Source organism: Pinus tabuliformis, chromosome 4_2 (assembly GCF_031772625.1).
Source record: "Pinus tabuliformis cultivar Carrire ecotype Pingquan chromosome 4_2, CPIR1, whole genome shotgun sequence".
NCBI classification, from domain to species: Eukaryota; Viridiplantae; Streptophyta; class Pinopsida; order Pinales; family Pinaceae; genus Pinus; species Pinus tabuliformis.
Window position 1 is genome coordinate 1,140,454,045 of NC_142304.1, and position 72,089 is coordinate 1,140,526,133.

Genomic DNA, 72,089 nt, shown 5'->3' on the forward strand with positions numbered 1-72,089 from the left:
GCTTAAAACAGGCTCCAAGGTAGTGGTATCTAAAATTTGATATGTTTTTTTTTTTTTTTTTTTTTTAAAGGTTATACTAGATGTCACTCTGATCATTGTGTTTATCTCAAAAGGAAAAATGATGGCAACTATATTATATTATTATTGTATGTAGATGACATGCTTTTTGTATGTTCTAACATGTAGGAAATAAATATGCTCAAAAGAAAATTGGCAAATTCATTTGCAATGAAGGATTTGGGTGCTGCAAAAACAAATACTTGGTATGAGAATAAGTAGAGACAGGAAAAATCACAAATTAACATTGTCTCAAAGTGAGTACATACAAAAGGTGTTGGAAAGATTTAATATGCAGAATGCAAAACCAATTACTACACCTTTGGCTAGCCATTTCAAATTAAGTAAGGAGATGTGTCCCAAGACTCAGGAAGAGATGGATTATATGTCTAAAGTTCCATATGCATCAGCAGTTGGAAGCTTAATGTATGTAATGGTCTGCACAAGGCCTGATATTGCACATGCAATGAGAGTTGTAAGCAGGTACATGAACAATCCAGGAAAAGAACATTAGATGACATTGAAGTGGATTCTCAAGTATTTGAGAGGTACCACATATTAATAATTATGCTTTGATGGTACAAGCATTGCTCTATAGGGATATTTTGATGTAGATATGGCAGGTGATAGAGATAATAGGAGGAGCACCATAGGGTATGTGTTTACTATAGGTGGAACAACTGTCAGTTGGGTTTCAAAATTTCAGAGTGTTGTTGCACTCTCAACGACGGAAGCATAGTATGTTGCTACTACAGAGGCTAGTAAATAAATGATTTGGTTACAAAGGTTTATGGATGAATTGGGTAAGAAGTAGGAGTTGGGAAGGTTATACAGTGACAACCAGAGTGCCATTCATCTTGCAAAGAACTTAGTATTTCATTCCAAGACTAAACATATACAGCTCAAGTACCATTTCATACGGTCAGTGTTGGAAGATGGACAGTTGAAGCTGGAAAAGATACACACTAGACAGAATCCTACAGATATGTTAACAAAATTTGTAACCAGGGAGAAACTGAGATTCTGCTTAGTTTCAATTGGTCTCCAAGTATGATGATGAAGATGAGAAACAACCAGGTCCAAAGTGGAGTCATTGTCTAGCAAATGAAGTAGCGGTGGAGTTGATATAAGCAGTCTCCAAGTTGGAGATTATTGGGTGTAGAGCCTGATTATCTTCTTTGTTTAGAGGTATCGCCGCATTGGACCCCAATTCGTAATGGGGCGGCAATGATGCCCGTTTGTTCGCCGCTAGGGGGGGCACCCTCGAAGCTAAAAATAGATGTAAAATTGTCTTGTAAAATATTGTAATTTCGTAGTCAATTTGAGTCGTTCATTAAGCGAATGAACTGATGGTAGAAGTTATGTATAATTTAGGTTTTTTTTTCCCTTGAAGGAAACCCCTGACTGTATATGAGAGAATTTTATTGCAGTTGAATAAATGTGTATTCTAAGCGAGAAAAAGAGAGGAGATTGTGTGAGAGCGAAGAGGGAATTACAACGGATCTATTGTAGGTTGTATCTCTTCATTTTGATGGATAATATAAAAGGAAGGACTAGCTATTTCTCCATGGACGTAGCCCAAATTGGGTGAACCACGTATATCTATGTCTCTCTTGTTTTATGTGTTTTCTGTGTTTGTGTTTCTACAATGTTTTATGTGTTCCATTTCTCTGTAATATATAATTTTATAACATTTGAATGGATATTGTATCAATGACCTAATAAGTGATAAGGCAACAAATGACATGAGGAAACAATGGTTCATGGTGATTCTCAAATAAGAAAGAGATCACTACACTTAACTCTGTGGTTTACACCTGTAGGTTACATGTCGATAATATGTTTGAGGAAGTGTCTATCATGGCTAGTAGGGGTCCGATTAAGGCCTTGATCAACTATTTACTTCTGCAACATTTTTTCCTTGTGCTTTACTTAATTCTGAGCTTTCATTCCATTCTAGGCAGTGGCCTGGGCTCTAGGCTTGAAAAAGTGGCTTAAATCCCGAAGTCGCTAGCACAAAACTGACAAGTTTTGACAAAAGCACTTTTATGAAACAATCAACTCAAGTTCAAAACCACTTTTATGAAACAATGGTAGAGTTCAAGATCAACACTTGTTATTGGTTCAAAAGATGAGTTTCAAGTTACAATGTTGTTCCATAATGAAGAGTCTCGTAAGGCACAAAACTCATGATTCATAAAAGATTATCATGAAACATGAGCTTGTTTGATGCAAAAGATCCATAAATTTTCTTAGAGGGGAGGAATCAGCATAACACTGCATTTTATATATATGTAATTGTATTAAATTATCAACACTATGTCAAAGATCCCTTTGGAAAAGAGAACCCCATCCCCCGCCACTAATGCTTCCAACACACATATTGAACTCAAAATTGCCATTTTTTACTAAGAAATATGTTGTGGTAACTTAATTCCAAAATTTCTTTCCTTCAGAAGGCACCCTGTTGGAAGATATTTTTATATTTACTATGTATATTGAATATCCCTGAGGGAGATGTACAATATGCTCTAATTAGAAGATTATAATCCAACATCATGCCAAGGAAAGACTCAAATTATGATCTGTGATTCAATCACTTAATGTTACATATGACTCATTCATTGAGGTTTGGGAAACTTGCTATCAGAAAGAATGAGAGAAGCACAATTTTATATGCATATGTAAAATGCAAATAATGATGCAAGTTATAGTATATACCCATTTGCCGACAATATCCAAAGCCTAAGGAAGTAAACAACATACATAAAATCTACATGTTTCTCCAGAATAAGGAATCTTCTCTCACTGGTTCTTTTGAGGAACAAACTTGCGCATTGCATAGCTTAGTTGCTTCCACTTGAAGTAGGGACATCTGTTAAAATGCATAACAAGGGAATTAAAAACATTGACAAAAACTTCATATAAAAAGCATACAATACATGCATCATAAACCTATAAGCAAAGCAAAAAATAGAATATCAAATCTCAAAAAGATTTCACACCTTTCATTTCCTATATGTTGCATCAAGTATGCCTCCAAGAATTTGCAGAAGAAATACCAGATCTAGACATATGGATCAAAACGTGATTCATTGGAGCTACATTCACAAAGAAGCAAGTTTTTACTTTTAGTCCAACATATGGAAATTAAGATCCCCTCAACAAATTTATTGAGGCTCATGAAAATATACAACACCTGCAACCAAGCTGCTTGCTAACCCTGTAGCATGACCCAAGTGTTAAATGCCATATCCATACTTGGTTGTGGATTTCTAGATGTTATGGTCATCTGGTTCTGTGTTGGCAGCTGCAACCCACAAGAATATTGTGTTCCTCCAGCTGGCCAAGGCATTCCAAGGGTGACTGTAGGAAAAATTCAGAAGATATATAGTAAGAACTAAGCAACAAATACACAAGTTATTCAATTATTGTCAGGTCATTTGTTTCACAAATGGTAGAGCTTTAATTTATGTTATTAATTACCTTATTGCCTAAATGTTGAACTTGTACATAATGTTTGCACCCTCCTTCCTATTGGTTCAACAAATGATCCTCTAGTCTTATGCTTCTATCACTTTGGAGAAATCTCTGTTGTTAATCTTGAGCAGATATTTTCTCACATTTAGGAATAGGAGATGGAGAAGAATCTAACCAAGCTTGTTGCAAGGGATGTCAACTTTCAACCCTTACATAGGAGAACTAATTATATGGTGTTAGAGTAGGAGGTAGTGGACAATATGAATGTTGAATATAACAAACATTAGTACTTATTTGCAAATGTTGGACGAGAGGTGCACCATGAGGGACCCCAGGAATGCCACTCTGTAAAAACTCAAAAGGCCTTGTAGAATTGAAAGATGCAATATTTTGGCCAAGATGTATCTAAGATGATGGAAATCCTATAAAACTATAAGAATCAAACACTACTGCATTATTGACAACCTGTCCAGACTGTTGAGTATTTCCAGATAAGAGATGAAGTTGAGAGTCTTGTTCACAACCACAAGCAACCATTATATCTTCTATGAAATACAAATTACAAAAGCAATTAATTTCATACTTCATGAACTTAGCATAAAATGCATGAGCAAAGCAAACACTTACATTTAAAGGTGTAGCATATGACTGGGGCAAGGGCGGTGGGCAAATAATGGGAGAAGTTGGCAAAGAAGGGCGGGGGGGGGGGGGGGGGGGGGGGGGTAATTGGGTGGTGGTGGAGGCGAGGATGCAGACAAGGGTGGAGGGGATGGAGGTGGATTGTTGGGTAATGGGGGAGGAGGGAAAAGGCTACTCTGCTCTGGAGGTAAGGAGCAGTGAGCAGTCTCTTGTGCTATCATTGGTGGCATATAATGATCTCTACAGGAGGTTGAATCATATTCTGCTGGTGGGGAGACATCTTCCATTTCAATCTCACCATCAACATCCTCCTAGATGTGTCGATGTATTTCCATAGGATCAATAAAGCTCTTTGTTGGCTCTTCTTGCACTTTAACAACTTCAACGAGCGAATTGTTCTCATATTTCTTCAAAGTCATTTGCACTTGGTTCCTCGTCATCTTCAAATATATGTGGCATCAAGAAACCTGGTAAATGAAAGGTTGTATTATTGAAAGAACAAAACAATTTATATTAGAATGGACTCTAAGCATAAAGAAATGAGAGTAAATTATGTTAAAGATAAAGCTGATATGATTACCTGCCATATTCATCAAGCATCCCTTCAATTTCCCTTAATGGGTCATCAACAAACGTACTCTAGAGGGACGCCTTGATGAGATAACACCAACTCTATCATCATTTGAAGATCCAATCTCATTCATGTAATGATGCAGAACAGGTTCTGGAAGAATTCTTCGTTCAAGCCAAAGCCTCAAAACCTTGAAAGTCATAACCACCAAGTGAAAATACTACAGATAAAAAAGTGAATGAACATGGCAACAGGTTTCCTTCCAACAGGAAGAAGTTTGAAATGGGACTTCTTTGAAGATGGATAAACAAGATAAACATGACAACAAAAAACAACATATTCATTGCAATCAAAATACTCAATCGAAGAGTCTAAGTATTCAAATGTTTAGTGTTTAACAAGGAAAACCTATATGACAGTTTCATCTCTATATTTGGAGGAGTTTAGAACAGGACGTAGCAAATTCTTCAAGAAGTATTGCATTCATTACCATCTGATGTTCCTTTAAGGACAAACACTTTTCTGAATAACATTCTTAAATAAATTGTGTGCCTTGTTTCCACTATCAAGAGAGTCAGTAACACCACATGGCAATTTATTGTGGCTATACACTGGAATTTAGTTTACTATGTTTATGATTACAGGTGAGCCTAAGAGGATGCAAAAAAACATTCATGGAAATCCTAAAGTTATACCATTTCCTAGATGTTCCTTGCCTAAAAGAGTCGACCCCATGCCTCAATCCTTCTACCTGTGGTTGATGGCAAAACTTTTTTTGTCTTAGACCATAACCACAACAACAATGAAAGCAACTTTTTTATGACACTGCCAACGAACCCTAGTGGGGAAATTCCTCCATAATCACCGTCAATTAACACCTAGCGAATTTCTTGCAAGAAACGAAGGTAGGAGCTGCCTAGATTCCTATCAATGGTTGTCCATAGCAACATAGTGATGGATTACTGAGATTGCCCAAGACTCATGAGTCATGCTGAATCCTTTCGTGAAACAAGTCCTCAGTGAAAACTCAACTTGAGACTTGTTCTCGCCCAAAAACTTGCAAAACTTGCCCATGACCACAATAACAATAAAATCAAGTTTTTTACGACACTGTCAACGAACCTTGGTGGGGAAATTCCTCTGTAATCACCATGAATTAACACCTGGCGAGTTGCTTGCAAGAGATGAAGGTAGGAACTGCCTAGATTCCTGTAAATGGTTGGCTATAGCAACACAACGATGGATTACTGAGATCGCCCAAGACTCATGAGTCGTGCTAAATCCATTCGTGAAATGAGTCCTCAGTGAAAACTCAACTTGAGACTAGTTCTTGCCCAAAACTCTGTAAAACTTGCCCGGAACTCGTTTCATGTGTCAAAATGTAATTGGCTTGAGGAAAATAAAAATGAAGCTCTCTTATTAGTCGGGTGAACAATGTTTGCGCACCCAAACCACACAGAGAAAAAACCTATCGTCGTAATTAACACAATTACAATACTCCATTCTAGTTCCAACCATTGCTATATGGGTGTGATAATGCACATGACTTTATAATGCATCAATATGTTTGGATAGTGTTGCACAAAATATTGTCACCATGACATTCTGCAATCAGTGTGAGTCTATCACCACTCATACTTTCCTCCTATGCAAGTCTTAAACCTCAGCTCTTCATGTCAAGCCTTGAAAAATGAGAGAAAGTCCTTGAAAATCTCTAAAACTCTGGTTCTGCACTTTCTCTTAGCATTACCTGCGGTCCTGCACCCCCTGGTCATGTTCCCTGCGGACCTGCCCGCTCTGTTTCTGTGTAATGGGTGCGGACCCCTATAAAAGTAAAAAAGGTGCAAGTACATTCTTAAAAACTCACTTTGGGTTATTTCTGGAAGCTTCTAGAGGGAATCTTGAGGTGGTTAGTTCGCTCCTTTGAGGTTCATGCATCCCATAACTAAAGGAGCTAACCCCTTGATGTGAGGAGCTTATCCCTTTGAAGGAGGACTTTATCCCTTTGAAGGTGGACCTGTTAACTTCCTTCCTCTGCACTATAAAATGAGGCATTGGGCTGGTTACTAAGGAGGTTGAAAGCTGAATATTTTTTAGGGTAAATGTTGTTGGAATTTAGACTTCCTAATTGAGCTTGAGAGGAGAGATTACATACCTTTTGATCTCTTTGGGAAGAGTGTCAAGCTTGTCAAAGTAGAGGAGATTCTTGCTGGACCCTGGAAAGAGCTTGTAAAACATCAAGGCACCAAGGTTGTAAAGTTCTTCTTTGTTTAAAGTTAATACAATCAAGTTTATTTTTCTCAATAAGCTGTCTTCTATGGTTTATTTCATGAATTCCTTGATCATCATGATGAATGTGATTTATTATATTGGCTATGCATGTATTATTTGATGTGTGTTTGTTTGTGTTTGCAGGTTCTCAAAAGGAAACTCATTTGGACGGTCGAAGTGTGGCTGCCACAAACCAGCAGTGGACTTAAGGTAGGGTCTAAAACACCTCTTGGCTTTTATTTATAAATCGCAATATTTAGAGAAAGGTAGAATTTGCTTGTTTTGCTTGTCGCTAGATATCTGTGGATACTAGGGAGATCGGTCTTGTCCGCAAGAACTATTTATTCGGCCAACAAAATGGCGACTCCGCTGGGGAATTGAATTTTGGTTTTTTGCCTTTACTTTTACTTTGACTTGAGAAACTTTTCTCTGTTTCTGGTTTTTGCTTGATGTGTGTGGGATTGGGTAGTTTTTTAGATCCTGAATTGTTTTTTGTTTTTTCATGCTTTTGAAAGAGGACCGCACGTTCTGTTTGTAACACAGTGCGGACATCCCCGCACTGTTGCTTTACTACACAGAGCAGTACCGCACCTGGTTATACCAAAGGCCTGCGGACCCTGTCAAATTTTTGAAAAAACCTAAAATCTTTTCATCCAGTTAAGCTTAGGATTTGTTTATGTTTTTTAGCCTCTGCCCAGATCTGCATGTGTCTTGTCAGAAACTTCTTGTAGGTTGATTCCTTTGGCATTTTGGTTTTAGGTGATTTTCTAGAAGTTTTGTGTGCTTGGCTTGATTTTCGTTTGGTATTTGTAGTAACTCGGAGTTGAGAAGCCTAAGAAACCTCATATTACCCTGGTTTTTGCTAGTCTTCTTTGTGAGTCTAACCGATTTGTAAAATCTGCCTTTGGTGAGAAATAGATCTCGTTTTCTCTTTGCAAAGCTTTGAAAGAACTTGTTTTGAAAGTTTTGAATTTCATTTTTAAAAAAGAAAACATAAGATGGGTGTTTTTTTATTAATTTGTTATTCTGAATGAATTAGTCCTTAGTTTGCTGAATAACTAAGTAAAACATCCTTGAAAGAAATTTTGTAAGCTTTTACTTCAATTAGATTTTTAGAAGTTATAGATCTCAAGATTAGATTTTTCATAGTTTTGAGTGTTTTCTAGAAATTTTAAAATCTCTTTTGAAAAAAAATTGTTTTTTGGTAGTGTTTGAGTGTTGAAAAGAAAGGGATATTTTTCGTGAGCATAGTTAGTAGTCTAGTTTTTGAGTTTATTGAAAAAGACAAAAAAGTTTTTCTTTTCATTTATTTGTTAAGGAAAGATTTGTTTTTCAAGCAATTGCATTCTCAACTCTTTCTTTAGCTAGATATTCATTGAAGAAAAGCAATTGTTTATCATCTTAGGTGCATTTTTAGTGTTTTGGAGTCGATTCTTCACACCATAAAGTTTCATCTCCACACCTTTTGACTTAAGAAACAACCAATAAAAATAACACTTAAAGTAAAATTTATCTAGCAATCTTTTTATTTCTAGGGCTCTTTATCACCAACATAGCTTAGGCTAGTATCTTGGAGTAGGGAGTAATTAACTCTCCAATATAGTTAAAACAAATAATAGCTATATCTTGCAGTAGGAGATAAATTCCAATTGTTACATCTATGCTCTGGGAAGCTCCTCTTAAAGGAGTCAAGCACGAGATCATATCCGAACCAGTGGGGTAATCAATCCTTCCTCATTGGGAACGATAGAAGATATACACATATTAAAAATGGTAAACCTCGGATTAACCATTGTCGAGGAGCCTGGGGTCACTTGTTGGTAAACCTTGGATTATGTCAAGGAGCCTTCAAGGGGATTGAGCTTTGTTACTCTGCCCTTGCGTGTGTATCGGATCACAGACTGTTCCCCCAGGTATATTTGTTTCTGTTGGTAACCATAGTGACCATAATCTATAGGATTCTTTCCTAAGGTGACAGTGGAGGGAAGATCCCACTGTACCTGGAGCAGACGTCAACTAGACTCACTTGGACTCTCTGGGGGGTTCTCTTCACTTGAGACGGTTTAGTAAAGAAACTTGTGCCAGTCTGTTTCATTAAGCAGGTTGTTGGGGTAACTGTTCCAACCGCCATTTTTGAATTGAATTCTGTGACGTTGGATTTCATCACCAACTAGTGTTTTCTGTATGTTTGTGTGTGGTTTGAACTCCTAGATTCTTTAGGCGTGTGATTCAAATTGTTTGGTTCTTTAGAGACTTTAGGTGTTTTTATTGAGATTTTTCTTTGTTTGCGTGTGAAGTAATTAAAATATTTAATTGTGGTTGAATTACGGAGGCAGTCCCGTAGACTTCGGGGGCAACCTCTCGAGTATTCACCAAGCTAGCTTGAAGGGCTACGAGCTCTTGTAACTCCTAGTGATAGTAGATTTGGGTCACCGGAAGAAGGAGAATCTTCTTTATTTGTTCACCCTGATTATCAAGTTCAAGCAACATAATATATTTCCGAACCAATTTCATATTCCGAAGTTACTAGTAGTGTTTCCTCTACTAGTGAATTAGCTGAAGAACCTGAAATTTCTAAGCCTGAAACTGAACTTGCTGCTACTCCATCGTCAGGATTTGCTTCTCCAACTTCCAGTGGTCCTGGTTCACCCAGGGTAGGAAGGATCATTACCCAAAATCTTCCTTCTGGACTTATTGCTATTGAAGAACTCATTACTCCGAAAGAAGGTATATCTATCCCTGAAAATCAACCAACTATTGAACTTAGGGAGCGTGAATCGATCTTTTACAGTCCACCTAGGAGGGACGCTTGGTATCTTTCATTGACCAACTTTTTAGAAAACCCAAGTCTAAGTTTTTCGCCACCTCGCATTCCTTTTCATCCAACACCTAGAGGTTATTATCCTCCTTTGAATATGTCGAGACAATCATCCATGTTTTCTCAATCTCCGGAAACATTTTTATATGGCGGTCCTTCTGTTCCTTCTGGGTATCAGTCACTCACTGGTACTTTTTTAGGAGCATCTCCTCAACCCATTGAACATGGTTTATCAACTGGTAATAACGAAACTAAACCGTTGAGTGTAGAAGATATTCTTATGATGTCAGGTACCATTCCAAATCCGCAACCTCAAGGTAGTCAGTTACCGCCTGGGGGGCAACCTCAAGGTACTCAATTATCACCTGGGGGGCAACCTCAAGGTTCCCAGTTACCGCTTGGGGGGCAACCTCAAGGACAGTACATACCTTCGGGACAGTACATTCCTCAAGGTCAACCCCAGACTCAGTACGTACCTCAAGGTCAACCCCAGTATCAATATATGCCTCAAGGTCAACCCCAGTTTCAGTATGTGCCTCAAGGTTATCAACCTCAAGGTCAGTACCCAACCCAAGGTTTCCAACCACCTTCAGGTCAATCATTTGTCCAAGGAGCTGGAAATGTACCTTTGAATTATCAACCCTACCCTCAACCCGGTTATGGTCCTCAATATGCTCAACCTTCTATGGGTCCATACCCCGGAATGAACATGGTGTGGGATCCATCTCAATCTCAACAAATCTTGCAACCGAATGTGCAGTTGTCATCTCAATTTGGACAACCTTTAGTTTCTGGTTCAACCCAGCAACCTGTCCAGCCTACTATTCAAACTTCTGCACCTGGTGTAGTTTCTCAGCCTGGGCCTAGTTCGCCTCGAACTCTGCCTCAAATGACTGCTGCAACTATTGCAACATCTGTTCAATCTACCCCACCTACTTCTGGAGTATCGGCAGCTCCGGTTTCTACTGTTCCTGCATCAACTCCTCAAGCATCTTTGCCTCATTCTGGACCTACAATTCATACTTCGATTCAGATGCCTGCAGGACAACCTGGTCCAAGTATGGTTGTCACAAGTCAACCTCAGTTTACTTATCAACCGTACCAGGGACAGTACCAATTCGGTCCTATTGTTCAGAACCTAGTCTATCAGTATCAACCGTACCCTGGATATACTTATCAGCAACCTCAACAACCCTAGTACGGTCTGGTTAATCCTGGTTTTCCGGGAGGATATAATATCCCAAATGCAATTCCAATTCCAAGTTATCTTGGATATCCTCCTCCTAGGGTTGGTCTTATGACCCAGGGTTTTCGAGACCCTAATCGCCAGTTACCGTTCATTGCAACTTTGGACTTGCCTGATTTGTCATGCCTTAAGAACGATCTGATTAATTATCTTCCGTTTTGGCTGCCAATGCCGAATAAGTTGCCCAATGATATCCCAAAGTTTGAAGGTAAATCAGGAGAGGATCCATCAAACCATGTGATGACTTATCACCTCTGGTGTGCGTCTAACTCCATTATAGATGATTCAATTCGTTTACGTCTTTTTCAACGCACTCTGATTGGTCTTGCGGCCAAGTGGTACATCGAGTTACCGCGAGCCTCTTTTTATAACTTTAGTCAACTAGCTACTTCATTCTTAACTCATTTTCAGTTCCATGTCAGATATGAAAATGGCACGGAATTATTAACTTCATTAAAACAGTCAACGTCCACTTATATTTCAAATCACATTCATGAATGGAGACGTCGACGGCGTCTAGTGAAAGTTTTTATTCTGGATCAAATCTTAGCAAAATGGTTTGTTAAATCATTATTACCTAAAATCACTGAGGATGTAGCTAAGGCAGGAGTTGTTACTAAAGAGCAAGTAATTGCTCAAGCTCAGTACCTTGACCTCGTTTATACGCAGTCGGGTACTTTACACGAGAAAATCCCCGACCTTCCGAAACAAAATCAAATAACTGCAGCTCCTTCAGGGTCTCATGCCGCTGACGGTATGATTGGTTCAGTTAACACCAAAAGTAAGAAGAAATCTTCAAAGAATTCTTCTCCTATCATAACTCTACCAGATTCCCCGACAAGAGACTCTTCCGCTGAAATTCCTGTCGATATTCATGTCGTAGAATCATCTACGGCCAAATCAAAATCTGGCGGTAAAAAGAAGGGGAAGAAGAAAAATAAGCAAAATTCAAAAGAGAAATCAGATAAAACGGAATCTACTGATGAGAAACGTAAACCTTGTTATCCTTGTCTCATTTGTGACGAAGAGCATTTTACAAGAGACTGCCCTCATCGTGCTGAGGTTGTGAAAATTGTCAAAGGTTCTCAAACGCCTGCTGTCTTGAAGGATCCTTTTCCTAGTCAAGATAGTAAGATGATTGGTTCTTCCTCAAATGCCTCGAAAGAACCCATAATGATGATGTCCCATGTTAGGATTGCGACACGATCGCAAGATTATGGAAGTAAAAGTCTTGTTGGTGGTAAGGAAGCAGAATCTTCTAATTCGAACCCATCAACTTCAACTCCTGGTTCTAATCCGCTACAGATCGAGAAACCTAACCCAAACTTAGTAACCAAACCACCTGCTAAGGGTATACTTCGAAAGTCAGCTTTCAATCAACATGCGAGAGCTGCTCAGAACTATAGCATTGTTGAAGATTTAGCTATTTCTCCTTCAGCAATGTCGGCTTTGTTGGTGCTGCAATCATGTCCAGCATAGCGTAAATTGCTATTGTCGGCTATAGGAGCTGTTGATATTCAAGACTCGAACCTTATAATCTTCAATTTAGAAAATAGTACACCTCGTTTACCTCATAAAATGGCTTTCTAGATTCCACTGTTAGTCAAAAACAGACCTTGCTTTAGGACTGTGATTGATGAGGGAGCTTCAACGTGTATTATGTCGATCCAGTGTTGGAGATCGCTTGGTTCTCCTACGCTCAATCAATCCCTGATGATTCTAAAGGCTTTTGATGGTCGTGGGTTCCATCCTTTTAGCATTCTACAAGATTTACCTATAGGGGTTGAAGGCAAAACTGTTAATCTAGATGTGGAAGTGGTTGATGCCCCTCTAGATTACAACCTTATCTTGGGTCGTAGTTGGTCTTACACTATGACTATTGTTGTTTCATCGGTCTTTCGGCTTATAAAGTTTCCTCATAATGGAAATATCGTAACTATAGACCAGCTAACTGACTATTCAGCTGACCTAGCCTCTTCTAAAAGTATCCAACACGTCGGCAAAACAACTATCCCTTATAAGGATGTTGGGGTAGGATTGGTTAAAGATTCTGGTTTACTAGGAACTTTTTCCTTTCCTCCTAACATATCACCTTCTACTGCAACCATTCATATGATTTCGTAAAACACTATTGTTTATGATGATCCTTGGATCGTACCTTCCGAGTCTGAGGTTGATTCATTTGGTGATGTTATGCCTTTGAGTCCCTATGAAATTGCGTATCAGGCTATACAGTCATTTTCCGACCCTTCTTCAACTGAAATTGATCTAATGAATGTGGTCAATAGAGAATCGCTTTCAACATCAAACTCAAATTCAACAACTTCTTCCGAACTTGTTCATACTGATGAGCAAATTCGTGAAATTTTGTCTGTTGATGATTTACCATGAGGAGATCTTCATCATCAATCTTCGTTCCTACCTAAGATTGATCATTTTGAAAATGATTTTTCATCTATTTTTACTACTGATTATGTCAAGGAACCACAGAATCCATTGCAAAATCCTGATTCTGAGTTAAATTTGGGAAATATTTCTCGAACGGTTCCTATTGACATTTCAGTTAAACCTGGAATTGTTGAAAACATTCATATAGGTGCCTCCTATACGGAAAATGAACTTCAAACATATAAGGCCCTATTTCAAGAATTCTGCGACGTGTTTGCCTGGTCATATGAAGAAATGCCAGGAATTGATCTAGCAATTGTTGTTCATGAAATCAAAACTTACCCGGATGCTAAACCCATCCGGCAATGTTTGCGTCAGATTCACCCGCGAAAAGCTGCTGCTATTAAAGCAGAAGTTGAAAAATTACTTAAAGCAGGTTTCATTTATCCAATTCCCTTAACGGATTGGGTATCGAATATTGTTCCTGTTAACAAAAAGTAAGGAACGATAAGAATATGTATCGATTATAGGGATATTAATCGAGCTTGTCCCAAAGACAATTATCCAACTCCCTATATCGATCAAATCATTGATGATTGTGCCGGAAGTGAAATTTTCTCCTTTATGGATGGTTTTTCAGGTTACAATCAAATCAACATTCTACCTGTTGATCAACCAAAAATGGCTTTTATTTATCCATGGGGTACATTTGCTTATTGAAAATTACCTTTTGGGTTGAAAAATGCCGGAGCAACTTTTCAAAGAGCTATGTCTTACGCATTTCATGACATTAAGCACATTATGCAACCTTATCTCGATGATTTACCTGCTCATTCATTACATAGAGCCAATCATCTCATTCATTTACGAGCAATCTTTATGAGATGTAAGCATTATCGAATTAGGATGAATCCACACAAATGTGTTTTCTGTATAGAAACGGGTTGTTTACTGGGATTTGTTGTTTCGAAAGCCGGCATTCGTGTTGATCCCTCGAAGGTTGAAGCTATTGTCAAATTGCCTCCTCCTTCGACTCTTCGCCAACTCCAAAGTTTGCAAGGGAAAGCAAACTTTTTACGTCGATTCATTCCTAACTACGCCGAGATAACAAAGGGTTTTCCCAAGTTGTTGAAATAGAATACTCCATTCTTTTGGGATGAGATAGCTGACAAATATTTTGATGCACTTAAACACGCATTGACCCATGCACCGTTATTGCATCCTCCCAACTACAACCAGGATTACTTCTTGTATCTCGCCGCTTCTCATTCCACCATCGGGATGGTGTTAGTTCAGGAAGATGAATTTAGTAGTGAACATGTGATTTATTACCTTAGTCGAACCTTGAATCCGACTGAGCTTAAATATTCACATGTGGAGAAATTGGCCTTGGCAGCTGTTCAAGCTATCCAAAGATTTCGTCATTACATCTTACTACGCAAAACTACTGTAATTTCTAACTGTAACCCTATGATTTATATTTTGACAAAACAATTGCTAGGGGGAAAGTATTCCAAATGGATTGTTATCCTACAGGAATTTGACTTGGAGTTTGAAAAATCTAAGTCAAAGAAATATTTAGTTTTTGCGGAGTTGATGTGTGACTTCTCGCATGTTGATACTGAAACTATGGCGGAAAAGCCCATTGCGAACGAATCCTTGTTTCTTATCAACACTCTTGACCCATGGTATGGAGATATCATTGTTTATCTCCAAACCCAATCTTTTTGGCCTGAAATTTCACGATCTCAGCGACGGAAAATACGTTTCCAATCCCAACAATACAAGATTATTGGAGATACACTCTATCGTCGTGGGGCAGACTCTGTTTGTTGGGTCCCTATAATACTAGTGATTACCCCATTACTATTGTAGTTATACCCCTTATTTATATTGTTGTGCCCCTATTACCCCATATTGTTATTTCTGTGCCCCATAGAATCCCTCTATTGTTATTTTTGTGGCTTTATATTATTATTGTTAGGTCGGCTGGATTATATTGTGACTCCTTAGACTCCTATATATAGAAAGGAGGTTTTGTCATTTGTATCATCCAAGAATTGTTCATTTATGTAATGTAAAGGAGGTTGCCCCCTCGAAGAGGCTGAATTCTAAGGCGTTGATCTATCTTTTCTATCTTTTCTTGAGCTGGTTTCATAACATTTGGTATCAGAGCTTTGGATTCTAGGGTTTCGCTGCTCCAAACAGGTCATCGTGGCATTTTCGCTATAACTTTTTTTTCTGTGACGTTTCAGAAGTCGCAAAAAAAACCCATTTGAGAAGAATTGGCGCTGAACCTTGGGTCCGAATTTCAGAGCTTTTCGCGTGATATTTTCGGAGATATGATCTGAGGAAGTTGGTCTTTTTGCAGACTCCTGAATTACATTCAAAACAGGTGACCTGGGGAAAATCGTCATAACTTTCTCTCTGAGGATCGGATTGAAATTTCGTAAGAAGGTACAGAAAGAGGACGGACTGTAGTTTCTTATGGGTGTTTTTTAGATCCAAAGGTCGAAACAGTGACTCGTGGCACGTCGTACAAGTTCGCTCTACTGAACTAGTCTATAATCAAGTCACTGTGGGAGATTTCGCATAACTCTTCCTTGGAGAATCCAATTTGGGTCAGACTTGTGGCATTGGAAAGAGGACATAGAGGCTACTACAGGTCACAATTTCAGAACTAGATGACTGGAAAGTACAGAGATACATCAGAGGCAATATCGAGCTCCTACAAAGTGAAAAAAGGTGTGTAGATTTTTTTAATTTTTGCTTAAGCTTGGTTTGAAAATTTATTTTGAAGGAATTCAAAGGGCATAGTAGAGCATTATTATCGGTAACTGATGCCCCGAGGAAAGAAAATGCAAACACCTAGTAAGGAACCTGAAAGCTCTAGCATGACTCATGAAGAAGAGGAAGAAATGCTACATGATATATCAAAATTACAAGAACAAGTGCAACAAATGTCACGCTCACAAAAGTTAACAGATGCTAAGAAAAATGGCGTGAAAGCTAAGATAAATGGCGTGGAAGCTAAGATGAATGGCATGGAAGCTAAGATGGACAATTTGAAGATAGATTTGAACACAAATTTGAAGACAGGCATGGCAGATTTGAAGACAGATTTGACTAATTTTCTACAAGAAATACTTACTAATGGTGAAAAGGTAGTAAAGGAAACTCATGATGAGAACAAAAGAAATGTTAATCATGATTCCATAGACGTTAATGTTGGATCGAAGAATCACCACATTCCAAAAATCGATATGAGGAAGTTTGATGGCAAGGATCCCGCCACATGGATATTACAGATGGAGCAATTCTTCGATCTCAATAATGTGCAAAACACACAAAAGGTACGTATGGCAACTTTATATTTGGAACCAAATCAGTTTGTATGGTATCAATGGCTTTGTTCTCGTAAACAATTTATCACTTGGGCAATTTTTACGGAAGAATTGATAGCACATTATGAGGATACAAAAAGCAACACTTTTTTTAGCCAATTGATAAGTCTCAAACAAAAGGGTTCAATAATGGAGCACATTGAGGAGTTCCAAAAATTGAACATAAGGGTAAAAGATATTCCAGAGGAGCATAGGATTGATGTGTTCATAGGGTCTTTAAAGGATAATATCCAACATGATGTGCGCCTTTGGGAACCTGATTCATTAGAGAAGGCATTCAGGTTAGCAAGAAAAATGGAAAGCAAAATTATGGCAACTAGGAAGCATACCTTCACAACTATAAAGACGGAAGTGTTGTTGCCCATAGTCTTCCACAACCTACAAGGTTGACACCACAACAATTGGAAGAAAAAAGAGCAAAAGGGCTTTGTTACAATTGTGATAGCAAATACACAAAAGGTCATAAGTGTGCTGAGAAGAAATTATTCTACATAGATTGTGAAGAGGAAGAAGAAAAGGAGCAAGAAAGGTCAAAAGAAGAGGATATATTCCAGGAACAAAGCCTAGATGAAGAACAAATAAATCCGACCATATCTTGTAATGCATTGGCGGGAATTACCACTCCTCAAACCATCAAGATAGAAGGACAAATCAAGAAGAAAAAGGTAATAGTGTTGATTGATTCAGGAAGCACCCACAATTTTATTCATTGTAGGGTAGCAAAAGAATTGAATTGCTTCCTATATCCAGCACCAGAGTGTCAAGTGATGATTGCAAATGGAGGAACAATAAATTGTTCTGGAAAGTGCCATAATATCAAGCTATCCATGGGAGAATATGTATTGACTAGCCCAATGCTTTCCATTCCAATGGGAGGTGCTGATGTTGTACTAGGAGTCCAATGGCTACAATCCTTGGGTACAATAGCTTTTAATTTTCAAGAACTTTTCATGAAATTTTCTGTGGAAGGAAAGGAAGTTGAATTAAGGGGTATTGCAGGGAAACCAGGAAAGATAATCAGCTCTAATGGCATGACAAAGCTTCTAAAAAAGGAGCAAAGAGGTGTAATTGCACAATTATGTTCGCTAGATGTTTCCACATTGGAATCATCTATTTCTCCAGATCTCCAAAAAGTCCTGGACAATCATTCCAAGGTATTTGAGACTCCCAAAGGTCTCCCACCTATGCGTGATCATGATCATGCTATTCATCTGATTCCAGGAAGTGTTCCTCCAAACATCAGGCCGTACAGATATCCCTATGTCCAAAAAAGTGAAATTGAACGTATGGTTGCAGAAATGCTAGAGGCTGGTATAATTCAACCGAGTCAAAGTTCTTTCTCAGCTCCAGTAGTATTGGTGCACAAGAAGGATGGATCATGGCGCATGTGTCCAGATTATAGGGAGCTCAACAAGCTCACTATTAAAGATAAGTTCCCCATTCCTGTCATTGATGAATTACTGGATGAATTGCATGGATCAATTTACTTCACCAAGTTGGATCTTCGTTCGGGATATCATCAAATCAGAATGAAGATTGAAGACATTCCGAAAACGGCATTTAGAACTCATGAGGGTCATTATGAATTTTTGGTCATGCCTTTTGGCCTTACCAATGCACCTTCAACATTTCAAGGTTTGATGAATTCAATTTTCAAACCATTCCTTAGAAAATTTGTGTTAGTATTTTTTGATGATATACTAATCTACAGCAAGTCTTGGAAGGATCATGTTGAACATGTTGACAAGGTGCTACAACTATTGGAGGAGAAACAATTATATGCAAAAAGATCCAAATGTTTCTTTGGAGTCCAGGAGGTGGAATATTTGGGTCATATTGTATCTCATGAAGGAGTTAAGGTAGACCCTAGCAAAATTAAAGCCATTAAGGAATGGAAAATCCCCACATCCATAAAGCATCTGCGAGGATTTCTTGGGTTGACAGGGTATTATCGCAAGTTTGTTAAGAATTATGGGAGAATAGCAGCACCTCTAACAACATTATTGAAGAAAGATTCATTTTCATGGACTCGGAAGCAACAAAGGCCTTTGAACATCTTAAAGAGGCAATGTGCCAAGCACCGGTCTTAGCTACACCGGACTTCACAAAAACCTTTATTGTGGAATGTGATGCTTCAGGAAATGGAATTGGTGTTGTTCTAATGCAAGATGAAAGACCCATTGCTTTTGAAAGTCGTCCAATCAAGGGAAAGTTTTTAAGCAAAGCTATTTATGAGAAGGAAATGTTGGCAATACTCCATGCACTTAAGAAATGGCGACCCTACCTAATGGGAAGACACTTCAAGGTAAAAACGGATCATGATAGCCTTAAATACTTTTTAGAACAAAGATTATCCTCTGAAGAGCAACAAAAGTGGGTCACAAAGATGTTGGGTTATGACTTTGAAATCATCTACAAAAAAGGGAAGCAAAATGTGGTGGCAGATGCACTCTCAAGAAAGGATGAGGATGTGGAAGCATTGTTGTGTGCCATTTCTATTATCCAACCAGATTGGATAAACGAAGCAAAGGAGGAATGGAAGAATGACGAAGAAGTGTGGGCACTTATTCGAAAGCTACAACAAGATTCCAGTACTTCTGATACATTTAGCTGGCAAAATGATTCGTTATGGTACAAAGATCGCTTATACCTCTGTAAGAATTCCCAGCTAAAACAAAAGATTCTTATGGAATTGCACACTTCTCCCTTAGGAGGGCACTCAGGATTTTTAAAAACTTACCACAGGGTTAAGAAGGAATTTTTTTGGGATGGCCTTAAATCAGATATTCAAAAGTTTGTGGCGGAATGTTTGGTTTGCCAACAAAATAAAGTTGAAACAATTAAGACACCGGGTCTATTACAACCTTTATCCATTCCAAGCCAACGTTGGGAGGAGGTTTCAATGGATTTTATCACAGGTTTACCCAAGTCTGAGGGAAAGAGTGTCATCATGGTGGTAGTTGACAGACTTACCAAGTATGCACACTTTTGTGCATTATCACATCCATTTAAAGCCAGTACAGTTTCTACTGCATTTATGGAAACAGTTCAAAAGCTACATGGAAACCCAAAGATTATTGTAAGTGACAGAGATCCCATTTTCACTGGAAATTTTTGGACAGAATTATTTTCTTGTCTTGGTACTCAGTTAGCTCATAGCTCATCTTATCATCCTCAATCTGATGGGCAAACTGAGATAGTAAACAAATGTTTGGAAGGATATCTTCGTTGCTTTGTATCTGATAAACAGACACAATGGGTCAAATGGTTGCCTCTGGCTGAATGGTGGTATAACACTTCCTTCCATACAGCAACAAAAATGACCCCATTTATGGCACTTTATGGGTATCAACCACCATCCATCACATCATATTTAAGAGAAAATTCTAAGGTTCAGGCAGTGGAACATCACATCGAACATCAACAACAAGTCCTCCAACTCTTAAAGGATAACCTCGTGTTGGCACAAAATAGAATGAAACAACAGGCAGATCAACATCGCAGTGAAAGAAGTTTTGATGTAGGTGATTGGGTATTCCTACGGCTACAACCATATAAGCAAATGTCCCTAAAGCAAGCTAAGAAGGATAATAAATTATCACCAAAGTATTATGGTCCGTACAAGGTGTTGCAAAAGATTGGTACTATGGCATACAAATTGGAGCTTCCTGCAGCTTCTCGATTGCACCCAGTTTTCCATGTTTCATGTTTAAAGAAGGTTATAGGCGACAAGCTCCCAGTTCAAACAATATTGCCAGAACTTGACGAGGAAGGAAAAATTATATTGGAACCGGAAGCAGTCACAGAAACAAGAACTCGACAGCTACGAAATCGATCAATTTCAGAGTATCTTATCAAGTGGAAGAACTTATCCGCTGAAGATTCCACATGGGAGGATGAGAATTTTATGCAGAAGTATCCAGAACTACTCAAGCGTTGAGGACAACACTTTTTTGAAGGAGAGGGGCATGTTGGGTCCCTATAATACTAGTGATTACCCCATTACTATTGTAGTTATACCCCTTATTTATATTGTTGTGCCCCTATTACCCCCATATTGTTATTTCTGTGCCCCATAGAATCCCTCTATTGTTATTTTTGTGGCTTTATATTATTATTGTTAGGTCGGCTGGATTATATTGTGACTCCTTAGACTCCTATATATAGAAAGGAGGTTTTGTCATTTGTATCATCCAAGAATTGTTCATTTATGTAATGTAAAGGAGGTTGCCCCTCGAAGAGGCTGAATTCTAAGGCGTTGATCTATCTTTTCTATCTTTTCTTGAGCTGGTTTCATAACATTGTTTTCAGACGTTGTTTAACTCATGAGGAAGCTGAAAATGTTTTAAATGACTGTCACTTTGGAGCGTGTGGCGGTCATATGTCTGGGTATGCCACAACCCAAAAGATATTGCGCACTGTCTATTTCTGGTCGTCTTTGTTTAAAGATTGTATTGACGCGGTCCAAAAATGCCATAATTGTCAAAAATTTTATCGAAAGATGAGTGCTCCACCTGCTCCTCTCCACCCTATAATTGACGTCGGTCCTTTTACAAAGTGGGGTATCAACTTTATTACATGTAACCCTCACTCAGCCAGGGGGCATGCGTATATCATCCTTGCGGTAGATTATTTTACCAAGTGGGCCGAGGCGATGCCTACATTTTCAGCGGATGACAAAACTGCTGCGATTTTTGTTTTCAATCATATAATTACTAGATTCAGTGTTCCACAAGCGATTATCACTGATCATGGGCATAATTTTTGAAACATCATGATGACTGAACTAACATATCAACTTGGCCTGTGTCACGATAATTCTACTCCATATTACCCACAGGCTAATGGTCTGGTTGAAGCCATCAACAAAGTTCTAGTCATTATGATCTGACGAATCATTGGGATTCATAGGTCGAATTGGCATAACATGTTATTTTCAGCGCTTTGGGCGTATCGAACCTTAGTAAAAACATCAACTGGTTTCACTCCTTTCCAACTAGTTTACGGTTTGGAAGCTGTGTTACCCATTGAATGCGAAATCCCATCATTGCAAATAGCCATAGAGTTACTCCCAACCACTTCTGAAGAGGAGAAACGTTTGTTGTACTTGGCTCATCTAGATGAGAATCGACGTGATGTTGCACTAGCAATCGAAACTCATGCCAAACGAATTAAAGCTCAGTACGATCGAAATGTTACACCTCGTAATTTTTCAGAAGGAGACCTAGTCTTACTATACGATCAAGCAAATGATAAGCTAGGCGCTAGAAAATTCGTACCTATGTGGCATGGTCCTTATGTTGTTAAGCGAAAGCTGGCAAAAGGGGCCTATGAATTGGTAGATTTTGACGGTGTCTCTTTAGGTAAGCCTAGAAATGGTCTTTATCTGAAGAGATATTATGCTTAAATCTGGGTGTGGAGATTTTAGTTAGATTAGTTTTCTTTCTAGCTGGTGTGTTTTAGATTAGAAAAGTGTGCTTAGTTTAGAGAGTGTTTTTGTCATTATTCCTGCTTATCTTGATTTTACTCTTGATATTGCAGATGTCGACGTCTCTTCAAACATACATTGGTTTCACTGATGGTGCTTGTCGTAATACACGGAACATTTCTTCCGCAGCTTGGGTTATCTATTCACCCTCTGATGAGTTGGTATCTATGCATGGGGTAAGCCTCGGTCAAACAATGAACAACATTGCAGAGTATAGTGCAGTGATTGAGTTATTATCTGAATCCATTTCATTTGGGATTCGGAGTTTGATTGTGAGGTTAGATTCTGAACTCGTTGTATTGCAGCTTAATAGAGTTTATGCCATTAGAAATCCTGTGTTATTAAGATTATTTTTTAGAGTTCGTCTCTTGGAACGTGAATTTGACTATATTGAATATCAACATATTCCAAGATATTTAAATACATTAGCAGATGCAATTGCTTCTCGAATGTTAAGTAGACATTTGCAATAATCAAACAATAAATTTAAAAACATTCCATAACATGTTTTACAAGATAGCTAGTAATAGTGATATAGCATAGCATAGAAGTGTGTCAAATATACATCGTCTTCGATCATAGGTTGAAAAACACCTTATGATCGGAAAAAATGATAGTACAAAAAGCAAAAATGTCATATGAGTCTACAAAAGGCAATCATCCATGATAGTACAAAAAGCAAAAATGTCATATGAGTCTACAAAAGGCGATCATCCTATCACTGGTGATGATCACGATAAGAAACCACTGCTCGAGCCACCCTACAAAGGAACCTCCTGGAAGGTCCTGGGACCCCAATCACATAGTGCTGTAACCTAAGAGGAATGTCATCTATGCTAGTCTCTGGAATGTCTGCTGTCAAATGCTCTAGATGGTTTTTCAATTCGGCCAGGGTCTTTGTAGATTCGTCATGTGGGGCTGGTACTGCTGCAGTTGGGTGTCTCCTCTCATAAGGTCGAAGAGTGGCTGGTCGTCGTGGACCTACATCTGCATTTGAAACTTTTTACTATCAGTTTTTGGGACGATTTAAAAAACAAATAAATAAATAAACGTTGAAAATGAGTTTACCTGAGTCATCCCATTACTCTCCTGGTGGAAGAGCTATGTCTGGGTCACCACGATAATCCATCCAAGCATAAGGAAAATCCTGAATCACGGAAACTTGGTTCTCCAACCAATGAAAATACTAAGGAGGAAATCAAACAACCTCTGAACCCTCCCTCCTTAGGATGACAGGCCATAACTGCAACCCAACGCATCAGCTTGGGCTCTCGGGGAAGTCCAGCTCCAACGGAAATATGCTGTGGGACCAACATTGGGACCCTCTCTAGACCAAAGCTCACAACTTAGAAACCGTATCCAAAGTTTTTCAGTTGTCTGTTCTTTGCTCTAGCCAGTTGGCCTTTTACATTAGCCAACACAGCATCGCACCAGTTGAAGATGGTGCCTCAATAACAGTCTACTACCATTCGCATTTGGATCCGGTGGCCATATGCAGTTGTTATGAAACCAGCTCAAGAAAAGATAGAAAAGATAGATCAATGCCTTAGAATTCAGCCTCTTCGAGGGGGCAACCTCCTTTACATTACATAAATGAACAATTCTTGGATGATACAAATGAAAATACCTCCTTTCTATATATAGGAGTCTAAGTGGTCCAATACAATCAAAGCCTACATAACAATAATATTGTAGGGCACAACAGTAACAATAGTGGGGTTCTATGTGGCACAATAGTAACAATATGGGCACTACATGGGTACATTAATATAATAAGGGGTTGTACTAATACAATAAGGGGTTACACTAGTATTATAGGGGCCTAACATGCCCCTCTCCTTCAAAAAGCGTTGTCCTCAACGCTTGAGTAGTTCTGGATACTTCTACATAAAATTCTCATCCTCCCATGTGGAATCTTCAGCGGATAAGTTCTTCCACTTGATAAGATACTCTGAAATTGATCGATTTCGTAGCTGTCGAGTTCTTGTTTCTGTGACTGCTTCCGGTTCCAATATAATTTTTCCTTCCTCGTCAAGTTCTGGCAATATTGTTTGAACTGGGAGCTTGTCGCCTATAACCTTCTTTAAACATGAAACATGGAAAACTGGGTGCAATCGAGAAGCTGCAGGAAGCTCCAATTTGTATGCCATAGTACCAATCTTTTCCAACACCTTGTACGGACCATAATACTTTGGTGATAATTTATTATCCTTCTTAGCTTGCTTTAGGGACATTTGCTTATATGGTTGTAGCCGTAGGAATACCCAATCACCTACATCAAAACTTCTTTCACTGCGATGTTGATCTGCCTGTTGTTTCATTCTATTTTGTGCCAACACGAGGTTATCCTTTAAGAGTTGGAGGACTTGTTGTTGATGTTCGATGTGATGTTCCACTGCCTGAACCTTAGAATTTTCTCTTAAATATGATGTGATGGATGGTGGTTGATACCCATAAAGTGCCATAAATGGGGTCATTTTTGTTGCTGTATGGAAGGAAGTGTTATACCACCATTCAGCCAGAGGCAACCATTTGACCCATTGTGTCTGTTTATCAGATACAAAGCAACGAAGATATCCTTCCAAACATTTGTTTACTATCTCAGTTTGCCCATCAGATTGAGGATGATAAGATGAGCTATGAGCTAACTGAGTACCAAGACAAGAAAATAATTCTGTCCAAAAATTTCCAGTGAAAATGGGATCTCTGTCACTTACAATAATCTTTGGGTTTCCATGTAGCTTTTGAACTGTTTCCATAAATGCAGTAGAAACTGTACTGGCTTTAAATGGATGTGATAATGCACAAAAGTGTGCATACTTGGTAAGTCTGTCAACTACCACCATGATGACACTCTTTCCCTCAGACTTGGGTAAACCTGTGATAAAATCCATTGAAACCTCCTCCCAACGTTGGCTTGGAATGGATAAAGGTTGTAATAGACCCGGTGTCTTAATTGTTTCAACTTTATTTTGTTGGCAAACCAAACATTCCGCCACAAACTTTTGAATATCTGATTTAAGGCCATCCCAAAAAAAATCCTTCTTAACCCTGTGGTAAGTTTTTAAAAATCCTGAGTGCCCTCCTAAGGGAGAAGTGTGCAATTCCATAAGAATCTTTTGTTTTAGCTGGGAATTCTTACAGAGGTATAAGCGATCTTTGTACCATAACGAATCATTTTTCCAGCTAAATGTATCAGAAGTACTGGAATCTTGTTGTAGCTTTCGAATAAGTGCCCACACTTCTTCGTCATTCTTCCATTCCTCCTTTGCTTCGTTTATCCAATCTGGTTGGATAATAGAAATGGCACACAACAATGCTTCCACATCCTCATCCTTTCTTGAGAGTGCATCTGCCACCACATTTTGCTTCCCTTTTTTGTAGATGATTTCAAAGTCATAACCCAACATCTTTGTGACCCACTTTTGTTGCTCTTCAGAGGATAATCTTTGTTCTAAAAAGTATTTAAGGCTATCATGATCCGTTTTTACCTTGAAGTGTCTTCCCATTAGGTAGGGTCGCCATTTCTTAAGTGCATGGAGTATTGCCAACATTTCCTTCTCATAAATAGCTTTGCTTAAAAACTTTCCCTTGATTGGACGACTTTCAAAAGCAATGGGTCTTTCATCTTGCATTAGAACAGCACCAATTCCATTTCCTGAAGCATCACATTCCACAATAAAGGTTTTTGTGAAGTCCGGTGTAGCTAAGACCGGTGCTTGGCACATTGCCTCTTTAAGATGTTCAAAGGCCTTTGTTGCTTCCGGAGTCCATGAAAATGAATCTTTCTTCAATAATGTTGTTAGAGGTGCTGCTATTCTCCCATAATTCTTAACAAACTTGCGATAATACCCTGTCAACCCAAGAAATCCTCGCAGATGCTTTATGGATGTGGGGATTTTCCATTCCTTAATGGCTTTAATTTTGCTAGGGTCTACCTTAACTCCTTCATGAGATACAATATGACCCAAATATTCCACCTCCTGGACTCCAAAGAAACATTTGGATCTTTTTGCATATAATTGTTTCTCCTCCAATAGTTGTAGCACCCTGTCAACATGTTCAACATGATCCTTCCAAGACTTGTTGTAGATTAGTATATCATCAAAAAATACTAACACAAATTTTCTAAGGAATGGTTTGAAAATTGAATTCATCAAACCTTGAAATGTTGAAGGTGCATTGGTAAGGCCAAAAGGCATGACCAAAAATTCATAATGACCCTCATGAGTTCTAAATGCCGTTTTCGGAATGTCTTCAATCTTCATTCTGATTTGATGATATCCCGAACGAAGATCCAACTTGGTGAAGTAAATTGATCCATGCAATTCATCCAGTAATTCATCAATGACAGGAATGGGGAACTTATCTTTAATAGTGAGCTTGTTGAGCTCCCTATAATCTGGACACATGCGCCATGATCCATCCTTCTTGTGCACCAATACTACTGGAGCTGAGAAAGAACTTTGACTCGGTTGAATTATACCAGCCTCTAGCATTTCTGCAACCATACGTTCAATTTCACTTTTTTGGACATATGGATATCTGTACGGCCTGATGTTTGGAGGAACACTTCCTGGAATCAGATGAATAGCATGATCATGATCACGCATAGGTGGGAGACCTTTGGGAGTCTCAAATACCTTGGAATGATTGTCCAGGACTTTTTGGAGATCTGGAGAAATAGATGATTCCAATGTGGAAACATCTAGCGAACATAATTGTGCAATTACACCTCTTTGCTCCTTTTTTAGAAGCTTTGTCATGCCATTAGAGCTGATTATCTTTCCTGGTTTCCCTGCAATACCCCTTAATTCAACTTCCTTTCCTTCCACAGAAAATTTCATGAAAAGTTCTTGAAAATTAAAAGCTATTGTACCCAAGGATTGTAGCCATTGGACTCCTAGTACAACATCAGCACCTCCCATTGGAATGGAAAGCATTGGGCTAGTCAATACATATTCTCCCATGGATAGCTTGATATTATGGCACTTTCCAGAACAATTTATTGTTCCTCCATTTGCAATCATCACTTGACACTCTGGTGCTGGATATAGGAAGCAATTCAATTCTTTTGCTACCCTACAATGAATAAAATTGTGGGTGCTTCCTGAATCAATCAACACTATTACCTTTTTCTTCTTGATTTGTCCTTCTATCTTGATGGTTTGAGGAGTGGTAATTCCCGCCAATGCATTACAAGATATGGTCGGATTTATTTGTTCTTCATCTAGGCTTTGTTCCTGGAATATATCCTCTTCTTTTGACCTTTCTTGCTCCTTTTCTTCTTCCTCTTCACAATCTATGTAGAATAATTTCTTCTCAGCACACTTATGACCTTTGTGTATTTGCTATCACAATTGTAACAAAGCCCTTTTGCTCTTTTTTCTTCCAATTGTTGTGGTGTCAACCTTGTAGGTTGTGGAAGACTATGGGCAACAACACTTCCGTCTTTATAGTTGTGAATGGTATGCTTCCTAGTTGCCATAATTTTGCTTTCCATTTTTCTTGCTAACCTGAATGCCTTCTCTAATGAATCAGGTTCCCAAAGGCGCACATCATGTTGGATATTATCCTTTAAAGACCCTATGAACACATCAATCCTATGCTCCTCTGGAATATCTTTTACCCTTATGTTCAATTTTTGGAACTCCTCAATGTGCTCCATTATTGAACCCTTTTGTTTGAGACTTATCAATTGGCTAAAAAAAGTGTTGCTTTTTGTATCCTCATAATGTGCTATCAATTCTTCCGTAAAAATTGCCCAAGTGATAAATTGTTTACGAGAACAAAGCCATTGATACCATACAAACTGATTTGGTTCCAAATATAAAGTTGCCATACGTACCTTTTGTGTGTTTTGCACATTATTGAGATCGAAGAATTGCTCCATCTGTAATATCCATGTGGCGGGATCCTTGCCATCAAACTTCCTCATATCGATTTTTGGAACATGGTGAGTCTTCGATCCAACATTAGAGTCTATGGAATCATGATTAACATTTCTTTTGTTCTCATCATGAGTTTCCTTTACTACCTTTTCACCATTAGTGACCCTTTCTTGTAGCAACTTCTTCACTTCTTCCATCGAATCCTCTATCTTAGCTTCCATGCCCTTTATCTTAGATTCCACGCCATTTATCTTAGATTCCACGCCACTTATCTTAGCTTCTGTTAGCTTTTGTGAGCGTGACATTTGTTGCACTTGTTCTTGTAATTTTGATATATCATGTAGCATTTCTTCCTCTTCTTCATGAGTCATGCTAGAGCTTTCAGGTTCCTTACTAGGTGTTTGCATTTTCTTTCCTCGGGGCATCAGTTACCGATAATAATGCTTTACTATGCCCTTTGAATTCCTTCAAACCAAGCTTATGCAAAAATTAAAAAAAACTACACACTTTTTTTTTTTTTACTTTGTAGAAGCCTGATATTGAATCTGATGTATCTCTGTAATTTCGAATCATCCACTTCTGAAATTGTGAATTGTAGTAGCCTTCTATGTCCTCTTTCCAATGCCACTAGTCTGATCCAAATTGCCGAGTTTTTCTTTTAAGCTCGTTAAAAGGGAATTAAAAAGATGATCCACTTACAGCTCTTTTCTGACCGTATAAACATGAAAAGATTGCCGGATTTTTGTCGTTTCAAATTCAATTTTGGTTATAAAACGACGTGTCGTTGATCGCTTTTTTACTTTTTTCGGATCAGAGGCACTAATTATGAAAAGTACTCCTTGATCGTAATGGTCAAGCTGTTCTCTCAAGTATTATTTTATACTTTTTCGGGCTTGGGAGACACAAATTTACGAAAAATGACAACCATGGAGTTTTCTAAAGTTTTTCTTCTGACTCCCTAAAATTGAAAAACACCGAGTTTCTCCTATATTGGACTCGTTAATTTTTTATTTTTTATTTCTCGGCAAAGACTAAATTCTATTAACTGAAAAGTAAAATAATATTACAAGGAGTTGAGGCCTCAGATAACAGTACCTGAGAGCACTCAACGCAGCAAAACTGCCCCAGTATAGAAAGAACCTGGGAAGACCAGTTACAGAAAGCTAGAAAACATATGTAGAGCCCAAAGATAGACCAGTAGAACATAAGAAGAACCGTGAAAGCAAGATAGCGAATTTCCTTGGCAAACCAGAAGGTAATTATACTGCCACTGCCCTGGAGGGAAACAAAATCATCAGGTTGAAGATGCTGAACCATGACTGTAAACAAAACTGCCTGGAAGTAGTCATCTGAAACGTCAGCAAAACCAAAAAGAGAGATTGAACAGACCCAGGTGGCCTTAAACTTCCATGTCCTCACTAGGAGGCTTCTCCACTACCGGACACGCGCTGCCAATCCACAAATCTTCGCTGCCAGCCTTCTCGCCCGCTGGGTTCGCCATGGGATGATTAGTGGCTCTGGAAATCCCTTCCCCGGCCACTGGGATAATGTCTTCAAGAGGCGGAATGACGTTGGGAGCTTCATCCTGGCCAAGCCTATCACCCATATGTTTCTCCTGGCTTCCCCCATCCGTAAATTGCTCACTGCTTTGAGAAGGCTCAGGAGCCATGCACGTCAGAGGATAAAGCTGGTTTTCTTCTTCCGAAAGGATAATAGTGATATGAGCGGTGATCAATGGCCTGTTAAGATTGCTTTGGAACTTGAAATGAGTGGTTTGAAACACACTATTCGGAGTTGGCTTGCGAACAGGGCTAGGAGGTGGCACATTCACCTGAGAGGAGGGGAGATTGACAGGAGACAGTTCAGGGTCCACAGAACAGCTTGCCTTCGAACGCTTTCGGCTACCTCGTCGCCCCCCGGAACGATTCCTCCCACTTTGGCGAACCATATTGAGGTGCGTAGGGGAAGGCATTGAACAACCAGAAACAATGACTGGAGGGCAAAAGGACTGAACCAGGAACCAATACGAGCGCACAGAGTAGGCCTGAGAGGAAGGTGAGGACCGCCCAATTCGAAATTCCAGAGCATTAGAAAGCTTACCACTTATAGCAGAGTTTATCCTGCCACCAAGACCCTTAACATAGTAATACCACCTCCAAGATAACAGGGTACAGGCACGAAGCTTGCCTCTGTGAGCAGAGACCTGCTCTCCCCCAAAATCCGCAGCAAACCAAGGCCTGGAGCAAGAGGACTGAACACTAATTGTGAAGAGAATAAACGAGATCGCCATGATTATAACTACCACTGCTTCACTTTGAACGGAGCAAACCATTAATGCCGAGATCCTACCAAATCCGCCCTTATTAAGATTATCCTTCTTGCGCAGGGTGAAATCCTGGGAAGCCACGCTGCCCTGCAGCTGGCAGTACCAGCCCTTACTGTCTGTCATGAAGAGCATTAAATTAATTTGTGTCACCCACATCCGAGGGGACTCGTTAAAATTTAACATTAAAGGACCTGTTCAATTACAAACAGGAACGGACCACTCCTTCTTAGGGTTCGAATTTAAACTAAGTTGGACTCATCCGAAGGATGAGCTTATAACCAAGCAAATGTTATCCTCCTCAAGCTTGTTAAAAAATAAAGAGGTACTTGCCAGAAATGGTGGGAGAAAAGAGAGAAAAATGAACCTGTTTGTTATACTTTGTGTCTCAGAAAAACATTTAACCACTCTTGAACACGACACTTTTTGTTCACCTGGGTTGGGAAATCCTTTGCCTAACAGTTAATCAAACCATATTGAAAGTCTTCAGCCGGTTTCTGGGTATTAGCTTTGGGTCAATTGTCACCAAACCATCTGCAGTGTCGTTATGTGTTCAAGAGGTCAGTGCAAATAAACCATTCATCTGCAAAATATCTGTCATCCATCTTGACCATCCCTGAGTCAGTCCTTGCAAATATATTTCTTCAAACTTGATCTATGATTTCGTGTTGTGGGCTTGCCTACAACGGATCGCTTTCTATCGACTTCAGCTCATTATCTAGAAAGATGATCTAGAAATTGTCAGTACCTTGAAATCTACATGCCTCAATGGCAGGTTTCTCGCCTTCGATGACAGGTTGCATCATTGACCTTCGATCAAAGGATTCCGTGACATGTTCGACATCAACTCATCTATTCACATTTCATGGATTGTACTGAGTACTTTGAGAGCCATTGACATTACTGGTGGTTTCTCTCACACTTGTTAACAGTTTACATCATTGACTGGTAATCAAGTGGTTTCTATCGTGTTCGACTTCGACACATTCATTCACATGGATAGAATCGTACTAGCTCGGGAAGCAAAAATCAAGACCCTGGATCTAGTTTCCACCATCCAGGTTGTGAGGAATTTTGTTATTCATTATACAGTGGACTATTCATAAACAGATGGCTGCGACCATATTGTGTCTACATATGTCTATGCTTATGATGTATTACAAGATCATTCCTATATCAGAGCGGTTTAATTATTTTTCTAGTCAGTTTTGATCTGAGTATGGGAATGCCTACCTCATCGATGATATGCTCACATATATATACTTTGTATTGAATGTTTTTACAGGTTCCAACCAGGCTCTCCACAGGATGATCCTCGAAATGATAAAGTAATTCACTCTTCTTAGATGACAAATACTATCTATTACAGACTTCGCACTTTAGGGGGCAATCTGTTGCACAAAATACTGTCACCATGACATTTTGCAGTCATTGTGAGTCTATCACCACTCATACTTTCCTCCTATGCAAGTCTTAAACCTCAGCTCTTCATGTCAAGCCTTGAAAAATGAGAGAAAGTCCTTGAAAATCTCTAAAACTTTGGTTCCACACTTTCTCTTAGCATTACCTGCGGTCCCGCATCCCCTGGTCATGTTCCCTGCGGACCTGCCCGCTCTATTTCTGTGTAATGGGTGCAGACCCCTGTAAAAGTCAAAAAGGCGCAAGTACATTCTTAAAAACTCACTTTGGGTTATTTCTGGAAGCTTCTAGAGGGAATCTTGAGGTGGTTAGTTCGCTCCTTTGAGGTTCATGCATCCCATAACTAAAGGAGCTAACCCCTTGATGTGAGGAGCTTATCCCTTTGAAGGAGGACTCTATCCCTTTGAAGGTGGACCTAGTAACTTCCTTCCTCTGCACTATAAAGTGAGGCATTGGGCTGGTTACTAAGAAGGTTGAAAGCTGAATATTTTTGAGGGTAAATGCTGTTGGAATTTAGACTTCCTAATTGAGCTTGAGAGGAAAGATTACATACCTTTTGATCTCTTTGGGAAGAGTGTCAAGTTTGTCAAAGTAGAGGAGATTCTTGCTGGACCCTGGGAGGAGCTTGTACAACATCAAGGCACCAAGGTTGTAAAGTTATTCTTTGTTTAAAGTTAATACAATCAAGTTTTTTTTTCTCAATAAGCTGCCTTCTATGGTTTATTTCATGAATTCCTTGATCATCATGATGAATATGATTTATTATATTGGCTTTGCAGGTATTATTTGATTTGTGCTTGTTTGTGTTTGCAGGTTCTCAAAAGGAAACTCATTTGGACGGTCGAAGCGTGGCTGCCACAAACTAGCGTTGGACTTAAGGTAGGGTCTAAAACACCTCTTGGCTTTTATTTATAAATCGCAATATTTAGAGAAAGGTAGAATTTGCTTGTTTTGCTTGTCGCTAGATATTTGTAGATACTAGGGAGATCGGTCTTGTCTGCAAGAACGATTTATCCGGCCGACATATAAATATTACATTGATGCTTCACATTAAAAACCTTAATTAAACTTTATTTTTATTCTAGTGAATAATCATAAACAATAGTTTGAAGACGATGCAATTAATGAATCAAGATTTCTTGTATATCACCTATAGGATAAAACTACTTTTGAATTGTAAACTTGAAATGTATGATCAAAGGGCATATAACGTCTATGTGAAAGTTCCACCAAGCAAGGGCTTTGTCTTTAATGTGAAGAAGAAAAATAATAAGAATTTGATAATCAATTGTATTATTTTGCACTTTGAAGTAACCTTCTAAATAATAAATTCAGGGATCCAACCTTTTTCCATTGAGGGGATTTTTGAAATAACCAAAGGCTTATTGGAGGTTGGGGAGCAATAACAGTAAAAAATTCCCCTATTGTTGTCCTTGATGGTGCTTTATCATCATACCAAGCATCATTGCCATTGTTTGTTAGGCTCTTGCACTAGCACGTAAATTCAAAGCGTTGTTTAAAAAAATAGTTTATACATCCTTTTTATATACTTAGTAACAAGTTTGAAATACTTTTATTAAAACATAATTTTTAAAAGTTAAAGGTTTTTAGGTTTGGTACCGAGGGATAAGTAGGTAGAGAAGTACAACATCTTTGCATCCTTGGAGGATGTCAAAAGAATGTTAAGAAACCCGAGGTTCCACATGGACAAAACGGATGCTCGCCTAATGCATGTGCAGAGTCATGTTCCTTGTGAGTCTGATGGCAGAGATGCCATAGACCCTCTTGACTCAAGTGCTCTAGTTTAGGAAAATGTGTCGTCTTTCGAGAATGACTAATAATATAAGGTGGTGGGTGATGGTTTATGGATCTTTCCTAAAGTTGCTATTTTTTGGTTCTGGTAGGCCCTTGGTTGGACTTTAGTTCCTTGGATTACAACAACCTATCAGAGTTGCGACCACACATTTTTTTTTTGGGTGGTGTGGGGGATGGGTGTGCTTTTTTTCCTTATGCCAATGTATCTTGTCCCATCTGGGGCTCGTAATGTCAATGTTCACTTGGCATAGCTGTTTTGCGATTGTGGTTTGTTGGTTCGTCGGTTGATGATGGTGTCTCTGTTTCAGTGGCTTGATGGTTTTAGTGTTGCCCTCGAGGGATCCTTCCTACAACGTTTGGGTTGGTTCTTGTGGATGACCAAGGTGCAACTATGGTGTCATCGGTCTCAAATTCTTGGGTGAGGCTTCTATTTGGGTCTTAATGCTTTATTGTATGGTGGGGTTCCTGGCCTAGAGAGGCCCAAATGTTATGATTTTTGTATATATGTAATTAAGAGTAGAACATTTAAGTGACAAAGGTTGAGAATTGTTTTTTGGTACTCCCTATGTGCACAAATAGTTATCTATGTAATCCTGTTTTCTTGATTATTGCAAAGTTTAGAAATTCACAAAAAAATAAAAAAAAAACAAATGTTTCATTTTATTAATTAAGGTTTTTTTTAAAGACAAAGAAAGTCAATGTCTTCATTTTGTTAGGTAAGTCAAAAAGATGTATAGAAGGTTGTTTTTAGATAGAGCATTTTTTTTTCAATGGGAGTAGTTAATGATTGTATTAAAATAGGTTGTGATTGAACTAGATACTTTATACATATACAATTTAAGAAGGTTGACTATGATTTACAAGTCTTTTCTCTTTTCATCAAAGTGTTTTGAGGAGAAAAGGCAACACTTTCTCTTATGATTGTACTTTTTCTTCTTCTTTCTAAATACTTGGTTACAAGAATAAAATATTACAAATTGATTGTAGAATAGAATGCAAAAATATTACCTAATTACCAATTATTATGGGGAATTATCCCCTCCTTCATATGTGTGGATCTAATGAAAGCTTATACCTCCCAAAAAAATGATTTTGTCTCTTTTTTTCTTAGTTCCTAATTTGATCTCCTTTGTCTTATAGAAGGAGAATATTTCTTCAAAACTCCAGCATAATATGGAGATTGGATGACAAAGATAAATGCAAATTATGCATTAAAGTATTTTTCTAAACACCTCCTCTTCCATAGGAGTTCCCTAGTCTATTTCTTGAATTGGTTTCTCTTCTATTACATATGGACCGACAACCTCTAGATCCACTTAAGTCTTCAATTGTTTTGCCCCACCTTTGAGTTCTTCTCCTTATGCTTTCTCCAATTCCTCATTTTTTGTCTCAAAATCTTTTATTTCAAGGGATTCATAATTGTTATTGGATGGAGTGAATGGGCTAATTTCGCTGTTGTTGTAATCCCTTGGAATATAGATTTTCATGCCCTCTATTTATCAATGTAAACGAGTTCTGCTTTATTTCAATAGAGGGTTACAAAGATTGCTTTGAAGGAGGCCACTCTTCTTGATTCCTTGGGCAACTCTTAGCAAAGTGTCTATATGTGTTACGCTTGGAAGGAGCTTGTTCCTAGTTTAGGGCGTATTGATAACTCCAATCATCCTTACATTAAATTTAAAAATTCCCTTCTCTAGGTTTAATTCCATTCATACTTAGCACAAGAATACAAATTTCCTTTGGGCTTTGCTTGATCAATAAATTGAATTGACTTGTCTCCAGTGGCTCCAAGGGAGGATATGTCCTAGGATCACATAAGAGGCAAGCTTTCACTCCTTCCAAATCCATTTAGGTCTTGATGTAAAAAAAAAACGAGCTTTTAGCCAAATAAAAACATTTTTGTTTTTTTGACAGAAAGGGTTATGGGGTGTTTATATTCATCTTGGCCTGAATGCTGAAAATTTGATTACATTAAGGACTTCTGTGTCCTGTTGCATCTCTCTACTGAGAATGAGAGTGCAGCTGAAGCTTGAAGACTTCTTCCTTGATAAGGGATTTATGTTTTCAAATTCAGAGATTTTTCCCCACTTGAAGATACAAACAAATTTATTTAAGAGTAAGCAGTAAAACATGACAGTAATCAGCTTATGGGATGGGTTCCCATGATTCCTCTTCGCCTTTCATCTTGACCCCGACAGAGAGAAGGGCAGCTTTGTTGGCTTCATTGTCCGCCTCTTTATTATGAGTTCTCAACACATGATAGTAATTCAGCTTCTGAAAAGCGTTTTCCAAGCCCTTGATTCTGGATATCAACCTTGCTAGATTAAGATCCAACGCTGGGGAGTTTGAAATCATTGCGTTTATAATGATCTGGGAGTCGCCTATAACAATAGCTTCACTTATATTTAGTTCTTTGAGGATCTTGAGGCCTTGAAAGAGGGCCAAAGCCTCAGCTTGAATGCTGGTTGAATGTCCAAGCCCCCAAGCAAAGGAATGAATTTTTTCCCCAGAAGGATTTACCACAACACCTCCTGCACCAGCTTTGCCCGGATTGCCCTTTGCTGCCCCATCAAAGAAGAGAGAATGTCTTGAGTGCGCTTTGAGCCATTCTTGAAAATCTGTTTCAGTTTTCCTTATTTGCCAGTCCTGAAGAGAAGGAACGTTTCTGATTGCTGGTTGAAATTGCAAGTCAAGGAATGATCCCCAAGCAATGTCCTGTTGGCTGAGATTGGAGTCATCTTTTATATCCATCAAGCACTCCTTAATATGGCATTTAATTTTGATTTCTAAGACCTTGTGATTCTGCATAGTGTTTCTGAAAATTCTTCTATTCCGTTCAAGCCATATCTGCCAACAAAGAATCTTTGGAAGGATAGCCCATGCAGTTTTGATTACCTGATTTTTAGGAGGCTGGCCAGGATATCTGATTGCCCAATTTGAAAAAAGTTCGGCAGTGGAACAAGGCAGCTGAAAGTTGGGATCCAAATTATGAATGAAGGAGAACCAGATCTGCTTAGAAAATTTGCACTCAAGAATTAAGTGGACTGCTGTTTCTGCGTTTTCTTTGCACAACGAGCATATGGAGGGACCGTGGAATCCTTTCCTCTGCAAGATGTCATATGTTAGAATTCTGCCATGGCAAAGAAGCCAAGCAAAGAAATCGACCTTGGGCCATGAAGGGAAACACCAGACTCCCTGCCAAGGAGCTGGGTCGGGGGGGACGTAAGGCCTCTCATTCAGCTTGATGTATCCCATGGAGACAACATAGCCTCTGTTATTCGACCCCCAGCCTTTCGAATCTCTTTTCCTCATGTGTGTGGGCGCCAAGCCGTGAAGAAGATCAAGCAACGTGGACCATTCTTTGAGTAGATGAACCGACACTTCAATGTTTTTCCAGCCTGCCCAAACAGAGTCGCTCCAATGGGATATATCCCACAATGTACACAGGCCCTCTCTGTCCATCCAACATAAAAATTTGGACCATTTCTCGATTTGTGCGTGTCATCCTTGCGCAGGGGCCATGCTAATCTTCTCTGTATTGTTCCAATTTTATCGGATGTCTCCGAAGAAACAAATAAAAACAATTTTAAAACATACTCCAAACCCAAATTATTATATATATATAATCTTATCCTTTATATATATTTAGCATTCTCATATCATTATTTAATAAACTTCTTTTCTACTTGTTGAAGAAAGAGTGTCTATAAATGTTGCAGTGTACTTACATGGCTAGTTCCATAAATCTACATTCAATTAATATTAATAGTTGCGTTTTTTCAAAAATATATTTGAAAATAAGTTTAAACACTTTAATTTAAATTAAATATAAAATTTATTTATTTATTTTTCCTTAAAATTATAAATTACAAGTTAAACATTCTTGATATCCTTGAAAATTAAATATCTTATTAATAAGATTTCACAATTTACTATTAAAAAAGCATTAAGATACATCCTTATATTAATAATCCAAGTTCTGGTCCCACTCCACATCACCTTTAGAATATATTATGGTTGACTTAAGTGGACAGAGTAAGATATTTGAAAGAGTTAAGCAACAGCATTTAAAAAATAATAATAAATATAATTATTTATTAATTTTCGACCAAAAAATGTGCCTATCACCGATAAATGGTTATATTTTTGAAACCCTCATGCGGTTCGAGTTGGAGTTGAATTGCATTCGGTCATCGATTTTTCTCCGATTCGAGCATTACACAACCAAAATACATTTCGCGAAATTGCTCGTTCCGGCCAAGGATCGAACCTGCGACGGATCTTTCATGTAAGTGTATGTTCTGCCATTATTCTCTTCTCAAGAATTTAGGTCTTCTGTGAGGCTGAATTTTCGTTGAAATTTTGTTTTCTAGATCGATTCCAAAAAAATCGTTGATCTCCTCCGTGGAGGCTTAACTGGTCATCGCTATGCTCTAATTTGTGAATTTTCGAGGGTTTGATTGATCCCCACCATGAGACAGACGTGGAAAATAAATTAGGGGTTTTTTTGCCGCTGCTTAAGAATGGATATTTTCGTTTTTTAGGTTCCCTGTTAGAGGTTGGGCTTCGCCCATCTGTGAAATACATTTCGTGATTTTGAAGGTTCGATCGAGTCTCTTGATCCCAATGTTGAAAAGATTTAGGGTATGTGTCGTTCTTTATTTTTCATCCAGGAATTTGACGGTTCAAAATTATCTATTTTCCCTGTGATACTTGAACTCTTGCGTTCTGTCATTGGTCTGGTTTCTCAGGTCCAATGCTAGTTTTAGAAAATTTTAGGTGTCAGCAAGTTTGCGCCGATGCATGCTTTTATTTGTTTTAAATCCTTTCGAGGATTATGCTTTGTTTTTCGGTCGAGGTTGAAGTTCTCTATTTTCTCCATTGATTTGGTTAGTTTCGATCAAGTTTTCCATTCAAAATTTTGATACCTGAGTGTTTTATGTCTCACCTAAACCCAGATTGTATGTGGCTTGAATCATGAACTGGGAAATTAACAGTATCTAGTGGGCAGTGGAGGAAATGGTGTATGCTGGCTTGATTGAATTCAAGATCCAGGTATTAGAAATTTTAGGGTTTGTTCCCTCTTTTTGCGCAGAGGGAATTGAGGGGGTTTATAGCGCTCTACAGCTCGGCTGGGGGTGGGGTTATCCATCAACATTTTTTTGGAACTCGTTCTTATGGTGCGATGCATCTAGACGGATGCATTATGGACACTAGCACAAACTCATCTAAACTCAGGTTTGCTGTGCACTTCGAGGATGCGTATCTTGAGTTCACACAAATGGCCAATGTATCAATTTCTAGAATTTGAGATACATGCAACCTCGAGGTGCATGTCAGATTCAGTTTGAGATGGGTTTGTTCTAGATTTTGTTGCTGTTGTTTTCCCTGTGTGTATTGTTAACTTTGATTGGTATTTAATCTAAAGTTTTAAAATTTACAGGCAACGTGAGAAGTGAGAGGAGGCTGGCATTTGAGTTGGCACGTTGGTATTGTTGCTTTCAGAGAATCTGAGTGTGGCCTGTTGCACTTGCTGAATGGCAGAAACGGCGTGTGTCAAACGTCTGCAGAAAGAATTCCGAGCTTTGTGTAAAGTATGAAAGAAATTGATGTTTTATTTATGCTGTAGCTAGCTTTTTTAAAGCAGTTTTCATGGCAATGCTTGTCTGATTTCAAAGATGTTTCAAAGAAGGAAGAAAAGAAAATTGTCTGGTTAATTTTACATATCTGTCGCAAATTGTAATGCATATGCCACTCTGTTGTGCCTTTAAGTTGACCCGTTGACACATTGTAATTCATTTAAGCCAATAACATTTCTGTACTTGCAGGAACCGGTTCCTAATGTTGTTGCACGTCCTTCACCAAATGATATTCTTGAGTGGCGTAAGTGTTCTCCTCCCTTGTTTTTCATGCTTATTTAACTTTTGCATCAACAGTAGCGATGTATATGGTTGCAAAGTATATTATGCTTATTTGTGTTTTTTTTCCAAAAAGAAACAATCTTTATATTATAGGGAAATATAAATGTTCCAGCCCATGCGAAAAATAGCAGTAAGGCTACATTTAGTCTGTTGTGACTTTTCCCCCTTTCCCTGCAGTTATACAAAAAAGCCCATTCTGTTCTGTACCCCCTTCTGTCTGTTCTTCTTTTGTCACAATTTCTTCATCCCATGCTTATTTGTTTGTTTGCACGTTCTCCAAATTATAGTCTTAAGTAGCATAAATAACCTGGTTCTGGACATAGTTGCATAATATGCTATGCTTGTTTGTTTGTTTGCTTTTTACATCCTTTGGGACCTACATGGTCTATGGATTCCGTCATTTGGAATCAAAATTGAATTGTATTCAAATTTAATATAATCAGAAATTGATCAATGTGTTGTGTTGTTAAGATCTTATTTCCTTGTTGAGCATCTCAGTTATGAAATTCCCAATTTCACTCTGGCTTACATAGGATAGAATATCTTGGATTGAAGTATGTTTGCGAGAAACATGAAGGTTGACACCAAAATAAGAGAGACAGAAAGTTTCAAAAAGATACAAAATACATGCAAAAGAATGCAGCAAGTTGCAACACAGTTGAGGAAAAATTGCGAAATCTGAAATAGTAAGAGTTATCCTCTCACAAAGGCAGACGTGTTATTAATGTTTGCTGTTGAACTATATATCTGTTATGTCTATCCTGTGGCACAGTTGAAAGCTATCAAACAATTACATGGCATTTTAAAACTAGAGTTGGGAGAATGTTGACCAATAAATGACAACTGATGTTATAAACAAAGAATAATATAGAGGCGGCCTCCTTTAAGGTGGAAAGCCGCAAGATAATTCAGAACCTAACGTGGTTATATTTCCTTTTAGATTATTAAATACTCATAGCCTCTTCATTATACTGTAAATTTAGAGTCAGTTAGGCAGCTTTACACAAGACCCAAAAAATGCTTAGATTTTAGCCATAAATGCAAAACATTTTGTGTTAGGCTACCCGAGCACTGCAAGATTGTAATCAGATTGGAGAAATGGAGAACTAAAAATTAAAGAACCTGCTGACATAGACTTCACTGATGCTGCAATGTCCCACCAGTATACTTCTCTCCTATATCTACAGCACTGATTCCTTTTGTTTGGTCCCATGGGTGAGGGTTCTTTTCTACAAGATGATTTTTTTTATTGGTCATTTTTCGTTCTTATTTTCATATACCTTGTACTTCTTGTTTTAGCTAGCTTAGATTTCTTAGATTTCTATGCCTTTGTTAGCATTGCTTTAGGAGTTGATTTTGCACTCCATCTATCTATTTTTCCAAGTAACATATCCCAGGGAAAACCTGGGGTACCCTCATTCCAAGGTTGATACCCAGGGTAAACCCTAGAGTCTTCAGTGCACAAGGTTGGGTCAACAATGGAGCTCAAACCCATTATAACAATATACTCTCCACGAGCTCAACATGTCACTTGTGGGGATTCAACCTGGTTAGGGTGGGTAACTCCTCTCAATCATCTAGGATAGATCCAATTCACATTTTTCACTCTTACTATGTACTGAGACCAGTGTTTTAAAAACTGGCTGGCTTGAACCAGAAACTGGTCAAACCGGCCAGTTCATTGGGCGATTGGGTCAAACTGGACAAAAAACCCGATTTATGGGCCTATTTCACCGAAAACCACAAAAACCAGTCCAAACCAGCCGGTTTTGAATTTTCCCATAAATTGGTCGGTTCCTTCATAAACTGTCCGGTTTATTGCCAGGCTGGCAAAAGACCCTACATAATGCAATTTTTTGAGTTTTGATGCTGTTTTGAGGGAAATTTGGAGTGGTTTCCTCCAAGAACAACCCGTCTAAGAAAAGCATGCCTCCCCTCTCATGGTAATGTTAAATTCTCAAAGTAAAAGGGTGAAAATGAAAAATAAAGGAAATGTCACTTTTACCATGAAATGACTCAGGATGTTTGAGAGTGGTTTCGATCTCATTGGATTTCATATGGAGAAACTAGAATTTTAGAGTTCACTCAAAATTCAGCAGACTTAATGGTTTTTAGGGTTTCATGGTTTGGGGGTTTGCAATGTTTCCATTTGATTCTATCATGGATGAGTTTATGAGATTGGCATTTGATCAAGAGCATGAAGCCCTTTAAGGACCTTGATGTTGGTGGCATTGATTTTTGAAGTTTGTTGATGTTGGTGATATTGATTGATTGTTGAACTCCTCTACCATGGCCTTAACAATAATGTACCCTTCACTCAAAGGAAAATAATTGGTTAGGGATGCTAAGCTTTTTCAACCACATTATAACGCTGAGGAGAAGAACCCTTCTCAAACTAAAATCACTAGTCAGGCATGTTAAAGTTCAATTTCTATCAATCCAACTCTGAATACTTTGAGTGAGATGATGTATCTCTTGATCAAGAGCATGAAGCCCTTTAAGGACCTTGATGTTGGTGGCATTGGTTTTTGAAGTTTGTTGATGTTGGTGGTATTGATTGTTGAACTCCTCTACCATGGCCTTAACAATAATGTACCCTTCACTCAAAGGAAAATAATTGGTTAGGGATGCTAAGCTTTTTCAACCACATTATAACGCTGAGGAGATGAACCCTTCACTCAAACCAAAATCACTAGTCAGGCATGTTAAAGTTCAATTTCTATCAATCCAACTCTGAAGACTTTGAGCGAGATGATGTATCTCTTGCTGATGATCCCATTTTTAGTAGCGCTGAATCAATGATGAGTTTCATGAGTGATCATGTTGATCAGTGATTTGTAGTTTTGATGTCTATTTTTGACATTTGTTGCTACTACTATCACTACTGCTAAGGTTGCAGGAGTTTTAGGAGTCCTCAAGCACTCAGCCAGATTATTTATGTAGCTCATGTTGATGATCCCTTGTCTAGTAGTGGTGATGAGTTTGATCATGATGTGGAGTGATGATGTTGATCACTGATATGTAGACTTGTAGTAGGCCAGTGACCCCTTAACTTATAAGTTATAACATTGTTGTGGACTCTAGAGGCCATTTGGAGCCTCATTGATTATGTGTTATGTTGCTGGTATGTATTGCACTCAGTGCCAATTTGATATATTCACCTTTACTTGGTATATAGATGAGCAAACTTTGCATATTTTATCTCTATTGGTTTGTAATCATGGGTCTTAAAATGGTTTTTTTCATTAAAAACTAAGTATTTCATGTATTTTTTTTAAAGACCAGTTCATTTAGATCTGACCAGTCCTGGTTTGAAACCTGGTTTGATAGGTGGACCGGTCCGGTCACCGGCTCTGGTCTTCAAAACTATGACTGAGACTGGATGTTCTTATTAGTCTCGATGACCTACTTATTTTGGTCATTAATAAAACTTTATCTTACCTTATCTGTCCTCATTTTCCACAATTATGACTGGTTGTATGATCTCAGTGGTCCTCAAATTCACTGCAACTGACTTTGATTTGTTTTGTTTTAGGCTTTCTTGCTCTTAGAATTCTTATGAAACTTTAGCAGTGCTATTCATCAGGACCTCGTGCATCTTCTCTACTTAGTCCAAGTCTGACACAATTATCTGAGTACATATAAGGATATCTACATTAGCTGTAGATTTGATACATTATTGAACCTCTGAAGCAATCTTATTAAGGATAGATTACGTGAATTCCTTAGTTTATTTCACAAGGACAGTCACATTATTGCTGGGTTATTTGAGTTCTACTGACCCTTCTGTCCCTCTAGCAGCTTGTTTCCCAGCCTTGCAAGATCTCAGACCCGCAAGCAAGGCTAGAATGTTACTCAAGCTTAATCTCCTCTCTTCTTATGCTTTTGCTTGTAACTGGGATTGATCCTCAGTCCCTCTATTAACCTTCCCAGCCTCTATTAACTTTCCCAACCAGGGTAGAATCCTCCCTGCAAATCACCAACTTTTAAGTTTTAACTGTCACTAAAAAGGCAGCCTATGTAGAGGTAACAGTTACTCTATGATACTATGATGTGATGGTCATGATTAGATTGTTCTGCCTGTTAAGGATGATACTGTAACACGGTCGTGATAACTTGTTCTCCCTGTTAAGAATGATTTTAGCATTTAACAACAGTGTAACCCCAGGACCTAACATTTTAGAATAAGTGACCCATGAGGTGTAGACCAGTTGGTTTGAGTGGGGTTTAGTTCCAGCAGGTCTCAGGTTCAAACCTCGTGGAGAGGGGTTGAGGATGGAAGCCGCTTTTGGAGGAATTAAACTAGCGCAAGAGGTGTCCAAGCTGGATTGAGCTTCGCACAATCCTAGTGATAGCATCCGACTAGTGGGTAGATCATTAGAAGCACTTCCATCCAATAGATGGGCTGACCCCGGTCTAAGCTCCATTTTAGAATGAGTGATTTTGAGAGGCCAGGATCTTTGCGGATTTCAAGAGGTGGCATAACTTTGCTAGGGATCAAGTGAACACCCTTGCTTAATTTTTTTTCGTTTGGCATGCCTAGCTATCGGGTAAACTTCTACTGTGGTTGAATTTAACAAATAGCAAACAAAGGTCTTAAAATTGCTTTTCGTTTCTTTTCTCTCATAATTATGTTTGTGTATGTATTCAGTCTGGTACAAATGCATGACACAAATGCTGTAGTTTGGTTCAATCAACTTCTCTGAACATCCATTGACATCAATAAATTTTTGTTTGTTTTTAAATCCTGTCCTTTCTTATTTGTTTAAACTGTTCTGCTTCAGTTGCATTCTACTTTTTAAAGGTCATCAACTGTAAATTAAAGCTTAATTATTAATCTCTGATTCTTCGCTGATTCAAATGTGCAATGCTCCCTAGTATTCTATATGGCAGTTTTCGCGTGCTTACATACTAGTTGTACGTCTTTTTTGCAGATTATGTACTAGAAGGAAGTGAGGGTACACCGTTTGCAGGTAGAAGGCCTTACATGTTATGTGATAATAATATAAACTATAAAACTTCTGTGCTTTCTAGAATGCAAAATTGGGGTTGGATAGGATTTTCTTAAGTCTCTTTTGTGGAGCCTTGGCGCTTATACTTGCATCTATTGTTCTAGGATACATGGATAGATGCATAAGATTTATGGGTTCCTACTAAGTTGGATCTTAGACATCTTGGAATTTTATATCCAGCCTTTTACCTTAGTGTCTAGCTAGATATCTATGTTGTAGATCATAGTATACCTCATCGTTTTTCAATCTATTCAGGTGGAGTTTATCATGGAAAGGTTAAGTTTCCTCCCGAGTATCCATACAAGCCTCCAGGCATCAGGTATCTTTAACATCTTACTTTGTCAAATCAATAGCGGTATAACATTGTTAGATTTATTTGTTCTATCTGCTCAACTTTTTCTGTCATATTTTTTATTTGCAATGCTCAATTGGATTCCCTGGCAGTATGATCACTCCAAATGGACGGTTTGCAACACACAAGAGGATCTGCATGTCTATGAGTGACTGTAAGTTTACAAGAGTTTTTTAAAGTTATTGAGTTACTATTTTAATATACGACTGAGTGTTAATTATTCCAATAGGCATGTCTATTTTGGAATAGAGTTTCTAGAATCTTAATTTAATTATAAATAATTATTAGGTGGATGGTAGGGATTTAACCTCTGTGGGACATTCTAGAATATTCGTAGTAGTATTCACGAATCAAAGGCTGAGATTTATCTCAAAAGTAGTTATGCCTACTACATTCATGAATCAAAGGCTGAGATTTATCTCAAAAGTAGTTATGCCTTTTACATGGGTTATGGTTTTTTGGGCATGTGGTATTAGTAAGCTATGGTATTGTAACAAAACCTCTTTCCAGTTTTAAGAATCTCATGGTAAAGTGAGGGTGAATCTCCATGGTTAAAAATTTTGTTATATTTTTTTGAATATATAACTAATGCACTAGTTATTTTTATATTATAAATAATAATAATAAAGTTATAATGTAGTTAATTTTTATGATTTTTTTTTAATAAATCTTGGTAACCTGAGATGTATCATCAGGTAAGTTTTTGATGCTCATCAGCATTTACCAGCCTTCCAATTTATATGGCTGTGTTAGTATATTTGGAAAATGGGAATTTCACCCTTTGTTGTCTTATGTGTCTCAGATCATCCTGAAACGTGGAATCCAATGTGGTCAGTCTCAAGGTATTTACATAAGAGGAAGCTTTGCCTTTTGGGATTTTGTTTGTATACCATTTGCCTGTTGTTATTTGAAGCAATCGAATAGAGTCATAGACGTAATTTTTCTGACTGGTTTTGAAACATGGATGCAGTATTTTGACGGGACTGCTTTCCTTTATGGTGAGTTCATATCAAATCTTGATAATGTGCATGATATTCCATTAAAAATGCTAAGGCCTGCTTTTTTTTATAAATGTTTAGAATAGCTTTTTTAGAATGGTGAACTGCTTTTGTTGATTTTAGTCTGGTTTGATGCTAGTTGGTATTGTGGTTAGTGCTTCTTTGACTTAAGAGTTTACTATTTTAGAGGCAATTCACTATGTGTGCAATTCAACTTTTACAAGCAGTTCACCATGTGTGCAATTTAACTTTTACAAGTAGTTCACCATGTGTGCAGTTTAACTTTTATAAGCAATTCACCATCTGTGCAATTAAACTTCTATAAGCAATTTTCTATATGTGCATCAATCTTTGTGAAAATGCATTTGGATCCGTTACAGATCATACAACTTTGTCTTTGTGCAGATGGATAATAGTCCAACAACTGGCAGTGTCTCCACAACAGTGGCAGATAAGCAACGTCTGGCAAAAGCTTCTCTTGCTTTTAACTGTAAGAGGTGAGAAAATATGAATGTATTTTTTTTGAAATCAGTGAATGTGATTCTGCTGCATGCTTTTCCACTTTTGGACTGGTTGATTCTTCATGATAGACATAAAACCGTTGTTGAGCCTGTCAGGTCTGAAGTCTCATTTTTGTGATAGTTTTGAAGCAAATAAAATTCTGTCTCTTTGGGAGTAAAATTCTATGTTCCACTAAGATTCTGGGTCGGGGGACACAGAAACTGGAAGACACGCAGGGGTAGAAATAGAAATAGTAAAATATTGTATATATTGATTTTAAATTCAGCATTCATCATTTTAGAATCTACATTGATTTAAATTAATTATTCATTATTTTAGAATCCTATTAGTGCTATGCAAAATGGTAGATACCAAAGCCTGAAGGCTAGAACAATAAATTAAAATTACTCACTCAAAAATAGTGAAGAGTGATGAGTCAAAGACTTGGTCTGAGGTCATCAGTATCTAGAGTCAAGATTCAAAAGTTAAAACTAAAAATGAACAATGGACAATGAACCAATGTTATAAGAAGTGGACTGGTCATTGAACTAGTTGAACCCAAAATCGGGAACTGGGAAAAATTGGACCAAAAATCTGGTTGACCAAAAAATACATAAATATTCAAATTTTGAAAAAAATACATAAATATTCATGTGCATCCATATGAATCCAGACCATTATACACAAATATGCAAAATCTTTCATATAAAGAGCAAGGGTGCATATACTCAAAATAGCATAGAGTGCATTCCATCATTGAACCAAAAGTACATCAACAAAGGGGCTCTAGATGGCCTTTATAGTCCAAAAAAAATCATGCTAACTCAGATACCTACATATAATCAACAGCATTGCCTATATTGGGATTTTCATCATTATTATCACCCTCTAAGCATTAAAATAAGATAGAAAAAGCTTAACATGTCAAAGTGAGATTTTGTTTGACTGATGGGTACATTTTTACTAAGGTCATGACAAAGGAGTTCAACAATCAATGCCACCAACAACGAGGAACATATTTTCATGCATGATAAAATCCAATAGAAATGTTGCAATCCATACATAAATATTCATGTGCATCCATATGAATCCAGACCATTATACACAAACAGGCAAAGTTTCTCATATATAGAGCAAGGATAGGGTGCATATAACCAAAATAGCACTTAGTGCAATCCATCTTTGAACCAAAAATGCATCAGCAAAGAGGCTTTAGATGGCCTTTATGTCCAAAAAATCATACTTCAACAAATACCTACATATCATTAAAATTCATTCCCTATATTGGGATTCTCATCATCAATATCTCCCTCTAAGCATTAAAATATGATTGAAAAGCTTAACATGTCAAACTGAGATTTTGTTTGAGTGGTGGATACATTTTTACTAGGGTTTATGATTGAGGAGTTCAACAATAAAAGTCGCCAATTGAGGTACATACACATAGATGATAGAATTAAATGGAAACGTTGCAATCACCCCAATCTTGAAATCTTGAGAACTGTTGAGTCTGGATTTTGAGTGGGATCTAAAATTCTACTTTCTCCATATTAAATCTAATTAGTTTGGGACCACTTTCAAACATCTTGAAACAATTAATGGCAATGCTAAAAATTCAAGTAAAAGAACGAGTGACTCCCTTTTAGGAAAATATCATTGAGGTTACTTCATATCCATTGTTGATCCATCCTTCACAAGTGACTCTCTATACACCGGGTCTCCTTCCATCGGTAAAAATCCGTAAGAGTAGGGAGCCTTAGTTGAGGTGACAGTGGGCTAAGTCTCCATCATTGCCCTTAATCTAGCAGTTGCCCCTTTAGGACTTCCTTTTAGGTCCCTTGCTAGTTTGAGTGGTAACAACGCCCAAACATCCCCTTTATAGGGGGATGTGCACAAACACTTGTTTTGGGGAAATGCATCCCTCACATTGGGGAAATGCTTCCGCCTATGTTTCCCTGAGTTTCCCCAAAAGGAGGATGTGGGTAAACGTCTCCCCAGGCTTCTCCCTCTCTCGGAGGATGGGAAACATGGGGAGTGCCCCCCCACAATGGGGGATGTGTCCCTATGGAATACTGGTAAGATTCATGTTATAATAAAATATTGTACTTGAATCTGTTACAAAGGCATGACTCCAACAAAGGTTTTGATATGGGACTATAGCCAATATAATGTGTCAAACATTCAAGTAAAGCTTAGCCTGGAGCTGGGCCTCCATGAGAAATAAGTGAGAATTTGTATATATAGGAGGTTGTTATAGTCTATTTATTACAAACATTGTATATGGATATGTTTGGAGATGGTTGAGCCCTGTGGGCTAGCTTGAGTGGTTGAGTACTTTAAGATTTAAACCAGAGGTCTTGGGGTTGATTCTCAGTGATGGCTGCCTGTGCATGCCTCAGTGTTGGGTCAGGTAAGGTGATTAATCCGTCGTGTTTGCAGTGGGTACCATCCATGAAATCTAGAAGTGTGTAAGAATTTCGCCACAGACTGTTAGAATTGCTGTGTAAATTGTCGCTGTCATTAGTCTTGAGAGCTGTGCTCAATGCCTATACTTGGTGTATTAAGTATTTCAAAGAGTCTGAGTAGTGGGTACCATCCATGAATTTAGGGAAGTGCCCAAGAATTTGAAAAACAAAATTAGGTCATTAGGTATTCTTCTAATATTTTACGGTTGCTGTGTAACTTGCAGTATCATTATTCTTGAGAGCTGTGCTCAATGCCTTTCTTTGGTGTGTTAAGTATTTAGAAGAGCCTGAGTTCAGTTGCACTTTGGATTTTTATTTTGACAGGGAAGATTGAAACTTTTTTTCTGTGTTTTATTTTGATAGAATCTGTTTATTTTGTGCAGTTCAATATTTCGAAAAATGTTTCCAGAGTATGCGGAGAGGTATGCTGAACAACAAAAAGCTGAAAACATGAACTCTGAATTGGTATCAAACAAGGGAGATGCAAAACCCTCCACGACTGTTGCTCAGGAGCAATCACAGGCAGTCAGACACAATGACAAAGAGACAGGACACAAGGGGATCAAGCGTGGAGGATCAAAGAATTTCCCTACATGGCTATTAGTTTTACTAATGGCAGTTTTTGGTAGTGTAATGGCCTTGCCATTGCTTAGCCTGGACCTGACTAACTTATAAAAACAATACTTCTTGCTCTAACACTCGTGGAAGTTTGTGAGATGATGCCAGTTAATCTTGAGAGTCAACTAAGTTTAAGTTGTCTAGTGACTGGAATCTTTCAATCTGCTTTTGTAACCTTAGACATTGTACAAAATCCTGTTAAACATGTTATGATTGCAATGGTTTTGCTCTAAACAATTGTACGGTGTTGGATTATTACGAGCAATTGGCTTTGTTTTATTATGAATTTCTTCTAGTACCAAAGAAATATGTTGATTTGAATTGAACAATTGTTGGCATCAATAATAGACAGCCTGTGCTACTCTGGTTATTTTTAGTTGCAACCATTTTCTTTCGTTTTATATTAGGGCAATATGTTGGAGACCAGCAATTATGAACACGACGTTAGTAACTCAAAGTGGTTGCACAATTCAGCCACATTTTTCTTGTACCTTTACCCTAGCTGGATATTTCTTGGCTGTTTTTGGTGGCAACTTTGTCTGTGTGGATGTTTATAGCTTGACAGTGAAGCAGGCAACTGACATTTAAAATACTGTTTTGCTGGTTTTCTCTTATGGATTGTCTTTAAACATGCCATAGCTAAGCTTATGACTTGTATAACTTTAGCATTTTATTTTTTGCCTTCACCGGGTGCTTCATTGAGTTGAAGGGGGACATAAAGTGAGCAATCAATTTTCAGCGTAATGGTTTGATTTGATCAAACAAATGACATATTGAACAATATAATAAAAGAACTGTTCAATGTATGAACCATGAGTGGGAAAGAATATTACATGGATAATTTGACACAAACAATGAAGTTTTGTTACGTTTTTGTTGTTGTTTCCATTCTAAGTTCATATGAAGGGCTTGATATACATGATAGCTCCTTCTGCAGGACACTCTTAACTATTTCATCAGGGAACTAGAACAGGCAGTGACACTATGACGCACTGGTGTCATAATGGGGTTTAACATATTTATCTCTTTTTTGTTTGTCAGCGGTTTTGAGAAGTACTTCTTTACTTGGTTTCCATGGTTGCTTCCCCGATGAGCAATGACAAGGTTGTCAGCTCTTGTGGATGCAGTTGGGTCAAACATCTCATAAACTGCTAGAATAAATGTCCGATCTTTTAATTTTGTGAAGACTTGCTTAATATCTGTTTTTCTGCTGAGCATTTTGGCTCAAGTATAATTGCCAATTAATTGACACCACAAAATTTCAAAAATACGGTTCTAATGCTTTGAACGGTGGTACCATATTCTAGTTTTAAGATCTGGAATGGGATCTTCCTTTACCATAGCTATCCCCTGTTCTTGGGTGCGTTGTTTTCGAGCCTCAACTCGAGATTGAGATCATGGTGGTCTTTTATTCATAATGCAGTTTATACTTGTCCTTGGAAGTGTATTTACGATCTTTGTTTTCTTTTTGTAAATCAGTGTCAGAAGTAAGGTTGAAGTTAACATCTTCTTTACTTGGTTTCCATGGTTGCTTCCCCGATGAGCAATGACAAGGTTGTCAGCTCTTGTGGATGCAGTTGGGTCAAACATCTCATAAACTGCTAGAATAAATGTCTGATCTTTTAATTTTGTGAAGACTTGCTTAATATTCGTTTTTCTGCTGACCATTTTATGAGGTCGAAGTAAGCTTGAAGTTAACATCTTCTTTACTTGGTTTCCACAGTTGCTTCCCCGATGAGCAATGACAAGGTTGTCAGCTCTTGTGGATGCTGTTGGGTCAAAATGAAAACAAAGATTGAAGTAAGCTTGAAGTTAACATCTTCTTTACTTGGTTTCCACGGTTGATTCCCCGATGAGCATTGACAAGGTTGTCAGCTTTTGTGGATGCAGTTGGGTCAAACATCTAATAAACTGCTAGAATAAATGTCCGATCTTTTAATTTTGTGAAGACTTGCTTAATATTTGTTTTTCTGCTGAGCATTTTGGCTCAATTATAATTGCCAATTAATCAACACCACAAAACTTCAAAAGTACGGTTCTATTGCTTTGAATGGTGGTACCATATTCTAGTTTTAAGATCTGGATTGGGATCTTCCTTTACCATAGCTATCCCCTGTTCTTGGGTGCGTTGTTTTCGAGCCACAACTCGAGATTGAGATCATGGTGGTCTTTTATTCATAATGCAGTTTATACTTGTCCTTGGAAGTGTATTTTCTATCTTTGTTTTCTTTTTGTAAGTCAGTATCAGAAGTAAGCTTGAAGTTAACATCTGTCCTGACATGAAAGTGAACTTTTTACGTCTTAGCAAGAAGTCTTTACCATTAGAGGGGCTTGGACTGAAAGATCCAACGATCTTTTCTCCAAAGATTTTGAAGCAAGTCAAGTGTCCGTGCTTAATGATTAAGTGTCTTTGTTTTAGCTTGTCCTTCAGCAGGGGCTTGCATCGACTTGGCTTGGGTAACCCACTAGCAAAGCATTAGCCATGTACTTTAGACTTGGTGCGGCACTTCAGCTTTTTGTTGCTTGTACAGTTTCACCAGTCCAAAGAGTGTGTTTTAATTGGTTCAGTGAAATGTAGGGGGGAGACTCATTGGTGCAGTGAACAGTACAAGGGAAACTTATTGGGATCCGTTGAAAGAACAATCAGGCATTCTCCTAATATAATATAGTCTTTATATGCTGTTTTGTTTGCTCAAGAATATGGGGCATCTTGTGATTTACCGACATGCGTATACACATGGCTCACTAGGTAAACAAATTGCTGAAATGTGCAACACTCACATAAACTCCACATGCTAAGCAATGGCAGGTTAGTCAGGTCAATATTTTTCAATATTTGGGCCTTTATGCTGGTAGGTAGATAGGGTAGATAGTTGAGAAAGCTTTTTTCTTGTTTTTTGTTTTAATCAAATGCTATGCATATTTTGTGCCATATTCATAGAAAGTTTTGAAAACACTTTAACAAAAAGCCCAGAAGACATGAGTGAGAAGTGATCTGCTTTTTATTGAATGCTATGTATATTTTGTACCATATTTGTGGAGAGTTTCGAAAGCATGTAATCCAAAAAATGCACAGGAACGAGTGACCAATCTGGTCATCTACTTATCTTTTTCATCTCCTATAATAAATTAAGGGTGCATTCACCACCTAATTGTGTACTTCTGGGTGGGTTAAGGTCACCATCGATACATAGCTTCCTTTGGTTACAACTCGATAGCTGATTCATACCAGCATATTTTACCTTATTGGGCCCTTTTTTTCAAAGCATAAAATGTGGTGTCCTGAGAGTTTGTTAAATATTAAACGATACCGTATTATGCTCACCCATGTGAAGGTGTCTGCCAACTAACCTTGGCAGTAACAAGGGTAGAGCCAATGCCCTCTTTGCAAACCTCGATTGGTTCAAGTTAGCCGCCTTTTTTAACCACTCTGTTAAGGATTTCAATACACCAACATAGTTGATATTTAAAATCTTTGGAGTAGTGAGAAGGCAAACCATAATAAGTAATGAGGCGGTGTAAAACTTTGCTTAGGAACACGTACCTTCCACATAGTTAATATTGATGTCGGATTTCAATAAACCAAAATAGTTGATATGTGAAATTCTTGGACTAGTGAGAAGGCGGACCATAATATGTAATGAAGGTGTGAAACTTTGCCTAGGAACTTGCACCTTCAACATAGTTTGATATTGTTATTGCAAATCTTTGGACTAGTGAGAAGGCAAACCATGATGTCTCATGAGACTTCGTGTGATGATTTGGTAGAAAATTGTTAACCGCAATTTGTAGTAACCAATGGCTACATATAATGTAATAGCATATAACAAAAGCAATGTGGGGTAGAGTGAATAGAGTACATTTTAGTTTTCTTTTTCAATATGTTTCAATCATTGAAATCACTGTAATTGGTTATCTTTCCCAGTATTTTTAGATAAATGCCTCTCATCCTCTTGAAATCATTTTGTAGTGTTGATCTTTCCCTGTTTCTTTTTGGAGAAATAATTTCCTCTCAGCTTCTCACACTTGGTGCTAAAAGTGGAATCCACTAAGCATTGTGTATTTCTCCTCCTCCCCCAATGTTATGTTAATTCTTCCATTAAGTCTGTGCCTGGTCACAGCAAAATACCCGGAAATGTTTTTTTTTTTTGACAATAATGAGTAATTCTTCCATCAAGTTTGTGCCTGGTCACAGCAAAATACCCGGAAATGTTTTTTTGACAATAATGATTAATTCTTCCATTAAGTTGTGCCTGGTTGCAGCAAAATACCCGGGGAGTTTTACATTGAAATTCTAAGTGTAGGCTTTTTAGTAAGGGGCAAAATAGAAGAACCAAAATCTTTTACATATAGACTACATCTGACATACATATACCAGACAAAATGGCAACTACAAGGTTGACAAGACAAAATGGCAACTACAAGGTTGACAAAATTGACCAAAGAGAACAATAATTTTTACAAAATGTAATCATGCAACAGGGGGGAGTTTATAGACATGTTTGCACACATGCTGAAAATAAATATGGACATAACTCGACCAGCAACACATAAAAATACACAGATTTTTGGTTAATTTAGACCTAGGCAAAACCCCTTACAATCCGGGGAAAACTTATTAGAAAGCTCTTCAAATTTATTTATCTTTCAAGTTCAAGGAAAATACATTTGTAGACAAAACAAAACAACAAAATACAACTATCTCTTCGGCCCAAAACTCTTTAAAAATTATGCCCACTTTGCCTTGATTTCCGTGCATACTTGAAGCTGAAAATATGTATTATACGGATATGACTATACGGGCTATACCATACGAACTGTAGGGATGTCTGTACCACTGTATAGACTATACGATTTTTTTAGAACTTCTCTCGAATGGCGTGCAACTCACAACATTCAATGTTGTTCATATTGTACCTTCTGCTGTTTTCTAAACCTTGATTTCCATGCCCAACTTTGCTCAGAAATCACTCTAGCTTGCTGCAACAAATTTCTCCAGCTCTCAGCCTCCTTTCTCCAATCTTCTCATGAAGAACGAATGTAGTCTCTTTTTCTTTTGCCCCTTTGTTTCCCTAAATGACTTTTGGGCAACCTTAAGATCTAATGACTCAGATTCATTTAGATCAGGGGATGAGAATAAATGTGCATTTAATCACTCACCCATTAAATGAAGTACCCACATTGTACTTTATGTCTAAAGTCACTTTTCATTTTATAATTTAACATTGACTTTACCACTTATAAAGTCACTTTCACTTTATAAAGTCACACTTGTGAAAAAAATTATTTTGGACACTTTTCACTAGGTAGAGACTAACCCATGGGAAACCACTTGTCCAAGGTACATTAAAAATCAACACTCCCTCTTACTGAGGAGAGTGTTTCTCACCACACCCATTTTGTCTTTGAAATGGACATGGTTGCCTCTTGGCAAGGACTTCGTGAGAACATCGACCACCTGCTCATGTGTTAATATATATTCCAGCTTCACTGCCCCCTTATGAACATAGTCCTGATGAAATGATATCTGATGTCAATGTGTTTTGACCTGTCATGAAACACTGGATTTTCCATGAGTTTAATGCAACTCTGATTATTGCAGTGAATAACTGTCGGTCTCAACTCCTGATCAAATAGGCCATGCAACAACTTGCGAAGCCAAATGGCCTCACAACTAGCTTGACTAGTAGCCACATACTCAGCCTCAGAAGAGCTCAAAGCAATTGACTTTTGCTTTCGATTAAACCATGATAGAACTGCCGAACCCAATCCGAAGCAAAACCTTGAAGTGTTTTTCCTGTTAGAAGCACAACTTGCCCAATATGAATTTGTGTAACCTGCCAACCTCACTTCATCTCCCTGCCTATAGTCTAGACCATAATCAACAACCCCCTGTACGTAGCAAAGAATGTGCTTTGCAGCTATCTAGTGCACTCTTCTAGGCTCAACCATGAACTGGCTAAGTGTGTTCACTGCAAAGCATATATTTAGCCTAGTGTTAACTAGATACATCAAGGACCCAATACGCTGCCTATACAATGTGAGATCTACCAAACTAGAATCTGAAGCATGAAGCTTCTTCCAGTTGGTGATCATAGTTGTAGACATGGGTCTACAGTTTGCCATGTGAAATCTGCTCAACACATCCACAACAAACTGCCCCTGCCCCAGAAAGATATGCTCCTCCTCCTGCCACACCTCAAGCCCCAAAAAGTAATGCATCAGCCCATTGTCCTTCATCTCGAACTCCATAGCAAGATCCTCCTTGGAAACACTAATCAATATCTCTGCCCCAGTAATGAACAAGTCATCAACATACAACACAAGAATGAGCAGATTATCCCCTACAACAATGTAGTATAGGTTCGGATTTGCATCAATCTTCGTGAAACCCATATGCCGCAAGTAAGTATCGATCTTCGAATACTAAGCTCTCGGAGCTTTCTTAAGTCCGTAGAGTGCTCACCTCAACTAGCATACATGGATCTCCCGCCCAAGTACCTCAAAGCCCCGTGGCTACTCAACATACACCTCCTCCTTTATAACTTCGTTCAGAAATTTGGTCTTCACATCCATTTGATGGATTTGCAAACCCATTTTTGCAGCAATAGAAATAAGGGACCGAATAGGAGTGTGCCGAGCTACGAGAGCGAAGGTCTCATCATAGTCAACTCCCTCTATCTGTAAGAACCCTCTAGTCACAAACCTCGCCTTGAACTTCTTAATGCTGCCATCCGTAGCATGCTTGATCTTGTAGAGCCACTTGGAAGTCGCAATTGACTTGCCCTCAGGCCTAGGCACCACTTCCCAGACATTGTTCTTAATGATAGAGGCATACTCCACCCTAGCCTCTCTCCATAGTCAACAATGTTGGTAGCCTTGGCTACATAACTGCAAAACTGCTCAAGTGACACACTCCCCTTGTTCACCCTCTTTGGAGGACCAATGGACTCCGCTTCCTTCAAGGTGTCTTGAAACCACTTGGGTCTCATCCCCGAAGAAACTTCCCCATAGGGAACCTCATCCTTTGTCCCCTAGGCTGGGGAACAGGAAGATCTGCCAACTAACCCTAGTGCTTGAAGATCTGTCCTCGAAGAACTTGCACTAGGACCTGTGCTTGTGTCAGCAGAAGTGCCATGTGAACTCTGTACCAGTGGACTCCCTAAAGAAGTGCTCGGTGAACTCGCCACTGGTGCCCCAGAAGTCACTGACACTGAAGTACCTCCTGGACCAGTCGATCAAAAACCCTGAGGTCTTAATCCCTGTACTTGACCTCCCTGTTGAGGAGAAGCCTGTGACTCTCTCTCATCATACTCTCGTGATCTCCAATAGGCCCTCTCCTCCTCGAACTTCACATCCCTCCTAATCACCACTCTTTGTTTATAAGGAATGGAGATCCGATAAGCCTTTGAAGTCTCGTTGTAACCCATAAAAATACCGTTTTCTGCCATGGGTTCCAATTTCGTCTTCTGCTCCTTGGGGATATAAGAATATGCGAGACATCCAAAGATACGAAGAAGTGCTGCATGAGGCTTCTCTTTAGTGAAATCCTCCTCAGGGGTCATATTCCCTAGTACTCTGTGAGGACCCCTGTTCTGAAGATAAACAACAGTGTTGTAGACCTCAACTCACAAAAACAAAGGCAACCCCTGATCATGAATCATCGCTTTAACATCCACAACAATAGCTTTGTTCTTCCTTTCAGACACCCCATTCCGATGGGGGTTGTAAGGAACCATGAACTCCCTCTTAATGCCCTCCTGTGCACAAAAGTCAGAAAGCCCACCATCAGTGTACTCACCACCATTGTCTGACCTCAAGACCCAAATCTTCCTACATGTCTGCTTTTCCACAAGAGCTTTGAACTCTTTAAAGCGACTGAAGACCTCGCCCTTGGTCTTCAGGAAATTTATCTAAGTCCTCCTAGAGTAGTCATAAATGAATATAACATAATACTCATAACCACCCAAAGACACATGAGACATACAACCACTAACATTAATATGAATCAAGTATAGTATACTTATAGATTTGCTGTCACTCGATGGGAATGGTAACTTGGTGTACTTTCCAAAGCACACCCTCTACAGTGCTCATAATGCTCGACACTGAAATCATGCACTCCAATAGTGATCTCCTTCAGTACTCTCAAAGCTCCATGATGCATATGCGCCATCCTTCGGTTCCATATCTCGCACAAGTCTCTACTGCTGGTGGTACTAGTGTGAGTGCTACCAGATGTGCTACTCACCAATGCTCTTACTGACTGAAAACTGAACCTGTATAGTTTCCCAGAGCAGACTCCAGTTACTTTGGCCGAAGTGATGGAAGCTCCCTTGGGATGCATCAATACTTACCCTCCTGAGAAGGTGACGTCAAACCCCTTCTCCATAGTAGGCACTGAAATCAAGTTCTTCTTGATCCCAGGAACATACAAAACATCCATGACATTCAAAGGAGGCAAAGACTTCTTCTCAAAGGTCACAGTTCCCACACCAACGACTCTCATAGTGTCAGTCATCTCCTAGTACAATCTCAATATCAAGTGCCATCTCTGTAAGCTCTGAAAAGAACCCTCATGCACCTGTCCCATGGCAGGTAGCCTGTTGTCTATGTACCACACATTGGATGATGTACTCCTACTCGATGTAGAAGTAATAAATGCAAAGTCTTGGTCAAACTGTGAAGCAAACTGCTCCACCTCTGCTGAAGCTGCAGTACCCTTCTTCCCCTTGTTCTTCTTCTCAGGACACATAGCAGCATAGTGTCCCATCTCTTGACATGCCCAACATTTGACTTTAGACATATTCATATCTTCTTCTTCTCCTTTCCCTTGGCCCCATTTTATGAGGTCCCTTTCTTGGCCTTCCCTTTGTTCTTCCTTCTGGCTGTCAAGGCTACATCCTCCTTATTTGCTATCTTCACTCCACCACTACTAGTCCAGTGTTTTGTATCTCATGCTGCACACAATCGTCCCAGAATTTGTCCAAATTGGGAAGATTCTCCCCAATGGTAACAACATCTCCAAATACCTCCCAAGACTTAGGAAGTCTCGCTACAACTATCCCAACTTTGTGGGTGCAATTGTCTCACCAATAGCAGGCAAATCATCATGTCCCTGTTTGACCCTACCAAGATCATGAACTAAATTTTCAGTGTTTGTCATCCTAATGTTCTTCAATTTTTCTTTGAATACCATCTTCCCGCTCTCATTGGTACTCTAATAGAGAGTGGTTAGTGCTGTTAACATCTGATATGCATATGTGTTTCCTCTCACCTGAGGAACCACACGACCCTTCAGACTGTCCATCAAAATCCTTTCTGCCTTTGCATTATTTTTTGTGAATCCAACAAGTTCATCTGCAATAGTGGGAGGTACAACCACTTGCCGCACTATGTCCCAAACTATTGCCTCCTCAAACACTATCTGAATTCTTGTCCTTCCAAATGGCATAGTTGGATATCCCATCCAGTTTGTCCTCTATCCTTAAGAACATGGCCATGACTGCGGTCCAAAATTTACAAAACCAAGAAAATGAAGAAATGAACTTTCCAGCACACCTTGATGTCTCAAAAGTTTAGTCTGTGTGAAATTTCACCTTGCTGTCCCAAACTGAGTTTGCTGTCCAAAATTTCAGTTTGTTGTCCAAACCATTGTTTGCTGTCCCAAACTACTATCTGTTGTTCAAACTGCAATTTTCAATCTATCCCTCTGATACCAGGTTGAAATTTGATGACTAAAAAAAAGTTTCCAACAATCCCAACATGGTTTTAATTTCAACTTATCACTGCCATTCAGTGAAATGCTCTTTCCCATAAACATACATTCAACATATAGAATTCTAGAAATGAAAATTTCAGATTAAAACACATGTGACTGTCAACACATGCTGAAAATAAACATGGACATAACCAGTGCAACAACACATAAAAATACACACAGATTTTTGGTCAACTTAGATCTAGGCAAAACCTGTTAGAGAGCTCTTCAAATTTATTTATCTTTCAAGTTCAGGAAAAATACATTTGTAGACAAAACAAAACAACAAAATACAACTTATCTCTTTAGCCCAAAACTCCTTGAAAATTGTGCCCACTTGAAGCTAAAAGTGTGTACTGTACGAATACGATTGTACAGACTGTACCATATGCACTGCACGGTTTTTTGTATCGTTGTACGGACTGTACGATTTTTTTCAAAAACTTCTCTCGAATGATGTGCAACTCACAACATTCAATGCTGTTCATATTGTACCTTTTGCGGTCTTTTAAACCGTGATTTCCATACCCAGCGTTGCGCAGAAATCACTCATTCAACTTGCTACAACAAATTTATGCTTCAGAGCTTTTCTCCAGCTCTCAGCCTCCTTTCGTCAATTTGCTCATGAAGAATGAATGTAGTCTCTCTTTTCTTTCCTTTTGTTTCCCTAAATGACTTTTGGGCAACCCTAAGATCTAATTGCTCAAATTCATTTAGATCAAGGGATGAGAATAAATGTGCATTTAATTCTCATTTTCTAGTTTTTAACTCACCCATTAAATAAAATACCCACATTATACTTTATGTCTAAAGTCACTTTCACTTTATAAAGTCACACTCAAGATTTTTTTTTATGGACACTTTTCCTTAGGTAGAGACTAACCCATGGGAAACCTCCTGTCCAAGGTACATTAAAAATCAACATCCATTGCTCAAAGTTTGCATCATAAAGGCTAAGCTTCCACTTTGGTCCAGTTGGGCAATTTGGGAGAGCTGGAAGTGAGAGTTGCCTCAATGGGTCAACCAAGGAGTTCATCCATTGACATTCTAGATAGCCAAGGAGGGGGTCATGTTATCTTGATTTAATTCTATTATACTCTAAACGAAATGAAAGAGCTTTGAGGGCAGTGGAACGAGGAGGAATAGAGACATTGTTGGAATATAGAGTTGTTGCGAGAAAGCCAAATTTTCCAGCAAATGTTCTTCTGGAAGGAGATCTAAAACCATTTACGAGTGGGCTTCTTGCAGAAGGATCATCCATATTGTTTGTGCCAACTATCAATAAAAGTAGAGAGCTTTGTAGGCAACTGTAGGTGAGGATACAATGGACCCAAGGCAAAAGACCAAACTTGAGCAGCGTAAGAGCAAGACAGGGAAGGATGGGAGGTTGATTCTTCACTATGATTGTTGAGGGAGCACCGCAAGGGACCTTGGATGCCTCTTTTTTTGAGGTTTTCAAAAGTAAAAATTTTGTTGTGAGTGAGAAGCCAACATAAGGTGTTGACTTTAGGGATGAAATATTTTAACCACATCTTTCTCCATAGAGAGGACTTAGGGGAAATCTGCATAGAGGAAAGAAGATCTTCATAACCTGCCTTGATGCAATATAAATGGGATTTTCGGCCTAGTTAGTCATCTGCATCATAGTGCCAATGGCACATCCTATCAAACTTTCCTTTAGTTTATGCACAAGACCCATGATGTTTATAGGAATATTTTTTTGCAACCAGCTAGACTACAATCCAGAGTCCTCCCACTTGGATATATGAGCTAGCGAGGAGACCTTGAGACTAGAGAGATGAAGTTGAAGAGGCCTTAATGTTGTAACTTCTTGAAGAGGGATGCGGTTCATTATAGAGTCGGTGAAAATGTTGATGTGAGTACCATTCCCTGGTGTCCAATTGATATTGTTATTGATCAAACTTGAGGAGGCATAGATCAGTCGCCAGACAGGTGACCAAAGTCTTGAAGATGGTGGAGGGCCCATCCTATTTGTGACTTCATTATGCAAATATTTTACGATGAGCAGCCGAGCCCACCAAGTATCCTAATCAGACTTGGTCTTCTAGGCAAGTTTAGCACCCATTGCTTGACTCATCAAGGACAAGTCTTTGATTCCCAAGGCACGATGTCCTCTGGGGGCATGAATAGTAGCTCAATTGACCTAGTGGAATTTCTTTGAAGAGGATTTGGAGCCCTCCCAGAGGAACTTTCTTATGATTTTCCTAAGACTTAGAAGAATACGCTGAGGGGATAACAATGCCTAGAATTGGTACATGAGGAATCGTAGACAACACTGCCTTAATGAGGTCTTTGATTCCCTGGCCACCATATTCTCTGGGGGCATAAGTAGTATCCCAATTGATTAAGTGGAACTTCTTTGAATAGGATTTGGAGCCTTCCTAGAGGAACTTTCTTATGATCTTCCAAAAACTTAGAAGAATAAGCTAAGGGGCTAATAATGTCGAGCATTGGTACAGGGGAATGCAGACAACACTGCCTTAATGAGGTCTCTGATTCCAAGGTCACCATGTTCTCTAGGGGCACAAATAGTAGCCCAAATGACCAAGTGGAATTTCTTTGAAGAGGATTTGGAGCCCTCCAAGAGGAACTTTCTTATGATTTTCCCAAGACTTAGAAGAATATGTTGAGGGGATAACAATGCAAAGAATTAGTATAGGGGAATTGTAGACAACACTCCCTTAATAATGAGACGAATGTGACCTGCAAGAGTGATCCAGTTGGCACTCCAATATTCTAGCTTGAATTTGGACTTAGATAATACTTTGGCAATGCTCGGGGAGAGTAATATTTGAGGCAAATCGGAATCCCCAAGTATTTAAATTCCTTTTAGTTTTTCACAGATTTGAAGCCAAAAATATCCCTGATTTGAATTTTTTTAGATACCGAGATATTCCAAGTAAAGTTTTGGGATTTGTGAGAATTTTCCATGCCCCTTAAGGCTTTGAGGAAGTTGTCTAGAACCACTTTGAACCTTCTGGCAATTTCCATTGAAGCTTTGCTGAGGAGAACAATGTCATCTACAAAATGAGAGTGATTGATACTTTTGATATTAGGGGCGAATCATAGACTTGGAAGACAACCAATTTTGTGTGCATAATCTAGATGTTGAATCAAGGTGTCCATAACCAAAATGCATAGGAAATGAGAGAGTTGACACCCTTAACGAATACCATAGGAATATTTGAATAATTTGGTGACTCTGCCATTCATCAATGGAGCTATTTAAGGAGATTTGATGCAGAGCGATATCCAGTGAATAAAGGTCTGATGAAAACCCATTTTTTCCAAGACTTTGAAGAGAAAGTTGTGCCTAACTTTGTCGAAGGTGTTTGCCATGTATAATTTAATAGACATCCCCTTATCCCCTCTTAATCTGCTCGAGAGAATGGCTTCTTGAACAAGAATGATATTGTCGAATATTTGCCTCCCGGGAACAAAACCTACCCAGTTCTCCGATATGATGGAGGGGAGACATTGCTTGAGCCTTTCAACAAGAATTTTAGAAATGACTTTGTAAGAGACATTGCACAAGGAGATGGGCCTAATTATAGAGGAGGAAGGATTTAATTCCTTGGTAATCAAAGCAAGGAATGATGAATTGATCCCACCCCCATGCAACATTGCTTCAATGAATAACCAATCCGAATGTTGCGGATTTAATCCCGAATTGCTGATAGAAATGCACAGGAAATACATCCGGACCTAGGGCTTTATCTGGATGAAAGGAGAAGACAACCTGACAAATTTATTCTTCTGAAGGAAGGAGAGTTAGCTGGCAGTTCATACCTTCATATATCAATTGTTGGACCCGGTCTAACATATAATCTTCAGATTCTTCTGAGGGTGGATCACTTTGAGAATAAAGATCGCTGAAGGAGGCCACAAATTCCTCCGTAATCTGGTGAAAGTCTTCCACCTTGTTGCCATTTATCGTAATTTCTTGAATAGTATTTTTCCTATCCTGATTTTTGGCCTGCTTATGAAAAAATTTGGTGTTCCTATCTCCTTCTTGAAGCCACACATTTCTTGACTTTAATCTCCAATATTCCTCCTCTTCCTTCAACAAAGAGTGATATTTTTCAAACAAAGCTCTATTGTCTTGCAACATTCTCGAGGTCATAGATTCATTTTCCATTGATGATTGAAGCAAGATGATTTTTTGTTCCATTGCTTTAATATCCTCTTGTCTGATAAGAAAAGAGGATTTTACCCATAATTTGATACAAGATTTATGCCTCTTGATTTTCCCTTCCCAAGTTTGAATAGGGTTGCCAACCACCCAAGGGAGCCAGGACTAAGCGACCAAATTTTGAAACTCAGGGAGATGGAACCAAAGAGGGCTGCATCTAAAAGGAATGAGACCATAATTAAGGGAAGGGGTTAGGGAAAGGCATATGGGGTGATGATCTGAACCGTTCCAAGGGAGGATATCATATTTAGGGGAGATATGGCTTCACAAAAAGTTGTCAAAGATAAGGAATCGGTCTAGCCCGGTTGCAATGTGGTTTGGTCCCACTCTTTTATTATTCCACGTATACTTAAATCCAGAGGGTTTAAGGTCCATAAATTTTGAGTGACTGATAAGATTCTCCATATGCTCATGGAAATGATCTCTAATGGGAAACCACCCTTTCTTTTCCAAAGTGTGCAAGATAGTGTTGAAACCCTCCCCAAACATACTGAAAGATCCAAACTCTGAATCTCTTAAACCTTAGAGAGACACTCAACGCTCTTTCTTTTCAAAAAAATGGTCAGACATGTAAATATTGATGACAAAGCGTCCCTAATTTGAAGAGATGTTGAGAAAAGAGGAACCAATCCAGTGAATAGTGTGAAAAGAGTTGAGAATCTAGACCTCAATTGGGTTCCATAACATGCATAATCCACCTGATGCACCTCTAGCACTGACCGAAATGATGCCGCTACCATTCCAACATTGACGTTGATGAGCTAGAATTTCTTATTCTTGCAACTAAGTCTCCTGTAGTAGAGCAATTGAGAGTCTCTCTTTTATGATGAGAGATTTTACTTCCGATTTTGATTTATTTATTATTTTTTGTTTTATTTTTTTTTGTCATTCTTCAATCCCCTACAATTTGAGGAGAGAGCAACCATGTCTCTTGCAATAGAGCAATTGAGGGTATATATATATTTATTTATTTTGTCATTCCCCTACAATTTGAGGAGAGAGAAAGCATTGTTTACTTTTTGAAGGTGGTGCCCCTTTAAGGGCTAGGACCAACATTTCTCTTATTTCCTTTGCTTCCCACATCTTCCATTTGAATGTTTTTGAGAGTGGTCTGACACTTAAGCTCCTCCTTTTCAATTTGTTCTATTATGATTTCCCTATTTTTCTTTCTACCAGATTAACGGGTACACCGTTCCCTCCCTCTAACCTTGTCAACATTTTATTTTTCATTAGTTGAGCTTACAAATGTAGCTCCTAAAGCACCTTCTTGCAACACAAGGAAGTCTTCTTCCTCGTCTGAAGAGTCTGCTTGAATAGTTTCAAGCTCTGCACTGGATTTTGTGTCTGTCACCGAATCTACAAACTCTTAGGGAATTGATGGGTTACTTGGCAAGACTTCTTCTGCGGGGATTTGGAGAGGGATCTCCCCTTCTTCAACTACATTTTTGAGAGCATCGAACTTGTTACTTGTGCCTTCCAAATTCCCTGATTTGCTCATCCCTTCTCTACTATCGTTGGATTTTTTTTTTGGGGGAACTAGGGCCAACTCCTCTTTGTTGGGTTTGCTCGATTTGCTAATTGTAGGTGGTTGTTTATTCTAAGAGCCTTTCTTCCTCCTAAATTGTTTCCATTGATCTCCAGAGTCACCTTTCTTTTATTGATATTATGATTTTTTGGGACAATTCCTGGCGAAGTGGCCGTAAACATGACATATCTTACATTTAAATGGGAATTGGTCATAATCCACCTCTTGGATATGAGTCCAATTATCAAGGTTGACATTGATATTCATTGGTAAGCCTTTTTCTTGATTGACCTCAACACAAATCTGCGCAGATGAAAAAATCCCATCTCGAGGTTCAACATAGTCGATATGTTTCCCCAGATTGTTATCAATCTTTCTGAAGGTGGCATCATTCCAACAATGCAAAGGGAGAAAGGGAAACTTCACCCATACCAGCACTGTGGAGGGGACATCATAGACTGAGTTAAAGTTAGGGCTCCAGTGATCCAAATAAAGCCCTTGTGCTCCCATAAAATACAAGCCACTTCTAAAAAATCTTGATCATATTTGGTCTCAAAGAAGAAAGTGAAGAATCCATTGCGATAGAGGAGGATGTCACCTCGCCCTTGATTAGAGGCTTCTAGTTGTTCACGACCCATTGCCGAAAAATTATGGGGGAGGCCAAAACCCTATAAACTGATTCACCAAACACCGATCTGCTAATTGGAGAGCACGCAATCGGGCAAGGGGGGTTGAAATCTCAACTTTTGGGATCTTGTCTAACTTCTCAACGAACCAAGAGGAAGATACTTGTTGATACATGGGGCCATTCGAGACCAATGAATTGAAGGTTGCAATTCCATTATCCAACCAAGGAGGAGAGGCCAGATTGGCCATGATTGACCACCCGACCTAGACGAAAGTCCCGTGAGTATAGATCTTATAGTCAATCAATCAAATTGTCAGCAAGAAAGTAGGAATCACATCAATTGATGAGCAGGGGGAGGAGGCAATTTTTTTTTTAGGCCAGAGCGTTAAGGGACATTGAGCACAACGGGGAGCAGGTGGGGGCGATTCATGGATGTTTAGAGCCACAATGTTGCAGAGCGGGAGTTCGAGTAACAATAACTTTGAATCTCAATATAGGGTAGTAATAATTGTTAACAATCACAACTATTATTACCCTATAGGACATGATGGAAACAGATCTCACATCTCTTTATTGTTTCCCTATAGGTTGTAATGGCAATTAATCTCACATCTCCTCATGTAATACACATTAGAAAAAAGGGTGGAACCAACCAAACAATCTCGAGGATTGGTTCTCTTCTCCAATATGTTCAAGCAAACATGGAATTTGTTATGTCCTACATTATGTCTTCCTTGAGCTCTTGTAATAAAACTTGGTCACATAATTCATTACACTTTATTAATAGATGTTAGGTATGGTTTTGTGAATCTCTTCCTTCAATGTTTAGGTGTGGTATTTGGCTCATTTCCTTACTTTCTTCCTCTTACCTTTATCATGTGAATTGATATAATTTTGATTTTGTGTTAAGAAGATCATTATTTAAGCCATGCAAATCCTTGTTTATCGGGGATTTGACATTTTAGATATATATATATCTTGCTTACTGGGGATTTGGCACCTGAGCTCTTCTAGGATTGCTTATATATAGGCGCGATGGTCATGACTTTTAAATCATGACCATTACATAATATATTAAGGTGATTTATTCATATGAATCTATTATTATTTTATACATAACATTGCCATCTCCTAAAAAATGTTTTGTCTTCAAAGCATAAGTAACAAAGGGTGTTGATGATTTTTTTTTTGCTTCCCAAGAGGCTTCTTTTTCTTATAGGTTCTTTCACTTAATAAGATATTCTTTAATTACTCGTGATCATAATTCCTCTTGTTTGGTGGTAACGATACCTTCTAGCTTTAAAACGATCTTCTCTTCATCGTTTAACATGGGAAGTGTTGTAGGTGTCATTTGGTGCTTACCTAGTACCCTCTTGAGGTAAGATACATGCACAACATTGTAAATGCGACTTTATTAAGGAGGCTCAAGTTGTATGCTACTTGGATGATCCTTTTATTAATATGATATGGTCCATATAACTTTGGTTCCATTTTGTTCTTTCCTTGCTATTTCAAGGATCATTGTTTGTAAGGTTGAAGCTTCACAAATACCTAATCTCCAGTTTCAAATTCTTTTTTTATTCTATGTTGATTGGCTTGTTGTTTCATACGTATCTTGCAATATTTATATTTTCCTTGAGTGTTTGAAGGACCTTTTGGTTTATTTAGATTTTCTTTGAGTGTTTAAAGGACCTTTTGGTTTATTTAAAATTTCCTTGAGTATATGAAGAACCCTTTTGTTTTTCTGGTAATTGATCCTTTACTTTTGGAATTCTTGTTTCTTTATTAACAAATTCCCTCCATTTAGGGGGTTCATAATCATAAAGAGCTTGAAATGGAGCCATTTTGGCTAAAGTGTGATAAGTAGAGATGTACCACCATCAGGTAATCTATAACCATTGAAACCACTTATTTTATTTGTTTGTTAAAACAATGAAGGTAAGCTTCCAAACATCTATAAAAAAAATCTAATTGACCATCTATTTGGGGATGGTAATTTGAACTCATGTTGAGGTACATTTTTATTTGATTGAAAAATTCCTTCTGAAAGTGCCCCTTAGATTTAACATCTCCATCACTAAAAATAAATCTTGGAAACCCATGTAATTTGTAGACATTTTTGCAGAATAGTTCAGAGATTTGTTTTGCGGAGTCTAATTTCTTTACTATCATGAAGTGTATGTACTTTGTGAGTTTTTCAACTGATACAAGGATCTTTTTCTTTCCATCTGACATGGGTAATCCTTTACTAAAGTCCATTGATATTTCTTACCACTTTTGGTTTGGAATATGAGACGGGTGGAGCAATCAGGAGTCATAATATTTTCATTTTTATCTCTGACGTTGATCACATTATACTACATATTTTTTAATATCATTACTCATTCCCTTCCAAAAAAGTGACTAGCATGCACTGTAGTAGGTTTTAAAGAATCCCACATGTCCTTTTGCTGGCAAGTCATAGAACTCCTTCCGAACGTTAGATTTAAATCTTAAAGTTGGGCTTAGATAAAATATTCCTTTATAATACCAAAGGATGTCATTTTTCATATAAATTTTGAGTTTTGAACACGATTAATAATGATGGCACATGCTCCTAGATTCTTTGCATATTCGCTTCGTAATTCATTAAACCATTCTTGAACTACAATTAACATTGCAAGTGATGGTGACTATTCGTATTTTCATGAGAGAGCATTAAATGCTATGTTATCCTTTTCCCTTTTATGTAGTATATCCATATCAAAAGTGGAAATCTTTTTGATCTATTGTTGTTGTTATGTAGGTTGAGAAATCTAAAGGGCAATGGTTAAGATGATTTCTCATTTATGATAACTGCTTGTGATGTCTTTTTACTTATTAGCTTCTTCTCTTATTATTATGTTCAGATATCATCAAACAACTACCAAAACAAGAAGAATGGTAATACACAAGAATACAAAATGTAGGCTGCAAGCCAGGGCCAAAACCTCTCCACTTGAAAGGAAAACCCACAAAATCTCTTCTCTTCTTATAGATTCTTCCATTGACGAATTCCAAGACCTCTAGATCAAGACCAATACCCTCCAAGACCAAGTCCAACATGTTTGAATGACGTATTTCCCTTGTCCAAGTCAAACCCAGTTAAATCTTGTCCAACAACACAACTTTGACCCCTAACTTTAGGATTTCGGCCTCACTGAAATTTTTGGCCCCCTGCAACTACAACTACATCCACATGTGTGAGAGAAATTATCCTTCTAAGGCCTCCCAACAACTTCGCTTGCCTTTCTTCCTTGTCTAGGGCTAGTAGAAGACCTAATATACCCTTCTTCCAGCAGATTTGATCGTTTTCCCGTAAATAGATAATTTCGACCTTGAAGTTTCAAACCCTAGCTTCTCTTATTCGCACGTGTGAGAGATAATTAGCCCAAAAACAATCTTCCTTCATCCTCTTCCTTCTTCGCGTGCCTTCTTTCTCTTCTCCTTCGCTTGAATGAGTGAGTGAATGAATGTATCTCAAGGTGGTCGAGTTCCCTCCTTTATATAGGCTCTTCAAGGTGGATGTGGCTCCTCAAAATAGGCTGACCTCCCAACTGCCAGGCTGAATTGGTCTTGAAGTGTATTTTTACACTTTTAATGACAAAAATATTTTTCTTTAGAAGTTACAATGTGCCCGATGTGGTCTTCAACTTATGACAATGACTCTTTTAACTTCTTGAGCTAGGAAAAACCCTAGAGTGCTATAAAATAAAAGAGCTTGAGCATGAAACCCATGCTCCAAAAACAACAACAATATTTTTCTTTCATTTTACAATATACAAGAATCAAAAGTACATTTCATATTTATGAAGACCGAACCTAGTTACACATTTTTCAACATATAATGTGAATTGATATAATTGTGATTTTGTGTTAAGAAAATCATTATTTAAGCCATGCGAATCGTTGTTTATTGGGGATTTGACATTTGCGCACACACACACACACACACACACACACACACACACACACACATATAGATAGATATATTTACTGGGTATTTGGTACCCAAGCTCTTATAGGATTGCTTAAATATAGGCTCGATGGTCATGAATTTTAAATCATGACCATTACATAATCTATTAAGGTGATTTATTCTTCTTAATCTATTATTATTTTATACATAACATTTCCTTCTCCAAAAAATGATTTGTCTTCAATGCATATGTAACAAAGGGTGTCGACGATCTTTTTTGGTTTCCTAAGAGGTTTCTTCTTCCTATATGTTCTTTCACTTAATAAGATATTCTTTAATTACTCGTGATTGTAATTCCTCTTGTTGGTACCTCTGGCTTTAAAATGATATTCTCTTCATCATCTAACATGGCAAGTATTGTCTGTGTCATTTGGTGTTTACCTAGTACCCTCTTGAGGTAAGATACATGCACAACATTCTAAATTCGGATTTATCAAGGAGACTCAAGTTGTATGCTACTTGGATGATCTTTTTATTAATCTAATATGGTCCATAGAACTTTGATGCCATTTTGTTCTTTCCTTGCTATTTCAAGGATCATTGTTTGTAATGTTGAAGCTTCACAAATACCCAATCTCCAGTCTCGATTTCTCTTTTTATTCTATGTTGATTGGCTTTTAGTTTCATACGATTCTTGTAATATTTGGATTTTCCTTGAGTGTTTGAAAGACCTTTTGGTTTATTTAGATTTTTTGAGTGTTTAGAGGACCTTTTGGTTTATTTAAATTTTCCTCGAGGATCTGAAGAACCCTTTTGTTTTTATTCTAATTGATCCTTTACTTTTGGAATTATTGTTTCTTTATTAACAAATTGCTTCCATTTAGGGGGTTCATAATCACAAAGAGCTTGAAATGGAGTAATTTTGGCTAAAGTGTGATAAGTAGAGATGTACCACCATTAAGCAATGTATAACCATTGAAACCACTTATTTTATTTGTTTGTTAAAACAATGAAGGTAAGCTTCCAAACATCTATTAAAAAAATCTAATTGACTATCTATTTGGAGATGGTGAATTGAACTCATGTTGAAGCACATTTTGATTTGACTGAAAAATTCCTTCGAAAGTGCCCCTTAGATTTAACATCTCTATCACTAAAAATAAATTTTGGAAACCCATGTAATTTGTAGACATTTTTGTAGAATAGTTTAGAGATTTATTTTGCGGAGTCTCATTTATTTACTACCATGAAGTGTGCATATTTTGTGAGTTTGTCAAATGATACGAGGATATTGTCCTTTCCATTCGACATGGGTAATCCTTTAGTAAAGTCCATCGATATTTCTTACCACTTTTGGTTTGAAATATGTAAGGGGTGGATAAATCCAGGAGTCATAATATTTTCATTTTAATCTTTGACATTGATCACATTCTACTACATATTTTTTAATATCATTACTCATTCCCTTCCAAAAAAATCACTGGCGTGCGTTGTAGTAGGATTTAAAGAAATCCACGTCCTTTTGCTGGCAAGTCATATAACTCCTTCAGAACCTTAGATTTAAATCTTAAAGTTGGGCTTATATAAATTCTTCCTTTATAATATCAAAGGATGTCATTTTTCATTAAAATTTTGAGTTTTGAACACGATTATCGATTATGGTACATGCTCTCAGATTCTTTGCATATTTGCTTCGAATTTCATTCAACCATTCTTGAACTACAATTGACATTGCAAGTGATGGTGGCTCTTCATCCTTTTGTGAGAGGGCATTAAAAGCTATGTTATCCTTTGCCCTTTTATTTAGTATCTCCATATCAAAATTGGCAATTTTTTTGATCTGTTTTTGTTGTTATGTAGAAAGTGTTTTTTGTTGGAGAAGGTGTTGAAGACTTATGATCTATTCATATCAAAATTTTACTTCCCAAAATATATTGTTGCCATTTAGCTAGAGCATGCATAATGGAAAAAATTTCTTTATTGTATGTAGATTTTAATCTCTTTTATTAAGCTTCCTACTTTCAAATGCTATAGGATGGTCATCCTGCATTAGCACTGTCCCTAATTTGAAACCTTAAACATCACATTTCCTATTACACAAGGTTCTAAAAAAATCAGAATTACTAATATAGGTGTAGTGGACATGATTTCCTTTAATGATTCAAAACATCTTTATGTTTCATCATTTAATTGGAATGCATTTCTTTTTAAAAGTTTTTTTTTTAGGGGCGCGGTTGCATGAGCTTAATTTTGATTAAACTTTTGATAATATCCCGTTAAACCCAAAAATCCTCTTAACTTTGAAATGTTAGTTGGCCTAGGCCATTGTGTGATTGATTTTTTGTTTTG

The 72,089-nt window shown here is 38.2% G+C and overlaps 1 protein-coding gene and 1 non-coding gene across 2 annotated transcripts; one reads left to right on the plus strand and one right to left on the minus strand.

Moving 5' to 3' along the window:
• Positions 1-37,279: 37,279 nt before the first annotated feature.
• Positions 37,280-37,382, minus strand: LOC149173695 (U6 spliceosomal RNA). Its single transcript, XR_016259916.1, has one exon. It is a non-coding gene; the product is annotated as a U6 spliceosomal RNA (small nuclear RNA).
• A 558-nt stretch (positions 37,383-37,940) lies between these two features.
• On the plus strand, positions 37,941-50,006 carry LOC149173696 (ubiquitin-conjugating enzyme E2 34-like). The gene is made up of 10 exons (XM_089424702.1): positions 37,941-38,098; positions 39,254-39,404; positions 39,639-39,693; positions 44,666-44,704; positions 44,999-45,062; positions 45,188-45,249; positions 45,898-45,937; positions 46,066-46,093; positions 46,499-46,590; positions 49,443-50,006. The coding sequence occupies exons 2-10, from the start codon at positions 39,348-39,350 to the stop codon at positions 49,732-49,734; spliced, it is 729 nt and encodes a 242-aa protein (XP_089280828.1). The 5' UTR covers positions 37,941-38,098; positions 39,254-39,347; the 3' UTR covers positions 49,735-50,006.
• Positions 50,007-72,089: the final 22,083 nt, after the last annotated feature.

Excerpts from the sequence above, each read along its gene's own strand:
- LOC149173696 (XM_089424702.1), top strand. The coding sequence starts at position 39,348 with ATGGCAGAAACGGCGTGTGTCAAACGTCTGCAGAAAGAATTCCGAGCT. Across the intron at positions 45,063-45,187 it reads TACAAGCCTCCAGGCATCAG|TATGATCACTCCAAATGGAC; the intron begins GTATCTTTAACA and ends ATTCCCTGGCAG. Across the intron at positions 45,938-46,065 it reads CCAATGTGGTCAGTCTCAAG|TATTTTGACGGGACTGCTTT; the intron begins GTATTTACATAA and ends ACATGGATGCAG.